Below are 72089 nucleotides of genomic sequence, written 5' to 3' on the forward strand. Positions count from 1 at the left end.
ACCAAGAAACACTGATGAGCTGCAGGTTAAAGGCTTTAGGTTTAGCCAGCTTACCAAAGTCCTATAAAGAGCGTTGACATTCATTAACCAATTAATTCTTATAATACACATTTTTCTCGCTTTACGTGCCATAGTGATTCTATTATTGGAGAATTGAACAGATATTTGCATTTCCAAATAGCGTTTGCGAAAAAGTTGAACGTGTTATTGCTGATACATCACCATGTAAGTTTCTCCTGCAAGAAGACATGGTCTAGATAAAGTGTCCTCCACCAAGGTGGGTTTACTACTATATAACATTAACCCATCGACAATATTAGAAGCTCATTGTGAAGTTGCAATACCACAGGTTAAGAAGCGTACCCATATGTACAGGCATATTGCATACTCTCATCGCTGCAACATGCCAAAGTGATCGACCATAAGGAAGAAAAAAAAAAAATAAAAATAAGAAAAATTGTGCATTGAATATGTTCCCAGCTAAAACATCACACAGACTCCATTAGTGAGTGAGACTGGGTAATTGAGACTGAGCCACTCTATTCTTTACTACTAAGTAGTATTGATAAGGATTCAGTGTTTGCCTAGCAGAGATTTTATACAAACCAGTTCCGTTAACAGCACAAATAATATGCAGCTGGCTGAAAACAGCCACATTTTGTAATATTCTAGTATTTTCAAAACACTTATTTTTAATAAAAAAAATTTGAAGCTCTCCTTCAATTTGCATGTATATTTCACAGGGAAGAAGCCACACACATCACATACACGTTTTCTGAAACCAATTTATTTATTATAAAAATATACTTATGCACTTGTGGAGTTTAAAATGTTTGCAAAAAAACTATCCACACCGTCACACACATCTTAAAAATATGAAACATTGCTGGTATTTCAGTTTTCAACACAAAAGAGGCTGAGTGACACCAAGTGTTTCACATACACACTATTTGGTCTTTAGAAATACTACAGTGTTGGATTTGGGGCCAAACAGGTCTAGCAGGTAAGTGCTATATAAAAATGACACTGGGGACACAGTGCGTCACGTGTGCCAAATGGCTTATGTTTCATAATTAAGCTACGTATATCCATCCCATGTAATTCAGAATTATAAACATCAAACTTTGTATTATATAGCTATGCGTTGTCTTAATTCTTCCACTTAAACATTTTAATCCAGCGCTTGCCTACATTTATTCCACAGATTTCACATTTATTTTAAATATTTTGGATTAACCCCATTGCTGCACAATATATAATACATTATAAACAATCATCCCTGCCCAGAAAACAATATAAACATCAGCTCAAGACTCATTGTATGAGTTACTTTTTACATCACGTCATAGATTGTATATAGACAATATTTTGGAATTTTTTTTTAATTTTTTTTTAGTATTTTTTTTATTTAGCAACGGTAAACTAGGGGATGAGAGAGAGGTCACATTTTCCATGCCAAGTCAGTCTCAGATTTACCTATGCTTTAAGCAAGACTAGCTAGCAGGAGCATCCCACCAGGCTTGGCCCTGTACAATGCATAGCTTAATACGAGGCAACATTGCATTATGCTATTGGCGTTTCATCTTAATTCTCAGTTATGGTCTGTAGCAATATCGAAAGCGCCAAACTTTGGCATTTCCTAAACAAAACTCATTATGATGGGACAATTCTACCAAGTTCCTCCAGCAAGAAGGGCTGAGCTGACCTTGCATTCTGCCCAAATAAATGTGCAAGACTTTGGCGTCTCACTGATGTAACTATACATTATTCAGGGCCAGCCAAGCTCTCCCTGGAACAGAAGCAGACAAGGCTGGACCACCTTCATAATGTGTAGCATTAGACGGTCTTCCTTCAGTGAATGGACCCCAAAAGCTGTACAAGACATTGACTCTTAATGCACTCGGCTTGAACATATGGTAAATAATTTTAATGCATCTGTATCCATCTCACCCCTAGCATGTATGGGGCTATTCTCTAAAGCCCTCCTGTCTGTCACTATGGGGAATTTGTCCTATTTTATTAGAATGCCAAGACCTAAATGAAACACAATGCTAATCCTATGCACAACAGAAGGCCACTGTGCTTTGTTTGTACGAGACAACGACACTACCACCAGAGAACATCGCTTTGAACCACACAACATTTTTCAAGAACAACCCAAAATAACCCAATAACCACTATCTTAGTTGAACGTTTGGTGGGTCCCAAAGCTGCATGTTTATGGTCGCATGAAACAATGTTATTGCACTTAACCCAACAAAACAAGACACACAATGCTTAGTTCACCCACAGCATACATAGAAAAACATACATAAACCACAGCAAAGGGATGAGAAGTGCTTTTGTTTGATATGGGGTCATGATTAAACATCCACAGGTGAACTTATCCCCAACTGGAGATTCCAGGTTGACTTAGAATGTCTGAAGCATCCATTGAAGAATCCTGGAAACCTAATACATGTGACATCGAGTCACCCACTTGGCAGACTAGTAACTGAAGTGACCCATTTAGTGTACAGAGTCTTCAGTATGATGGCCAGCAACAGCTTTCCAACAACGATGTGAGAAGCATCACTCAAGGTAGAAGATCATAAAGGAGACATCTAGTAGCTCTCTAGAGGATTCTCAGCTGTGGTTCCACACAACCAGAACCTTTGTACTTGTTAACCACACAGTCCCATCTCTCCTGCAAATAACCCGGGCGATCTGTCCCGGCAGGTGGATGCTGATGATCTGGACAAGATCCCTGACCAGGATCCAAGAAATCTGTCTTGGGTAGTGAAGGAACAGAGTCCGGGTCAGATTCCTGCATATGATCCAAGTTATCCTGCCAGTGCACAGAGTCCGGGTCAGATCCCAGCACAGGCTCCACGCAGTCCGGGTCACACTGCACAGCGTTGAGTCTCTGCAGCAGCTGCTCAGCGCTGGGTCTCTGCTCCGGCCGCGCCGCCCAGCAGCTCTCCACTATTTCCCGGGAGAACCTGCCCTCCTCGGTGCACCGGAACGCCTGCCCAATCTCCGGCCTCAGGTCATAGGCCACCACAGCGTAGAGCACGCACTGTCGATCCCCGGTGTAGGGCAGCTCCCGGGTCACCATCTGCCACAGAGTGACGGCGAACGAATAGATATCAGCCTTGACGGTGACGGGCTCCCCCCTTAACAGCTCCGGGGCCCGGTGGGTGTAGGTACCCCCGACGTGCCTCAGCTGGTTGCAGCAGGGCTCCTCTCCATCCTCTCCTCCGCGCACCCTCTGCGAACAGCCGAAGTCCCCGATCTTGCACAGGTCTCCCGGGGCCAGAAGCACGTTAGCCGGCTTCAGGTCTAGGTGTACGAGGCCGCCCCGGTGCAGAAAGAACAGCCCGTCCGCCACATGCCGCGCGTACTTCAGACAGCACTCCTTGCCCAGCCGGGGGCCACGGCCGTAGATGCGGCGGTGCAAGGTGCAGCTGCCGGCGTACTCCATGATGATGGTGCCGGGGCTGCCGGGGTCCCCTGGGCACGACGTGCTGGCAGCCAGGACCTGCACGATGTGAGGGTGACGCAGGCGGGCGGCGTTCAGCTCGGCCCAGAAGCTCTGGCGTGAGGCCAGCCGGTTCTTGGTGCAGGGCTTCACTTTCTTTAGCGCCACCGTTTGGCCCTGATAGATTGCCCGGTACACGGAGCCGAATCCCCCCGAGCCCAGCGGCTCCAGCAGCCGGACCTGCTCCCAGTCAATGCTGCACCAGGCCAAGCGAGGAGGAAGGAGGGAGGCGGCGAGTCGACGGCTCACTGAGAAGGGGCGACTGCCCGGCTTGTGGCGGCTTAACTCCAGAGGGCTGCTGCAAGGGCGAAGGTCTATGGACGGGGACAGGTCCCGGGGAAAGAACCGCTCAACAGGGATTGGTGACGGCATAGTGCGAAGCGGACGAGCGGTGCTCGGCCAGCTATTCTACTACCGGCTGGGGGCGGGGCTCACGCACGTGTGTGCAGCAATAACAACACGGGCAGGTGCGGCAAACACCCCGCGCGGACAGGCGGAGTCGCCTAACGACTACCGATCGCCCTACGATATACCGACACGGCCGCATCTGCAATCACTGAGCAACCGTGCGTGTATAAACCTGACAATAACGAAATAATAACCGAGCTCAGGTGAAGAGAGCCCACGATCACTAAAGAGACGATAAGATGGGGTTTCAGCTGCTTGACTTCATTATACATTATGACGGTCCTGTCCTAGTGAGCCTCCACAGCATGGCTGGCCCTGTATAATGCATATATGTATATAACCTTGCTCGTGTTAACCCTTCATAATGAATAGTGAAGAGGGGGCGCTAAAGCCACAACTCTCCTTCAGACTCTCCCTTTAGTGAATGAACTCTTTTATCTGATAAGTGGGCTGAGAAGAGAACATCTTACATGCCAAGGGAGGGGATCAGAACCAGGGAATCTGTATAGCGACCACAGAGAGATAATCTTGGCTATCAAGTCAGGTTGGATACTTTGATTATATGTTTACTACTGTTTAGAATTGATACGATTAATACTATTCTAGGAAAAAATGTTTCCATGTGTTTTTTTCCCATAAAGTTCTTTTGATAGTGTACACATTTTAGTCTCTTGGCAGGTTCTCATTCTTCTGGAGACCACGCTGAAGCTCTCAGCTCGTGACCCCATCCAGTAACTAGCTTTATGATCGTGGCGGGATAAATATGATTCCCAATGACTGGGATGATGGAGCACCTTCTTGCATAAAGCTGCTTTCCTCGAAAAAGAGCAAAATATGGTCATCTTGCTGATATATTGTAAAAATCAACCAGAAAAGAGAAGTGTATCTGGGGCAGGGTTTGAGGGACATTCACTGAACATTTCAGCTCACCATCTCCATTATCCATTATTCCTGCAGGAAAAGGCCTACATGGTCAGTGTGGGGAGATTTCTTGAAAGTTATGGAGGTTCAGCTCAGTTCTTCTTGCTGAAAAGCTCTCTGGGTTTAGCCCGTGTATGAAGCATGTCCCTTATAGACTGGTTGAGGTGTCTACTATCTTACTGCTCCATCTTATGTCTAGAATGCAGGCCGTGCATGACGGATCCTTCAACACCTTCAGAGCTCAGTCCTCTAGCGTATAAAGGAACACTGTATTACCTGTTACATTTGCTCAGCGTCACGTATGTGGATTTGAGATCCATGTAAAGAATGTGTATGCGCTGCGGTGCCATCTTCTGTAGCAGCGTTGCATTGCTACCTCCTCACGTGAAAGACGTGAACATCCTTTAGCCGTCTTCCTTCTGTGAGGCGTGAAGAAGCTCAGAGCAGCGGCTTTTGGAATGGTCAGTCGCAGTGGATGTTGTTAGCCATGCTAGCCAAATTTCAGTGTATTTCACTTAATTTACTAATATCTGATAACCAAACTGAAAATGTGTACATGTTATCTGTGTTACAAGCTGCAATCAATCTGTTTATTAGTAATACAGGCATATGGGTCAAGAAGCTCCTGTGCTAATGTATGCCGTTAGTGTCCGTATACACTTTATTATTATTATTATACTTTATTTATAAAGCGCCGACAGATTCCACAGCGCTGTACAAGATGAAAATTTTACAGATAAGGACAAGTACAATACAGCAATTGAACTACAGATACAAGAGGAATGGAGGGCCCTGTTCCCGTGGGAACTCACAATCTAGGTGGATAAGGGGTGAGAAACTTACTGTACATACCCTGTAATAAATCGTGAAGTGTAGCGTGTCAGGCACTGCTGTGCTAAGCTTGCAATACACTATAGTGTGTCTATATACAGCGCTGTGCAAAAGTTTTAGGCAGGTGTGAAAAATGCTGTAAGGTAAGAATGCCTTCAAAATTAGACATGTTAATAGTTTATTTTTATCAGTTACTTCAAGGGAAGTAATCTTGATATGTCTTTCATCTTCTGCGCTGTTTCTTTGGCCGACCATTGTGTCTACTGTCCTCAACATTGCTCATGGATGTCAAGGAATTGCAAACACAACACAGATTTATCAAACAAAAATTTAAATATACTATCCAGGTGGCATGATTATTGTCACATCTATGAATTGATATGAGGAAAATATATTTGAAGTATATTGCCATTGATATTTTACATTTTTAGTACACCTGGGTGACTAGGAACAGGAAGTTGTTCAACCATGATTTCCTGTTTCACAGGGGTATAATTATTAGGTAACACATGGGCCAAATTCCCTTAGTCATTCATCACAATGGGTAAGACCACCATAAGAAAATAGCAAAAGCATTGGAAATTCCCATTTCCACCATCGGGGCAATAATGAAGACATTCCAGTCAACTGGAAATGTTATGAATCAACCTGGAAGAGGACGTGTGTCTATATTGTCTCAACTCACTATAAACAGGACAGTTCGAGTGACCAAAATATCCCCAAGGATCACAGCTCGAGAATCGCCGAAGTTAGTTGCGTCTTGGGTCAGAAAGTCTCCAAAACTACAATCTGACATCATATATACCCCTATGCTGTTATAGATATTACTAGAATTGATTAAAATGATTTGGTCTCAGTGGCAAAACATGCGATTATGTATAGAATAATTGGATATGTTTAATAATTCATAGCTACCTGGCACAGTGTACATAGAACTTATAAATGCTTGGTGGTTCAATATTTTCTGCCATGTAAACAAATGTTTTTCTTAGTTTTGTTGATGTGGAACTCTACGGTATGTTCACTAACCTGTGAATATAGCCTTCTGTGACACAGCCATACACATAAGAAGAGAAAAAGGGACAGAGGGATATGTATCTTAAAGAAGAATACTCGAGTGACGGACCCTTCAAACACCGAGCAGTTTCAGTTCTGCTTTCTATTTCGTAGAAACTCATCTTGGGGAATTCAGTGCTTGCTGATAATTTACTTTGTGGTCCAGTATAATTTCAACCAGAACTTAATAGAAATGAACATTTTGGCTTGTGAGCAGTTTCAGTTTAATTTTAAACAAGCAGCTCAATTTGGGGGACACTAGAAAACTCGTGAATGACCCAAGCTCACCTTCTCTTAAAATAAAAACTCACACTGAATGTGTACATAAAGCATACATGAGTTTTATCCACTAAATGGATAGTTAACAGGAGAGTTTTGGTTTCAGCTGCCATACTTAGCTATTTATTATGAAGAGCCAACACTGGCGAGTTTCTTCAGCAAGAAGTTAGCTCTACGTGATGCATAATTTAACGGGTAAAGGGTCGAAGAAATCACGCCAAATTAACTATACATTACACAGGGCCAGCCAAGCTCTTCCCGCAATGCAAGCTCAATGGGGTTGGACCTTCATAACGTCTAGTGAAGTAGAAGGACAACTCTCCTGCAAACTCTCCAAGACCTGTCTACCTCCAATGATTGTGGAATGATAACTATAGTGTGATTAGGGTTATAGTGATGAGGAGATGGTCTTTGTAAAAAGTATTGGGTTGAAAAATGATTTCAGAAGGCTGAATGCACAACACGCTAATCTGGTGTATATATGTGTGTGTGTACATGTGTGTGGAGGGGGTCTAAACAAAGTTTATATGCCATAGCTTAAGGAATTGATAGCTTTAAAAGGACAAGACAACTTTAAAGTTTTGTTTAACTGTTGCTTCATGTGGAGATAGAGGTAAAAGAATTCCATCAATCTTCCATAATCGGATAAGATTATAAAAGATGAGTTTTTAACCACTTCACTTCTAGATGAAAGGGTTAAAATGGAAGTAAGATTTATATAATTATGAAGAGCTTTTGTTCCCGCAGGATTATTTCCTAAATCACACCGCACATAAGATCTTGTGTAATACATTACCGATGATTTCTAATAACTTTTTAAAACTTATTGATAAAGAGCAATCCTTTAATTTAGGTGGTCTTATTACCCCACAACTTCAGAAACCCTGCACCAGATTTGTTCTAAACAAATTCCTATATTTTTAGAAGATCTGGTCCTTAGTGAAATATGTCTATATACAAAACATAATGGGGCAGTTCAATGTATAAACGAAATATTATTTTGATGAGTAGTAAAGATTAGCTGTACACCTTGGGTTATTTTGGTCTCATGCATGGAAAATGTTATGTGACATGTTAGTGTAACTCATTTCACTGAACCCTGTGCTGTGCAATAAAGCTTGTATCCCGATTTTTACACTTAAATACGATATCTACTTAACCACAAAGACAATATTTTGCATTAGAAAAAGAACAAACTGGAAATGTGTGTTTTGATAAAGATGCTTTTATTCATTTTGTTTTATCATAACATTTACACAAGAATAACCCACACTTCTATGGGATTTATGGGGAATGTCTACTACCAAACCAGTTTATAGCTGCATGGCATGAATATGGCTTGCGAGTATTGCGTGAAAATGTATATATGTATTATATATAATATATGTATATATATATATATACATTATATATGTATATATTATACATATAATAGGGAGCCTCTGGTCACTACACAATAGACCAGTTAAATGGGAGATCACTGATCTCCCAAACCGGCCCATTAACACTATGGAGGGCTGTGCCGAGTCCCCACACTTCCTTTAAAAGTGGGGCGTCGGGGTATGACATCATATCCAAAGTCCCAGAAAGACAGCGGCGCAGAATGAGCAGCAGGTAGCACTGCTCTGTGTTAGGCTTAACCCATTCATGACAAAGCCTGTTCATGTACGGGCTCACAATGCATTGTTTTTAATGGGTTTAAGGACAACGCATTGTCCTTAAGGGGTTAAAGCAGCGCTAAATACATCACTCGACTTGTGCAGTAATTGCAGACCGGCATCTCACTTTGTGCTTTTTAAGCACGGGCTGTCCTGGCGACCCCTGTCCATGCTGTCTGTATGCTCTGATTTGGATATAGACACACTGATGGATACAATTACACACAGTTGTGTTATTTTATTTACCTACTCTTACTTAAATATCGGTCACTTCAGTTAGTATTATATATATCATATTATGATAGTCTTAAAAAAAGTTCCTCAATTGGTTACCTTTGAACCCAAAATGCGACATTTATTGTTAAATTGGTACCAGTGACCAGACGTGGCTTTTAAAATAAAAAATAAAAATTGAATACCCACTGGTTTTCTTGTATTACATATCTGAAGAAACATATAGAAATATTTGGACTGTGACAAACGGAAGTAAAGCCCAATGGTAAATGGTTTAAATCGCTAGCACTGTCTAGGCATTTAACCGCTTGATTGATGCATTCCATAAAGGGTTAACATTTGCTAGCACACTCTGAATAGCTAAACCAGCCCTGTTCTACATTCCTTCTTAGATACTAACGTGAAGTTTATGAACTGTGCAGAAAATACCTTCCCAGGGTTTCTAATTACATTTTTTGGGGGAGGGGAATGAAATAAGCTGGTCCTTTTTATTCTTGCTTTCTATTCTTCCACTTACTAGAAAGTGTTAAGGCTCGGAGCCATAACTGCATGTTCTACACATGTATAACGTAAAATACATCAGTCCCGAGGACTTAAAGTGTTACCAAACAGCCTCGGCACACGATAACTTGTCTTATGGTTTCGATAGAGGCAATTTCAGTGATCCTGCGCAAATCTGCTTTATTCGCATCTCAAGGTACTGGATCTTTAGCGCCCCCTCTCCAAATTTGTTTGCCATTTGTATGTATAGAGAATACCTACTGATATTTGTGGCTACTTCAATAGGGCTATTTTATAATTGTTTATGGATTGTTTAACCCATAAGAACCTTATATCTTAATATATATCGCATCTGCACACATACAGAACTAAAACCTCGGTTCTTCTATGTCCATACTGGGGCTGGCTCTCCAGGAGCTCTGCAATGAACAAAGAAGTGTGAGCAATGAATGCATCCCCATACTCCAACTGATGAATCCACAGAAGTCCGATGAATATAAAAATATGAAGTTTATTGGAAAAAAAATTATAATAAAGCCAAAGGAGAGAATTCTCACATGTTTCACCATAAGGCTTAATCATAGACAAATCCTATTGATTAGGTGTCCACTTAAAAAGAGGTGTATGGACCCTCCCAACACAGAATAATTGCTTTAAAGAGAGCTGATTAACACCTTAGTGGTATCAGCAAATAGCATCAGCAGACAACAAGTTAACAAAAGTAGCAACAAATGGCAAACAATTAAAAGTAGTATATAGCATGGTATTCCTTGGCGGTCTCCCATCGAGGTACTAACCAGGTCCAAGCCTGCTTAGCTCCAAAAAATAGCAAAAGCACCTGAAAGGGGCAGAAAGTGTGCAGAGCCTGTGCCCCCCAGCATTTTTCTCAATCATAGTTTATTATTAAATATGAAAAAATAGTTTACATGTGAATTAGTATTTACTGGTAAAACTTTTTTTACTTATAGTGTAGTCTTATATTCAGGCTTTTTCTTTTTTTCTAAATTAATATTCAAATTTTAGGGGGTCGTCATAATCAGGGTCATCTTATTATTGCGTTAAACAAGTTCTTGGTTCGTTGTCTTTGAAGCTTTTTTTTATATATATTTTTATATATATTGCAGCCATCAGCTAAACCGTGTCTCTGCTCCCTCTAGGCAACAATGTAACGCGCACAAAAGAAAGAACGCGAAAACGCCACAATTTATTTCATATACTGGGCATTTCTAGAACATATGCTGGGGCAGAACAAGCCAAATGCAGTTGAAACCAAATTATTTTATCAAAGACTTAATTGTGGCCATGAACCCCGTGTTTGCATGGTCCTCTATGTTACCCCATATTCCCTCAAAGACGAGGCAACCTGGTATGGGAAGGGCTTAATATACGGGGTAGACTATATAATTCTTACTTATAATTTATTTTAAGCTTTTTATTCTTTGTTTCCTGTCATGCAAGAACTTTGTATTGTTGCCTATACTGGAAAAGTAACACCAGGCAGAAGGTACAGCTTGCCAGGTTTGTAGGTTTGAGAGAAGTTGAGCACTGGGAAATGACATCATATTTCAGCACTTTACATCACTCTCGCCTGGAGACGGTGGTATGTATCAATACTGCAAGTTGCCACGCTTGTCCCTGCCTAATAAAGTAGATATCAAAACAGTCTTACAAAAAGACCAGTTTTAAATTTTAGAGTTGGTTCACTGAAGATGGAGTTTACCAGGTGCTGTGATTTCAACTCGCTGACTTCACTATGCATTACTAAGGGTTAAGCAGACTGAGCTTGCCCTGCGTAATTCAATAAGAACACCACTTTGATAGATATATAGATAGAGGTACACACACACACACTTTATTAGGTACACATGTTCAATTGCTTAACACAAATAGCTACTCAGCAAATCACATGGCAGCAACTCAATGCATTTAGGCATGTAGCCGTGGTCAAGCCAACTTGCTGAAGTTCAAACCGAGGGGGTTTAAGTGACTTTGAACGTGGCATGGTTGTTGGTGCCAGGTGGACTGATCTGAGTATTTCAGAAACTGCTGATCTTCTGGGATTTTCACGCACAACCATCTCAAAGGTTTACAGAGAATGGTCCGGAAAAAAGAAAATATCCAGTGAGCGGCAGTTGTGTGGCCGAAAATGCCTTGTTGAGGTCAGAGGAGAATGAGCAGACTGGTTCGAGATGAAAGGCAACGGTAACTCAAATAACCACTCATTACAACCAAGGTATGCAGAATACCATCTCTGAACGCACAACACATTGGAACCTTGAAGCAGATGGACTACAGCAGCAGAAGACCACATCGGGTGCCACTCCTGTCAGCAAAGAACAGGAAACTGAGACTACAATTCGCACAGGCTCACCAAAATTGGACAATGGAAGACTGGAAGAACGTTGCCTGGTCTGATGAGTCTCGATTCCATCTGCGACATTCAGATGGCAGGGTCAAAATTTGGTGTAAACACAAAAGCATGGATCCATCCTGCCTTGTATAAACGGTTCAGACTGGTGTTGGTGGTGTAATGGTGTGGGGAACATTTTCTTGGCACACTTTGGGCCCCTTAGTACCAATTGAGCATTGTTTAAACTCGACAGCCTGAGTGCTAACTTGTGTAGCGCATACATTGACTTGCTACCCAGTAGAGATGGTATGGCCAATTTCAGTATGAGAGGGGTTAATGCGATTGTATACGCATGTGGTGCCAAAAGGTCTTTTAACATTAATTTTTCTTTTGAAGCTCGGGCTCCAACCAGGGCCCTCTACAAGGTGTGAAATATTACATAGGAAGTGCCTCTATGTCTACCGTCCACCGTATGCCTGTATCCCCTCATAGATCAACACATACATCAGTAATAACCCATAGATTCATAATCATATCTCCTTTTGTGCATATCTAGAAAAGCGCACCTTACAAAAAGAATACAAATATGGCGGCGCAACTTAAGCTGTTTGGAGGAAATTGTGAAGCCTGTGATTTTCAGTCATAAGTAGCAAGAGTGACATATCTATTTACAAGAAATTCATAAATGCAAGAATTATCACCGTGACGAGCACAGGAGAGACAATAAAATGAAATTTTGACTGACATGTTTCCACCACACAAGGGGGAGGTCACTTATGGTTCCTAAAGGTACACCTTCCCTCCGCTCATACCACCTCTGGGCCGGCTTGGAAACTTGAGATGAACTGGAAACATTTAATACATTTAATGAGCGGAAATTGGTCAGTGTGCTTACTAGGGGCCAAGATCTAATTTTGAGTAAGTCGCCATCTGTCCTTGCTGGAGCCCTACGGACAGAAAAACTGTTACTTTACCATTCAAGTGAGTAGTTAGGTTTTCTGTAATTTCTCCTTGTTATTTTTATCTGTTTGGTGTAAATCTGTTTATCATCTTTTTTGTATGCACTGTGACTATTTTTGGTTCATAATAAATATTCCTTTTTTATGTTCTGCCTTTGTCTGGTAAAGACTCGCATTACCTGATTAAACAATTTTATTGTTAATTTGAAAGCTCCTAATTATTGTGTTAAAGTATATTGTGTGGGTTTTTAGACAATTTATAAACTGTCTTGGTGGTGGCAGCGTTATGATATTAGTTATATTATTATAGTTAATTCGCTATTTCTGGTCTAGGGCAGACAGTGAATTTTAATCCTTTAACCACCAGAACAAAGTCACGTGCATGCTTACAGTAGGGTGCGTTCGTGACACTGAATATTGTTGCTGACCATGTCCATCCCATTATGACCACAGTGTACCCATATTCTGATGGCTACATCCAGCAAGATAATGCACCATGTCACAAAGCTCACATCATCTCAAACTGGTTTCTTTAACATGACAATGAGTTCACTGCACTCCAATGGCCTCCACAATCATCAGATCTCAATCCAATAGAGCACCTTTGGGATGTGGTGGAACAGGAGATTTGCATCATGGAAAAAATCTGCATCAACTGCGTGATGCCATCATGTACATATGGACCAAAATCTCTGAGGAATGTTTCAAGCACCACGTAGAAAGGACGCCACAAAGAACGAATATTGTGTAGGTCCCCCTTTTACACCAAAACAGCCCTGACCCTTCAAGCCACTAAACCTCTTCAGGTGCCCTATAATATTTAGCACCAAGACGTTAGCAGCAGATCCTGTAAGTTGCGAGGTGGGGCTTCCATGGATGCCTCCTGTTGACATGTATTCTCCACGTAAGCGACACACACAGCAATCCATGTGATTTAAAAGATAATGTGATTCATCAGACCAGGCTACCTTCTTTCATTGCTCTGTGGACCAATTCTTATGCTTATGTGCCCATTGTAGATGCTTTCGGCAGTGCACAGGGGTCACCATGTGGCTACGCAGCCCAAAACGCAACAAACTGATGCAGTGTGAGTTTTGACACCTTTCTACCCGAACTAGCATTAACCTTTTCAGCAATTTGACCTACAGTAGATTATCTGTTGGATTTGACCACGCGGGCCAGCCTTCTGCCCCCACGTGTATCAATGAGCCTTGGCTGCCCATGACCCTGTCGCCAGTTCACCGCTTTTCCTTCCTTGGACCACTTTTGATACTGACCACTGCAGACCCCACAAGAGCTGCAGTTTTGGAGATGCTCTGACCCAGTTGTCTAGCCATCACAATCTGGCCCCTGTCAAAGTCGCTCAGATCCTTATACTTGCCTGTTTTTTGTTCTTCTAACACATTAACATTGAGGGCGAATTTTTTACTTGCTGCCTAATATCCCACCCACTGACAGGTGCCGTAAAAAAGATCAACATTATTCCCTTCACCCGTCAGTGATCTTAATGTTATGCTGGATCAGGGTATATATTATATATAGACATCAAGCAGCAGAAAAAAAAAAAAAAAAAAGATTTCCCTCTAATAGTATATTTGCTTGTGCACATCGTCACACAAATACGAAGTATGAGCTCCTTCCCTCTATACGAAGCGAACCCCCCTCCTCTCTCAGTATGTGTCTTATTTGTATCCTATCCTGAATCTGGTTTAACAGGCACACACTCAAATCTGAAGCTGTTTTTCTCATACAGCCTTATGTACAGGTGATTCACACTGCATTAAAGATTGAGAATCTGTGTTCTGGGAATCTGTGTTCTGGGCCTGGTCAGTGATGATGTGGGTGCCCCAACCGCTTTATTTCTATGGGAGTATGGGGTGTGTCAATGTACGTGTATATGTATGTATGTGTGTATGTACGTAGGCATGTATGTTAGCCTCTCCCACTCAGATTTCAAACCGTGTTACGGAGACGCAACATTTCACTCAGAGTCTCCAGGCAAAACCTAAGCAGTTCTCAGGCATATCACCCCTTGATATTATGGGGATTCCTATGAAAGAGTTGCCTTATCACCATAATAGCCAGTGAAGTGTTTGTAACAACTACACTATTCCATTGTGTAACATCTTTTGGTTCTATAAGAAAGTAGGTCAGCATCAGCAATACCAACAGATAAAACAAAAATACCAGTACAAATATGTATTAACAGTAGGCATTGTATGTAAGTCATCTAAAACCATTCTGTAAAATTTTATTGAATATTTTGTGGAGTTCACATACTGTGTACAGCAAACTGTAGGCCATGAGAAGCTGCAGCACTACTGTAGAAATAGCAGCAAAGTATCTTATTTTCAGAGAATCTGGACAATAAATAGTCTGCGACTCTTTGGATGTGAATGCTTAACATGAACTGTTGCAGCTTAAAAAACGTGATTGCTATTTTACATAGCTTATACACAAAAATATATATGCAATCTTTTTTTGTCTATATTTTATACAAATACAACAGTAGTTTGTGAATACATTGTAAGTACATTTACATAGTAAGCAACACAACTTCCCATTTCTTGATAACATTTTCTTTTTTTTTTTCCTTTTGCTTTTTTAAATGCAAGAAAAATAAACAAAATTCAGTCTGGAATGCAAATATCTTCTACTCCGACTTTAAAACCGTTATAAACTAAAATATATATATTTTTTTTAGCATTTGTAAGTCCAAACAGGTTTTTCCACTGAATTTAAAAAAAAAATTAAAATAAAATAAAAATTCAGCAAAAAGTCAGAAGCGAATAATCCATTCTGAACTAAACTCTTCATTTTGATGTAGACAGGCCAAGGGCTACTACTAACATATAATGTAATCCTCCCCTCCACACTATATATTCTGCCCGTTTTTAATTCATTCTAGAGTTGCGCAATGAACAAAAGCAGGATGCCTAAGGGGGGAAAAATAAATGGCACGTCCACAATCTTTCAGCTATTGGCAAGTGCATATTAATACGCTGTGGTGTTATACAAAGATCAGTAAGGGCAAAGTAAAATCACAGTATAAAAATATATCATACAACTATAGCTATATTAAAATAGTCCTTTTTCTATGGGTAAAAATACATCTGTGAAAGGAAGGTTGTAGCACCATGAGAAATTTTTATCCCAAGTTACATTAGCAGCATGATGATCCAACATAATATTGCAGGAGTGTTTTTGAAAACCTTAACAAAAAAAAAACCAAAAAAAACATAAAACATTCATACTTGTTGAACTGTACCACTGAAAGCTTATACCAAGACCAGTTTACATAGAATTAGCAAAAGTATGGTTAGAAAACTTATCAAGATATAATGTCTTTCAACAAAAGCATACCATAGATATAGTAAAAAGAACTGGATCACTATCCAGTTAGTCTAACGGCACTTGAGGACAGAAATTATGATATGTAGCATGCTATAAAAACACGTGTGCTTATTTTCAATTATATATATATATATATATATATATATATATATATATATATATATATATATATATATATATATAATTTCTCAATATTATATATTTTTGGACTTACATTTTAGGACAAGCTTTCAAGGGTATATGTCTGCCTTTAGAGTACTGCTTTCGATTGCCAATATGAGTTATATTCTATAGGTTTGGTGTATACATATATGTGTCAGATACACACACTCCAAGTGCCATTAAAGAGACTGGAACATCACAGGAGAAGGTAGTATATCTTGATTATTGTAAACCTATTCAATAACCATTTGACACATCTCTCATCACTTGCGTGACTGGAATTCTTTGTCAGTTTAAGCAAATGTTCCACAAGTGTGTCTGGCAGCAACAAAATGTGTTATACGAGAGAAAACAAAATTTGTAAAGACACGGGTTTTGTGCAATATAGCAAACTGGTAAGGAAAACACTGTAAATCGTTTTGTACCTGTTATGAATTTACACAGAGCACAATATTACCCAAGGCCTACACGCCGGTCATCTAATGGCACTTGACACACAACAAAAAGAAAGATTCTATAATTATAAGCAATATGTCATATAATTTGTCATAAAAAGGTTCCGTTGCCTTTAAAAGTGCTATATCTTATAATATGTGGAACAACGAGGTCAATCAAGCATAATTCTACCAAAAATAGCCCTTGACACACAATTAAGCTAACTAGGCAAATGAATGTAATCCAAAAGGCCCTGATAAATATCCCTCTCTATCTAAGGGGATAACCCTCACTGAATTAAATTACTCCAAAGGCAGGTAGAGAGCAACTAAAATATAATCTTTATTAAGTTATTTCTATTGAAGATCTGGCGGCTTCTCGATCCAATGGTAACAAATTCTCCTCTATGGTGAAACATGTAGCTAAAACGTGACAGAAGGTTTGTAGAATGGCTACATGTGTTGAAGTAACTGGCTGGAGCCCATCAACACAACTTGGAGTAAAATAACCATACAGTGCTCCCCAGGAACAAAATGAATAGTAGTTTAGTCCCTTTTAGATCATAGTCCTTCTATATTTATATAAAATTAAGCTCTAATAGCACTGACTATGTGTATTGCTTATAGCCAAGCTCAAGCTGTGTTATGCCCAGCACATGTTTCGTCACGTTACTTGGCTTTTTCAGGGAATAATTTGTTACGCGATATCATGAAGCCACAGGGTCTCGATTCGGCAGGGTTAGACTTGATGATGTTTTAAAAAGTTGCATTTTAATTGCTTTTGTCCTGCCTTTGGAATAATTATACTAGGCAAATGATCCTGAAAACACATCTTAACATTCATTATATTAATGCAATCAGCAATCTGGCTCATGTATCAGTCAGCATAAGTTTCTTTTCATGTATATTACTCCAAAAATAAAAAAGTACTGGCTAAATGGTAATATACTCCACAAAATGAGTGAGGGATGCCATTATCACCAAGGCACTGGTAAGAAAGGCTGCAGAAGAGATTGTGATTGACGTTCCTGTAATACTCCTGTACATGGGTTATAGCGGCCAATAGTGACTGGATAATAAAATATCAATACATATGCTACAAGTGGGACTAGATATTTTTAGGGCATTATAAAAAAACAAAAAAAAAATAAAAAAATAAGCAGTAACTGCTAACACTTCAATGATTAAGACAAATGCAACACTAGCCCGTCAGAAGCCATGGTGACCTACCGAGGTTCAACATCTTGTCTTGATTTTTGAATGAAATAAGGAAAAAAAAATTCTATTAAAAATGCAGCACATTTCTGAGTTTGGCTTTTGATTCCTTTCAGATTCCTGGAGAGTACATACATATACAAACATACACAAAATCTCTATAGTGTATGCCTATTATGTATTTATTATTTGTATGTGTGTGTTTGTATATACATATATATATGCTTCTATATCCCGATACTAACTGAAATGTATTATACTATGCTATAAACATATGGCACTTTAATTAAAATGAAAACAAATTTTATATAAGGCCACAAATTAAGAAGTGTCGTTGAAGTGGGCTCGAGACTAAATATGGTGACGTCATATAATTAATAACTGTTTACATGCAGATGTTTTCTAGGTTGTTGTGTAAAAGCTTGATAGGAGAATGTGTTTATATTACTCACACAGATGCATGACCAATAGATTAATCCAGCCATATCTGCATTAGCACAATCATAATGCTGAGAAAAAAAAAGTTATACATATACATGTATACTAAAAATAATTGGTGAAAACATGCTAGTAACAGAGGAGAAATTTTTTTTTTTAGCGAATGGATGTAGTATTTTGAAAACACCCAAAAACAAAACAAAAAAAAAACAACCTTAAAGGCCCTAATTATTAATCAAATATTCCCTTCTGTGTTGTGCCGTTTCGTTTTTTGAGTAAAAAAAAAAAAAATAGAAAGGCACTACTGAACACAAAGCTCAATGAAAGCCATCAATTTGTTTCATAGAAACTATATGAGGCATAGTACTCAAGAGGTCTAAAAGAACATTGATATCCCGACAATATAATGCCTTCAGAAGAATAAACAAATACTGTTAGATGTATAAGAATATTTCACAAGTTATAGGAAACTTAACGAGAAAATAAAAAATGAGAAGAAAAATTATTGAAAAAATTCCGGTAACGCAGAGGCTGGCATCCTGTTGAAATGTTAACATCTAAAAGGGAAAACAGGTGTCACCCTACACTATAAGTTATTTACACCCCTGCCACATTTTGTTTTAACAACTAATTTAAAACCACATGAGACCATGTAAGGCACAAGATTAGACTTTAGTCTTTTTCCTTAATGGCTATGCCCATACAGGGCAAATTAAAAGGGGATGTTAACTATTGTCCCAGGCACGTGGTGTAAACAATATTCTTTTGCTTAACGCCCAAGACTCCTATTTGGAAAAAATCTTGGTAATGTGAAGAATTCCTCACCAAGGACATATTTTGCAAGTGCTGACAGCTTCGATCCGTTGCATGGCAGTATAACGCCATTAAAACAGATATCCACCTATATAATACGCATATATTTATAGTTTACACTGGCATATAGAAGGCACATATGGAGTAGTTCATTAATATAAGCATCATGCCATGTCTAAAAGGAATGGATTTACCGCTTGTTTTTTTTTTTTAGAATTAAAGTAACGGAACACAAAAAAAAGGTTAATAAAATCATACACTAGGGATTAGAATATTATGCCAAACTGAAACAAAATACATATTCATTTATATAGAAAGTGCTACCAATTTATCTCAATTGAAACTCCTACAGGCTATAATAGAACTAAGTAAGCCAAATGCAAAATTACATTTTAAATAAAGGTTTGGTGCACTTGAGAGTTCTACAAAATTCCGCCAATTAGGTAGATTTTTCTTTATATATAAAATCTATGATAAAGATATTCTCTCTTAAAACCAGATGTTGACTGATATGTTTGATCAATGAAATTGACAGCGTGAGTTAATTTCACGGGAATTAACTTTAAAAACGGATGGCAGTGGAAAATGCAAATACGTTGCAAAAATAAGGTAAACAATTATGAAGATTTATATAAAAAAAAAAAAAGTGAAGAGCTAAAAATGTACTGGCTTAATGAGATTGTTATTCCTAAAACTATCAAAAGGTGTTTCAAAGTCTTTCATTGGCACTAAGAGTAAAATAAGCTATCTATGCTAATCTCATATCAACTCTCACTGGAAAGCTTGATGAAACCGTGGCAATGTGGTGGTGGTATTTAAACTGCTTGTGAAAGCAGAGGACAACGAGTGTAGAGATCCAAAACACATATTATTGCTAGGGTCTTGAGGATCCTGTGGTTGTGGTGGGAGCTGTGCCATTGAAGAATGGGCATCCTCTTGAGAGTAGTCCATACCTAAATTTCCAACCGATACAGGAGCGTTGTACGGAGGACCATTGGAAGGTATAAAGTTGAACAACTGATTAAAGTCTAACGAAGATGGATTAAGAGGTTCACTAATAGCAGAACTTTTTGAAAGAGATGCTCCATCAGTACCATCATCTAATGGTACTACTTGTGGATCTAATCCTAATTTTGAGGCGTTTGATGGGGAGTCTTGGGAGGAAGGTGGCATGCCACTTTGCAATTCCATTAGGTAACTTTCTATTTCCCCTTTCAATGGTTGTTCTTTCTCAGACATTGACAGTGCATATGAGGTAGAATTAAGTGGGTATTTCAGAGAAAGCTGGTGAGAAGGATGGACAGGATCCATGTCCAAGGGGCATGTCATGCCCAAAGACAATGGTGGTGCAACCATTTGGTGTGTAGTTGAAGAACTCTGCATGGACTGAATGTGTGTGTTGTAGAGGTTCAGCTGCAAACTATTTGTGAATGGCTTTGATGTCAACTCATTTGCAGGTAATGACATCACAGGAAGCAGCTCATCTTTAATTGGAACACTGCAGGTGAAGTGATCCAAGAGGTCCATGGGTTCAGTTTTGACTTTTAGCAGTTCTTGATTATGACTTTTCTTCATATGACGAGTTAGATGATCCTTACGCCCAAATCTCTGTGCACAATACTGACAAAGGAAGTCTTTTCTCCCAGTGTGCACTACCATGTGTCTGCGGACATCCTTGCGCGTGTAAAAGCGTCGATCACAATGCTCACATTGGTGCTTTTTCTCTTTAACACCACTGGCGGATTTTCCTGCATGAGTTTTCAGGTGCTCGAGTAGCACTGCTGTGCTTTCAAAAGTCTGCAAGCATACTTTGCAAGTAAGGTCTCCACTTGTTGCAGCGTGCAAAGCCAAATGACGTTTAAAACCAAGTTTGGTGTTGTAGTTTTTTCCACATTCTTCACATTTGAATGCTTCTTTATTGGGATCATGGGTATGGAGGTGATTCTTTAAGTGATCTTTACGGTGAAACATTTTCTCACAATAGTTACACTTGTGGGTTTTCTCTGGAGAATGAGTAGCCATATGCCTTTAAATACAAATATAAATGAAAATTATTTCAACCAGGAAGAAAGAAGTGGTGCATTTAGATGAACACAATTACTGTTATACACTACGGAAAGTGCCTAAGCATGTACATACAGTTGGATTATGTTTTATTGTAAGTACATCCAAACTACCAAGGACTGGGAGATTTAAAAAACAAAAAAAAAAAAACACAGATTGTTACTTTTAAATACTTTTAAAGTTATTCTGGGTTTATTTCTATTATTACAACTAGACAATTTGCCAGCTTAACTTATCCTAAAAACAAATAAATACAAAATTTCCCTAGGCAAAGTGTAAGCTATTTTAAGTTTGTCCCCTAGATGTAGCTATTACAAAACTACAAATTGTCCAGGCCTCCCACAAGAAAACATGTGTTCTGACCCCCTTCACTCAAACTGAAATAATCAGATCTACCCAGGGCTGTCTATTGTACAGGGGAAAACCTACTCCCAGACACGTCGTAACAGAGTAGTCAAACAATTGTTATGTGACTCTGCAGTAGAAGTGAGCGGCTCACACAGACAGTACTAACTACAAAAAGAGAGCAAGAGTTTTGTGTGTGTGGTATTTGCATGTGCCTGTGCGTGTCGGAATAAATCTAGGGTTACAGGAACCTGGGAGAGTGTGTGTAGATAAGTGTTTAGTGTTCATATGAGTGGGTGTTAGACCAACCAAGACCACTGTGTGTGGGGATGCATAACTCACTGCCCATCTTCTAGCTGCATAACACAACACACCATTGGGAACTTCTGTAGGCTGCCAGATATTTCAGTGTGCAGTATCAGCATACCTGGGAACTCGCCGGGATTGACCCAGAGAGCTCCAGGAGACGCATGCCCCACTCCCTGCCCATTTTCCCTTTAAATGGGGGTGTTTCCCACAATATCAGTGGGGTGGCTTGGACGTCCCCTTACGAAAAATTACTGCAGTTTTTTGGACATGAAAAAACTGCAATACTGCACATTTACTGCTTTTGTACTTCACTGTACTGCAGTATTACTGCACATTTACTGCACTTTTTTATATTGCAAACCTACAGTTTTACTTCAATGTGCTGCAGCTTTATTGCATTTGTACTTCCGTAAAAAAATAACTGCAGTACAGTGAAGTACAAATGCAGTAAAAGTGCAGTAAATGTGCAGTATTGCAGTTTTTTCATGTCCAAAAAAACTGCAGTATTTTTTTTGTAAGGGTCAGTGGGCAGGCTTGGCCGTGTCCTGCAAGGGTAAACTCAGGGTAGTCGAAACCCAGGAGTTCCCAGGTATGAATATCAGTATGAGATTCCACACAAACATGGGTGTGGGGTGATTCAAGTGCACAACCTAAAATTTACCAGGTTTGTGTAATCTAACAGATGAGGTGTTCTACACATATGGATAACAGGATGTGGATATCACTGCTCTATCCAACATAACAATTTTAAAGAAATGTAAATCCTATTAGGAGTGTGATGCAGGGTGGATTAAAAAAATGGATTTTTATTTATTGATATTAGATTTTATATTTTAATGGAATGTTTTTAAAGAAAAAAGTCTACTTAAATAGTTTTCCCATTTAAGATGCATTATAGTTCAAAGGTGACTCAGCAAGAGCCACTTTTTTTAAAGATATTTTTTGGTTAATAAACACTGAGGTTTAAACAAATACAAGAACATGTATGTTATTTAATATTACTGTTTAGTTAAATAAAATAAAAAATAAAATAAATAATAAAACTCAGTTCTGATACAGCCGTTTTACTAATCTGACAGGTTACTATTCTAAATATAAAATCTTCATCTAGTTGCAATATTAAAGATTATAACTAGCAGCAAGAATGAGCCTTTACATTTGAAAACGATGATTCAAATAGAGTCTTACGGATAAGTTTAAAATGTAGCATTTGGAAAAGTGACAGTTCCACTAATTACATTTTTGAGGCCATTGTTTAAAACGCTTGTACCTTAATTCTTAATTTTCAGCTAAAGGAACACCAGAGATTCATACAGAGTAAATAAAAACAAATTTAAAATGACAGAGTTAAAAAGAAATTGGAAAGAATTCCAATCTTCCGTCCAATTTCCTAGATAGAAACAAGATAAGATAGGTTGTAAAGTAAGATAAAAACAGGAGTGGAATACCTTAGTAATTTGTATTTAGAAACAAAAGCCTTGGGGCAGTCTTGCTGTGTACACTTGTAGGGCCTTTCACCCGTGTGAGTGTATGAATGAACCTTTAATTTTTCGACACTGTTAAACGCTTTGTCACACAGATTGCAGGGGAAGTTTTTTCTTGGTTTGGTTTCACCACGCTTGCGCTTCCCTGAAGGGACTTTCTGGGTATCTCTTACTTCTGACAGATCACCGTGAATGACCGTGGCCATCGCACTCTAAACCAGGCCTTCTTGTTGGACACTTGGCAACTGCCCAAATCCACTAAGTGACAGAGCTTTAAGTGGCTTCGCAAGTTCCATGTGGTCGGGGGGAAAAATTCAAAAGGGGACTGGAAAAAGAAAATAAAAATGATGTAAGCTGGTTTATAAAACAAAATAAGATGAAAGAAAATATACTTATATATGCTTGGTGCACAAAAGCAAATTTGTTAAAAACAAATATTTTTATGGATGGAAAGCAAAAGTCTTCATGGCAACAGAACATTAGTCAATGTTTTTTCCCCTCAAAAGAAGATATTCAAACACAAATATATGGACATCACTGTTGATAAGAACAAGGGAAAATTACAAAGTTTAAATAAAACAAAGTAACATGGAAATACAGTTTTACACACACCTTATGTTTATCCAATAGCCTTTTGTTTCAAATTGTGGTCTTAACCAGTCCCGCTTGTACTTTGTGGAGGAGACCAAACTGTATAACGTTCCATTTTTGAAGTTCTAAAAGAAAAGGGGGGGGGGGGAAGTGATAAATTCCACTGTCGCAAATAGAGATCGATTTGCTATACTTATTGTCATGTAAATGAAAAAAAGGGTCATCAACAGGTTTAGACTATGCATACAAGTAGTGCATTGCAAAGTACTGAAAAAATTCTTGTCTCAAAACTTGTTCTGCACAAAGGCTTGTGTGCTGCTAATATGCCTCATGAAGAGCTATGAATTTGAAGGAGGTAAAGATGTTTGTACATTCACTTAATATAAACAAAAAAAAAGCTAAAGACTAAAAGGGACTGTCACCAAACAAGAAATAATCAATAGTAGAAATACTCATGAATGAATCCTGTGCATTTTTTTTTTTTTTTTTTTACAAAAGTACAAAAAACATACAAATATACAATATTACAATTAAGACATTAACAGTTACAGACAGCATTGTTAGGATTCCATTGCCCACTGAAAATTACCAATAATGACTGTTCTAAATTAGTGTGTTATTGACTCATACGAGGTATTGTTTTTTGCTATTATTTCTTTCAGCGATGATAGGTCTGAGGTTCTCCAATGTCTGGCCAGAACTATCTTAATTGCTGTCAAAAGATGTAATAAGAATTGTAGGTTTTGATTTGAAGAATCATGTGCATTTTCATATATATATATACATACACAAACAATATATTCCCATCAAAGATTAACAAGATGACGTCCAAAAACAATGTAATGTATCATACACGGCCTCCTAGGCAAATACAACACAAAACCAGTCCCACGATGGTGAAATGAATTGAAGGTGCTAAACACACCTCGGTGACGCTGCAAGAGTCGCATCACATCCACTTTTTCGTTTTAGGCCGTAAAGCATCAAGGTTTCTCTTACGACAGAACTTCAGGGCTCAGCAGTACTCCACATACACAACCGACGCTAGCTACTATTCCTAACGCCAGTGTTTAAACGGCAATTTTCAATTTGATGAATAAATCCCACAGTTGTTAAAGGTGGACTACCATAATTCAATCTATTCCTTGAAAAAATGGATTGTCTTGATGTCTGTCCCCCCCCCATAGTGTACCAGTTTTGGCTTAGAGTAATGGGCCCAATGAAAAAGGTGTCAAAACTCAATTCCTTGAGCTCGTCTTACTTGTCACATTAACCTTGCAAAGCCTCCCATCTTTCACAAACGTGGAGTTATAAACATGAATAAGCAATTCTGGAGCAGGAAGAGTGTGGACCATGAGGTGGACTTCTGATACGCTCACTTCTCAAGGGTCCAGAGGTTGGCAGGTACTTTAACTTCCTTGGTGGAACAAGACCATTTGAGGCTGTGGCTACAATTAATCACACTGGAATCTGCTTCAAGTAGTCTTCAAAAACAGAACACGATATAGACTGAAATAAAGAACTGGAGGTAAATTAGCTAAACCCCCCCTCCACATATTGGTGGGGATCTGGCCAAATTAACTCTTTTTGCTACTGCATCCTACATACCGTAGGATTTACAACTACTAGTCAGTTTCATAGAACAAAAAAGCAGAATCTCTATCTATCCTTGTAGAGGGACTACCCCTTCTCAAACAAGCCCTTATTGAAATAGGAACGCCAATAAGATTAAATTAAAGAGTTCCTAAATAACTAAATATTTACTATTCACTGTCCATTTATCTATTCCCTCTAAGCACCCAAATAAACCGATACTACCGCTAAATACATACCAGTGTTGACTGTCCTGCGCCTGGCAATGCAAGATCGCATTCTATCCGTGCTCTGATTAAGGCAAGTCCTTTCTATGTAACTAGTGTCGGCGTGCTGGTGAAAACTACAAAAAAAAATACGAAAGAGCAAAGAAACAGTTTTTTTGCAAGCCGAGCTGTGTTTTAACTTAACTTCATGACTCTTTTTGAAGAGCAAGCGCCGATGAGCATCTACTGCCCTTTCAATAGTGAATGAGGCGGTTCAACCACAACTCTCCTGACAATTCTTCCTATAGCAAATAAACCAATATGTGTTACAATACGGCATAGTCATACCCCAATTAATACGCAATATTGGCTCATGATATTCTTTCTTCCAGTGAGTTGAATATTTGTAAGAAAGGTGGCTCTTGTGCATGATAAGTGCAATGGGAATCAAGAGGATGAAAACAGCATCTTGTTCACCACTTCTAATGCTCGCTCAACTGTCGCTGGAAGGAATGTTTGAAAAACAGATGACAAGGACTTTCTTATAAGCTTCTTTACATAGAAATTGACTCTGTTGTGCTACAACAGTGTAGAGCAGGGGCGTCCAACATGCAGCCCGCGGGACCTCGAGGTGCTGCGTGAGATCGGCAGCCAGGATCACAAGAGCCTTGCTGCTTACTTGTGGGAGGGTCTATTCTCTGCTCCAGTCCTCCCTCCTCTGCGGGGAGAACAAGGGAGGCCGCGCCCCCTGCTGAAGTCTGTGATCGGCATTGAGAGAGCTGTAGTGCAGGTAAGGGGGTGGGGGAGGGTGTTTGAATGAGTATGCCTGATTGAGGGAATGAATCTGTGAATGAATTAATGTGTGTGCGTGTGATAGCATGGATGTCTAAGTGGTGGAACCTAGGCATGATGGGACTGTGATTGCTGTTAACAACCCCACTCCTATCATGCCAAGTCAGCCAGTACTGAATCCTGAATTTATAGTCACAAAACTTTCTAGGCCCAGAAATCCGTGAGAGGAAAAGTAAAGGTTTTATGTCATTTACTTTTTTTTTTAATCTGCATTTCTTATTAAAGGCCATATTTTCTCACAGTGAAAAATGAGTGCGGCCCGCGCACGTATACAATTCTGATGAAGTGGCCCACTGCAGAAAAAACTTGGACGCCCCTGGCGTAGAGGAAGCATGTTACAACTTTTGACATGGTCAAACAATACAATCATCATTCAAATATGATGGAAAATAGTGAGAGGGAAAGAGAAATGGATTTTAGTGACTGAATTGCTTTAACCAGTAAAATGTTGTGATTTAAATGCAACCATAACCCAGCCTGTTATTCTTCAAAAGGATATATTGAAAGGAAAAAAACCAAAAAACCCCCCCCCAAAAAACAGAACCTTAAAACCTAGAGTCATGTGTGCATATATATTCTCGGTAACATCTAACCAGGAGCTGTAGCAATCAAACCTTCTAGTATAACTACATTTCTTAACCATCTGTTGCTTGTGCTTTTCGATTGTCATTTTTGTTTATCAACAGCTAAAAACCAAGTACTCTCAATGTTCCCCAACGCTATCTTAAACAGCAGTACACCAAATACTATTTAATATTTGTGTGCGCATGTATAATATATATATATATATATATATATATATATATATATATATATATATATATATACACATACATATATACACACTTCTACTATAGGACTTCTCTCAAAGTGAGATTTATATGCAGTTTAGAAGACATTAAGGGTTGAAGAACAATACATACTATACTGCATTATATTTGAATGCACATTTTCATGGTACTGTGCCTTTAAATTGGGTTTAGTAAAAGGACCATGCAACAGCTGTCTCTGCATAGCATTCCAAGTGGAGTCAGTTTCTTAAATGACCTACACTTCTTAGTCGCTTGTCATTCTTGTGAATGGTAGGTAATTGGTCATTTTCTGCAAAACACCCCCTCCTCACAAATACATGCTAATGGCATATTTAAAGCCTTTGGGTGCCAGGTGGTTGAGCACCAAGCTGTAGCAGACCACACACAACCTAAAGGGTTTACTGAAATGAAGCAGTCATTGTAGATAAGAGTATCTTTTTTTAAAGGGCTCACAGAGCATTTTAAAAAAGGGATGTTCACCGATTTTATGGACGTAAAAAAAAAAAAAAAAAAGACTTCAATGCCTGTTAAAAACACAATAAACAGCACTATGTAGCTTGTTGGAGAGACTTAATAAAGGCAATGTCAGCTACCAGGACCATGTCAACAGCGATAACATTTTCACATAAAAAGAAAAAAATGCCTGCACAGGATGGAAACTTATGGGTACATTTATGGCATTATACTAAAAACAAAAAAATATTAGCACATTATATGCATGTACAGTCTCTCACGAAAGAGTACAACCCTCACTTTTCTGTAAATATTTTTCAAATATTTCTTCATGTGACAACACTGAAGAAATGATACTCTGCTACAATGTAAAGTAGTGAGTGGACAGCCTGTATAACAGTGTACATTTCCTGTTCCCTTAAAAATAACAACACGCAGCCATTAATGTCTAAACCTTGGCTGCAAAAGTGAGTACACCCACTTTTCCACTTTCCACAAGTGGAAATGTCCAAATTAGGCCCATGGTGTCAATATTGTGTGGCCACCATTATTTTCCAGCACTGCCTTAACCCTCTTGGGCATGGAGTTCACCAGAGCTTCATAGATTGCCAACAGAGTCCTCTTGCACTCGTCCATGACTACATCACAGAGGTGGTGGATGTTAGAAACCTTGCGCTCCCCCACCGTTTGAGGATGCCCCACAGATGCTCAATAGGGTTTAGGTCTAAAGACATGCTTGGACAGTCAATCAACTTTGCCCTCAGCTTCTTTAGCAAGGTAGTGGTCGTCTCAGAGGTGTGTTTGGGGTTGTTATGTTGGAATACTGCCCTGCGGCCCAGTCTCCAAAGGGAGGGGATCATGCTCTGCTTCAGTATGTCACAGTACATATTGGCATTCATGGTTCCTTCAATAAACTGTAGCTCCCAGTGCAGGCCTTGACCATGACACTCCCACCACGATGCTTGACTGTAGGCAAGACGCACTTATCTTTGTACTCCCCACCTGGTTGCTGCCACACACGCTTGACACCATCGGAACCAGATAAGTTTATCTTGGTCTCATTGGACCACAGGACATGGTTCCAGTAATCCATGTCCGTAGTCTGCTTGTCTTCAGCAAACTTTTTGCAGGCTGACCCCCAACCCCTTCAACCTCTGCAGCAATGCTGGCAGCACTCATACGTCTATTTCCCAAAGACAAAATAGATAGAAGTCTGGATATGACTTCTGAGTGGAACCTGTTCTGTGAAACCGCTGTATGGTCTTGCCCACCGTGCTGCAAGGTCTTGGCAATCTTCTTATAGCCTAGGGCATCTTTATGTAGAGCAACAATTCTTTTTTTTCAGATCCTCGGAGTTGTTTGCCATGAGGTGCCGTGTTAAACTTCTAATGACCAGTATGAGAGAGTGTGAGTGCAATAACACCAAATTTAACACACCTGCTCCCCATTCACACCTGAGACCTTGTAACACTAACAAGTCACATGACACCAGGGAGGGGAAATGGCTAATTGGGCCCAATTTAGGGGTGTACTCACTTTTGTTGCCAAGGTTTAGACATTAATGGCTGTGTGTTGAGTTATTTTGAGGAGACAGGAAATTTACACTGTTATACAGGCTGTACACTCACTACTTTACAATGTAGCAGAGCGTCATTTCTTCAGTGTTGTCACATGAAGAGATATAATAAAATATTTACAAAAATGAGGGGTGTACAACTGTTGGCCTGTACTCAGTCAATCATTTTTCATTAGTGAGAAACAAGAGCAAAATTAGTCAAGGCTGCTGGGAGAGTACTCATTCAAAATACATGTATTTTAGGTATTCAGTGATTTTCATAAGGTTCACATTTTGTGGCGATGTGATACGATATGGTAACTTGTTACCAATGATCCATAAACAGCACATGGCTCCACCACAAAACTGTGTACTCAAAAATTTTAATAACTGCATTCACTTTTTCTTTTTACTTGCATAATTGCTTATTTTATTGGAAATAAGACTCCAAGTTAACTCGATGCCCTATATTAATCCGTTAGAAAGGGAAAATATTTTGCTTCATTGAAATAACCAGATTCCTTATTGAGCAGTCTTCACACGTGTCTCACTGACCATGGAACCCTTTTGAAGGGCAGTGGCTCAGTAGCTATGTAGACAATCAAAATATTTAGTTAATAAGTCATACTAATGTTTAAACATGATTTTAAATAGTGTTCTGTAGTATTATGTTAACATGTAAAGCCATATTTTTTACTTAATTTATTGTGTTTGACACTTAGGGTTTGTAGAAGTGAAATATATCAAATGCTGGCTCTCAAGTGTCCACAAGGACCACCAATGGTCCTGCTTTTACATCCACTGGCTTTCATTTAGGATGGTCTGAGAAACTTAATGATATAATTCAAATGTATTTACATTTTAAATGTATTTTAACATCAAGTAGAAATTTCTGTTCTCTGCTCGGAAGTCATAAGTTTGCATTTCTGTTATTACTACAACATTATGAAAAACTCAAGATCTACACCATATAGTGTACCACCAATAATATGCAACAATAGCTGCCAAATGTTGGTTCTAGGAGAATTAGTCTTACATTTACATGCAAATACCAGAAATGTGCTTCTCAGTGACATTTTACCAATGAGCAATTTCTCTAAATGAGACAAACCCCTACTACTAGTAGCATAACAAGAGGAAATAACGGGTGAGGATTTTAAAGCTAATTTTTTCATGTATACTGTCCAAGTAAAAACTGAAGAGATACCTTAAAAAAAAAAAAACAAAAAAAAAACAGTAGTTCACACAGTTTGCTGGATTTATTTTTCCTGCTTCTCTCTAATCCCCAGCATCAAATATACCATAATATACAACTGGCAGCGCAAGATAAACAGGTAAAATAATAGTAAGAAAAAAAAAAAAAAAAACACCTTTAGAAAGTAGACTACTCAGCAACACAAGGTATGTTGGCTCAAAAATGTTCACTTGGTAACCAGTTCGGTAATATTAACAATATCTGAGGAAACGCCATAAGCTCGCAGAATCATTGTGGTTATATTTTTATTGAATATTTAGAACGGCTTAGATAATCAACATAACGGAAACTTGGTGAGTTTCTCCTTAGCCAGGGTTAGGTGGCCAAAAAGGTCTATATGAAAGAACAGATAATCTTCCATTCATCAATCAGTTGGAGGTACACTGGAGCTGCCACAAGTCACATGAGAAGTTATCATGGATAGCACACAAGATTATAGTGCAATATATTTATCAGCTGCTGATATTTTGTTGGAACCATGGTTCCTAAAAGTGTATTGCCTGGCATTTGAACCATTGCAATAGAAACTAATATCTGAAAATATCCAGCCCCTCCCTGCCATAGGCAATATATGTCTATAAAACTTTGTTAATCCGAATTCATGGGTCATCCTCAGACAAGTTAACAGTCAATACTGATGCAATGGTAGCTTCATTCCCCAATAAGCAAAATAAGGAACAAGATAAAGAAAACAAAAAACTACCTTTTTAAGCAAACAGCACTAAATGGTCATAACTCGATTTACCAAAGTTAGTTTGTACTTTGTGATCGTCAATGTAATGGTTTTATAAATCTATAGTTTAAAAGTTTTTCTCTGTGAAGAAGAGAAGATTTGCTGCTAAAGGTGGTTAGATTATTCGATTTCCTGCCCTCAACTTTTCTCTATTCTCCTCCACCACCCTGCCTAAACCAGACAGCAAATTAACAATGAAAGGGAGATAATTTAATTGGGGGGATAATCATACAGCCGTGCCAATTTAAGAAAGCGGCTCTCGTTGTAAACAGGTTTGTTTGTTTTTTTGAAAACAAATCAAATGCTTATACCTAAGCATATTTTCACAAATACCACCGTAAAATGTATAATTTGGGGAAAACAACCCACAAGCTTTAATGCAAACATGAAAAGAGAAGGTCAGACATGATATCCACAAACTTAACACATAGCTTTTCAATTAAAATAATCATTGCTGTACTATAGTTATGTTGGATATGGAGAATATATTATATATAGATAATATTTTAAACATACCAAAATTAGTTTTGCTTACTTTAATATGAAATAGCACTAGTCAAATGTATTTTCTATAACATACACGGCATAGGCATTCGAAAGGCTAAAATTAACACTATCATTAAAACACAAGCGTTTCAAGAAGAAACCTGTGTCCCCCAGGAACACATTCACAAATCCACAGAATACAAATAGTTACGATCAATATTATTACACAATGACATAAAATAACAAAAAATACATGTACATGCAACATTTTCAAATTCAGTTTCAATAAGACTTAATTGTTTTAAACAAACGACACCTTAATATATTTAATATGTCACAAGCAAGTCCCGGAACTGCGCAGAGAAACCAACTAAAGAACGGAACTGGTTACAGAAAATGTAGGAGCTGCTCAGACAGTTTCTACTTGGATCCGTCATCTAAGCATCTCTGTGATCTAGAATTTCATTAGAAACTGTACTATTAAGAGCACTTCATGTAGCATGAGATTTCTGTTGTGTTCTTTCTATAGCAGCACAGCATCTCCTCCTTGTTCATGGGATCTGCCATGTTTGCTGGAGTCAGGTTACAGACTGACTGCTAATACTATAGGTTCATATTCCCAACAGAGTCACTAGTATGACCTCACACGCTGCCCTAACACCAATGAGATAGTGGCCACAATACTGTGACATGGAGACTCATGGGGGGGGAGCACATTATAATCTTCACAATCCAATATGAAAAGGAAGCCCTCCTTCCAAAAGGCACTGTGATAAATATCAGCACGTGCTTATGGGTGGTGCTGCTTTCTTCTTTAGATTACAACTTCTACTGTTGACAGCAGAAAAACAAATGTAGGTTTATGCCTAGAACCCCTTGACCTATTTGGTGTATTTATTATAGAAATGGAATGCAAAAATTAATTAAAAAAAAAAATAGTGGTTTATGGAAATACATCATTTAGGACTAACATTTAGTTTTTAGGATACATATTCAATAGCAGCTTTATCAAGTCCAATACAATAGGTAGATAAAAGGTAAAAAGCTAAATGTTCGTGTAATTAAGAGGTATTGGCACAAATCACAATACTTTGTTTTTGCATTTACACCCAAGGACCAATGAAGCTCGACATAAATATATGAAAGGGTTCATGTAATAACCAAGTTCACAAAAGCATATAGTTTAAAGCGGCTCTGCAGTTTCTTCTAAATAGGAATTTGAACGAACAATATCAGAGCCTGAGCCGTGCAAATAAACTGAAAATAAAATTGAAATGTGAATTTAAATACCCCCAATGCACACACACTATATAGCTGTATATAACAAATACAAGAAAGTAGAATATGTTGCAGATTACAAAACATTATATCAAAATCTATCTCTCAAATATTTTTTCAACTTTAAACTATGTCAGTGTTACTTCTATTCTTTCAAGAAACTGTAATTAGCAACAGGACTATCTAGCAGGATTCATGAAATATTTTCAGAACAAAAACATAAGAAACAAAGTATCTTACCACATATCACTTGTTCACCAATGTATCAAAGTGTTTTCTCTTACTATAGTAAATGAAATATACAACTAGCTACAAGAAAACTATGATTTTGGCGTATGGGGTTTGTGGAATATTTTGCCAACAACCAAAGAAATGTAAACCTGATCTTTTATCAATATATTGGGGGGGGGGAACTACAAGTAAATACCCAACACAGCCAATAAACATGTTAATATTCCATCTATAATAACGATTAAATACATTTAAAAAAATAAAAATATATATTTAATTTATATATACATTGGGTAACTATGTAACACAACTAAATTGTAAAACCAATGTTCTATTAAAAACCATTAATGAAAGCTTCGTTTTGTGATTTCGCCATTATACCTAAAATAGTTTTACTATTCATAAATGATCATAAATTTACCCTTTTAGATGTTATTGCACATTTACGTTCACAACCTTTATAATTAACGTTTATTGAAATAGGCCCAACAGTATTTAAAACACACAATTCGTGCAAAGCATATGCCCATGTGAAGAATTCATTGATTTTTTAATTATTTTTTTTTAGACTGAAGGGTAAAATTTGATTTTTCTATATCCATAAACTACAGTAGGTTAAAACTTAATACCTGGACTCTGAAGGGTTAAGACAAATTGAGAAGTTTAATACAGAAATGGTGCAATATGAATGTTCATTGTTTAAAAGCAGATAATTACATTAGATTAAACAGTTGAACATGCGAAGGGAAATTATGGGAATCTGTGAATCACAAGATTGGGGAATAATTTATTTTTTTAAATTATTTTTACAAATGATAGAAATCCTACAAAATAGCAATTTCTAATTTAGAACTCTTGGCTACAGACAACACAGAAGTACAAAATGAAGATGGTAGCCACACACACACACACAGACACACAACCTAGATGATTCAGGTTAACATTTGGGCAGTATATTGACAGCGATGCTAGATAGGAGGCAACTGTGAAACAAGATAAGCCTTCTGCAGTTGTATTCTTGGAAAAAAGGTATCCACCTGTGAGCGTGCAATTCATCTCTCCCCAGCTGACCTTACGTTGGGTTTTACTTTAAAATAAACCAATCAAAACGAGACTGATGACATAACTGGCATTTAAGGGAGGCTTATGGCAGGAACCTATGAGTAGGGAACCACCATCAGACACAAATGAGCAGATAACAGGATGGAAAGGCACTGAACAGAATTCAAAGCCCCTACAGTCAGCCATATAAATATAATCTTATTAAGCATAAGCCTGCATTAGCTTTATCATTAAGTTACAAGACAAAAAAAAATCCACAAAAATGTTAATCCAATTTCTCAGATACAATTTCTGAAATCATGAAAATTCATTTTACAAACTAAGATGCCAACTGACCCATTTGAAGATTATTGAAATCAGTTAGCAGAGTCCCCATTGTATTGCATTGAATATTAGGTTGGCCCGTACATAATATGTTGAAAAGGGTTTAATCGATTGCTGATAAACAGTGATCTGATTTTGCTTTAATGGACTTCGCTCATCTTCTTTAAGCGATAGTTATAAAATACTTTTATTTTTTGTTTATTAAAAGGTAGCCACTTTCTATATTGCTTACAGGTCAGGAGACAATCCAGAGGCACTTTATAATTATTAGATGGTTAATTTTGTAATACAAGATCAGAACGAGTGCCCTTTATGTATAAATGGAAGAAAACAAAACTCTGCAGAATAAAAGAAGCATGAAACATTTCTACTGAACTTTATTTCAAGAAAACTATGCAGGGATGGTGCTTTACTAAAAGATATGAAAACAACATTTTGTGTGCATGCCTAGGTTTCCAGAGTACAAACAAACTTAACCCTTTTAGTAAAGGGGACATGAAATGCAGAGTTTTAAAAAGTTAACTTGCATGTAGGGACTTGTCTCAATCAGCAATGGGTTATTACACCACCTTCTGGAGCTAAATGGTTTAGATGTAATACATTTCAGAAAAAGATGCTAGTTATATATATAGTATAAGGTGTGCAGATGTCTAATGGACAAACAAGTGAGTTAGGCAACCAGGTTGTCTGTATAAGGGTCAAATGCTACAGGTTTTGCATGATTTCAAAAGGAAAAATATGTTTACAGCTATTAGTTTGCACAGTTTTTTGTTCTTTGGAATACAAGGCAAAATAACATTATCTGACTAGTCTTGCATTTTATTTTATTTCTAATTTAGTACTTTTTCCAAAAAAATAAAATGGATTTTAATTGTACCCTAAACAAGCACATGCTTCACACATGACAGTTGACATTTATATTAATTGCATTTAATAATAACAGCATTATTATTTAAAATGAACCAATATAATTACTACAAAATGCTTCTTACAGCCCCACTAATTGAGCCCACTGCACAATACATTTTTGCACAAAGCCTTTTGTTTATTTATATCATTTATATATATATGTATCACATAAAAATAATTCAACACAAGATCAAGACATATATATAAATTTTTCACTACAAAAGAAAACCAAAGTAGTTCAATACATAATAATTTTACATAAATAAATGCATTATATATATTTTTTTAATCAAACTTTACCCCCCCTTTTGAAACCACTGCACATTAATTGGTTTCTATTGAGTTTTAGTTCAGAGGCAGCCTCCTAGGACACAGATAAAGAGAATATATTTTCTGTGGATGCAGATCCACATTCTGTGTCCTGATCCCACGTGGAACAGACTCAGAAGGAGCAGCAGCACCATCTCCTTCCCAAGCATGCCATGAAAGATGCATCCCTGCTCTATACAAGGGATCCAAGCTCATCTCTAATACACAGTAAGTGGCTTTGTATCAGAGCAGGTGAACTGTATAGAGTGCCAAGTCATCACACCTTAAAGGATGCTCCTCTTCCAACAAACAATTGTTCTCTATATAAGAGCTCAGGATGAGCCACACACATCCCCAACTACAGAAATACAACAGATCAGCGATCCAGCAACTAGAGATGCATCTGCAAACACATCTTTATGGGTGTCTGTTCCCCATTCTACTTAAAGCTTCAAGGCAGGCAGTTCTGATCACCTCTAAACACTTCACTGCATCCTTCATTGGCTCTCACATAAGAACCATGCATATGGAAAGTACCTTAGCTGCTGATCCATAATAATAAAAAAGCAATAAACAGTAAATCAACCCCCTACACTTTAACTGTAGCCATCGGTTTCCCCAATGCCCAAGCACAGCCCCTCCAGCAGCCCTGTTTTGCAATTTTCTAGCGATCTGAATAACCCTCAGAAGTTTTAAAAAATTAATTAAAAAACTCTTAAGTCACCGGTGGCTCCGATCTGGAGAGGGGACGTTAAGAAAAGGCATGATCCTTTAATCCCGAGATCACCAGGGCAGATGAGCAAAGCAGGGAATTTCTAAGCATTTTTTGGGGTATTTTTTATTTAGTTATGCCTCTGTTCTCCCTCCATTTTGGTTGTTTATGATACTGACAACAAGCTGTCCCACTCACCCTTCCCCGACCAGCCCCCCTCCCTACCTAAATCAGGCTTCAAATCACCCTAATCATAATCATTTAAATGGGGGATGGGGGGGGACAGTTACTGATCTCATAGCGACCCCCCAAAATCACATGGAGGAGGAGGAGGAGGAGGGGGGCTATGCAGCAAACTCATTGCAGCCCTAATGTAACACATCCAGCCCCAAATAAGTTGTCAGAAATGATACAAAAAAACAAGAATTCTTCATCAAATGTCCACAGGGTGAATTAAAAGCCCTTGCACAAACTTTGAGGGAAATTTGGGACTTTTGGGGTAAAAAGGTGATTTTTAAAATATTTTATCCACTTTTTTTAAGCACAGGCTCCCTGTGCTTTAATGTCTTCCCCCCTCTCCTCCTCTCCCAAGTCTATGCTGCTGTCACAATATTAGGAGAAAGAAAAACTAAAACTTCTCACTCAACTTTTTTTTTTCTCTCTGTTTGAAGTAAAACATCCACAAATCCTACAACCGCCCCCCAAAAATATAAACATAAAACATGCAACAAAAAAAAACATAAATAAAAACATTTGTCAGAATTTTCAGACAGCTCATTAAATTATTTAAAAAAATGCAGCTCAGCCCCCCAAAAATGGAACTTGCACCCTTAAACTTTATTATCTTGCACCCTTAAGTTTAACCCCATAAAGTCCTTGCACAGGCGAAAAGGGTGATTTGCAATAACTTTTTTCCTCCTCTCTCCCCCTCCTCCTCCTTCTCTCCCCCCTCCCTTGCCCATAATTTAAATAACCCTGATTTTTTATGCTTCTGGGGTAGCTGCACAGGTCCAAACCCCTCACAAACTCACCGCGGGCGCCTTAACATCCTTCCTACGGTCGATTTCCGGGGTTTAGGTGCCTTTCCGATTTTTTAATAATTTTTTTCCCATATTTTTGCCTGGACGCTGCGGGCCTGGAAATTGTTTGCTTTCCCCTCTCTCCAGCAGCCATTGTAGTGTATGCGCTGCGATGCAGCCCAACTTGCCGCGAGAGACGCGCCCACTCGAAGCCCCGCCTATTCCTCCTCCTACGTCCCGCCCTTACAGACGCCGCTCAAACTGCTTTCTCGTCACGGAGTGGACAACCGGTCGCCGGGTCGGACGCTGATTGGTAAGAGCCAGCGTCAGTCGCCATGAGTGTACTTGGATGAGGGGGAGCTGCCGCTTGGAGATGAAGGGGGAGGGACGCGCTCTGACTGGTAAAGGCAGCTGTCAGTTTAGCGCAAAGTGGGCGCTATTCGTTCACAGGACTGTCCGTCTTTTGGAGGCCGTGCTTAACTAGCATGTTTGTGTGTCATACCACTTAAAGTGTTGTGAGGCTAGAAGTTGACGTATTTCGAATTGGAGTCGTCCGGCTTTGGTGAGGGTGTTATTATTGTCACCTTCCTGACCGAGCAGAGGGGGTTATCTGCAGTGTGACCTCGGCCCAGTGTATGCAAAGCTCCCCTCTATCCCGGCTCGGTCTAGGACATAACGGGGACGTGAGTGCGGACCGTACTCTGCACAGCTCCTCCGGGACCCCCGACACTGTCCCTGCAAACAGCAGGCGCTAAATACCAACAAAACCAGACAAAGTGACCCAGCCTGAGTGTGCTGACAGTGTGCCTCCGCCTAGGCTGTACTCTGTGGCCTTCCTTACGTGAGTGGAGCTAGCACATGTCTCCTTCACTCAGGCTCATGTCCTTGCTGTCTACCAGGGTCATGCATTCGGGAGCACATGGCTAGCAAGTGCCAGAGGGGGCTTCATAGACTTATTGCAATTCTAGATGGGTGGGTATGACGTTTATCGGCGTGCCAGTCCTAGATCCAGCTGCAAATAAGTGTGTAATATTGGGATAGTGACGTCATTGTTTGTTACTTATCTGGTTTGCTGGTGACCTACCTCCTGTTGCTGCACATGGAATGAGTGACGTTTCATCTTGATGTGACATTAGGTGTGCATCGTGTGTGTTATGCATGAAGCTGGTTGGGGTCCTCTTGGCTGGATTAAGAATATGTGTAAAGGGCTTTTATCCTTTTCGTCAGTAACTCCACATCCAAGTAGTGCAAGTTTTAACGCCCAACTGTGATAAAAAATAATATTATTCTAAGTTTGTTTAAACGGCGCTAACAATTTCTGCTGCCCCTACAGTACAGCCGTGGATGACACGCCAGAACTGGCACACTAAGGAGGTGTCATCAGTTCCTTCAAGAGACAGGGGCGCTGATCGTCAAAGTATTATTATACTCCTCCGCCTGCATCAAGAAACTCAGAGATAGCTGGTTATATGATATTCTAGGTTTGTGGCCTCAGTCACCTTTAATGCTTCCTCTCCGGGGTCTTTCTCAAAGACAGTATCAGCTGGTGGGCTCCCAAACCTTGCTAGGTCAGATACCTCTTATTCTGTGATGGGCATTTTATTGTCCCTGTGCCACCTTGTCATTTTCTTTTGACATCCAAAAAGTATTTTCTACCGGTGGATAACGTTTCTGTAATGTTGGTATTCTGGGTATGTGAGTGTTCTGGAATGAATCTCTTGTCCTAGATATAAAGTACCACGACGCTGGATAACGAAGTCCTCTTCGTTATTGAAAGGGTCCAATGGTGGAAAACGTGCGTCGTGTTCTTTGAAGTGCTTATAATGGGTGGTCTTTTATGAATTGGTATCAATGTGATGCGTACGCATGGGGTGATTGTGTTTTTTAGCATCGCATCTGCCAAGTGCTGATCGCTCTAGAAGAATACTAGGGTTAGAGGTGGAATAAGGTTCTTCTTTTATGATGCTCATCTTTATGAGAACATTTACTGGCTTTTGTCCTTAAGGAAGTCCTTTTCCTTGAAACATTTGTTTTTGCAGCCCAATAAATAGGGTCATGCAATTAAGTGCAATCTTGTAAAAACTAGATGACCTCTTGTACGGAGGTGAAATAAGACAACACGCGTTCTAGGTGCGTGATCATGTATGCGTGATCGTGTGTGTATAGATAGGGATTACAGATATGCTAGCATAATATTACATCTCTAAATGAAGTGGGTTTTCTCTACTTCCAATATTGTTTTGGACATCTGAACTATTTCCGCCTGTTATCCGCCTAACCTTTTTGAGATCCTCATTCATATTCTTCCGCTTGCCCCAGACAAGGAGACACAGACTTATTTTTTTTTCTTTTCATTCAAAGTTTGTTTATTTGTTTTCTTTTTCTTGTTTCATATCTGCTAGAGGACCAAATGCGGAGTTTGCCATTGATTTTGTTTGATGATTGTCTTCGGTCCAGACAGTTACTATAACTTGGACCTTTTATAATGCATTAAGGTATCTGGCAAACTAGTGAATGCGTGATATTTGTACGATACTTTTTCATGTTTTCTAAGGAAACAATATTTTAATGGAATTATTACATCTACACTGTACAGAGTAATTAACGCTCTCGTGAGACATGAGCATCAGTGCATAAGCTTCATAAAAAGACTGATCTAAACCTTATCGGTCAGTGTTTAGCATTTTTATTTGGTAAGGGTAAGATGTTCTATTATTTCTTGAGGAACTTTTCTTGTGCTTGCTTATGTAGGTAGTTGCTGATGCATTGGTATTTCTTCTAAATTTGTGATCATCTCATCCATTTCCAAACTAAGTTAAGTTTACCTCTTGGCTCAATACAATGAAATGGAAGAACATAATGTTATCTGAAACAACGGTGCGCAGCTTACCAAAAGCTTTGTAACTTACACGAGAGACTCTGTGTTATGACATATACTCATCCCTTGATAATCATCATATTTTTTATGATATTGTGATTTTAGCTTGAGAGGAACCTTGGGAACTGGGATTGTGTTCTAATGTTAGGGGAGCATCTGGGGTAGCTTCTGTAGGCTAGTCACTAAATTTGAACATAAGCCTTTAGTACTTAAACTAGAAATAAGTCTACAGCAAGTGGGGTGAAAGCACTCCAGGTTGCGACACATAGGGGTTTATTCACCAACGGGTGAGCTGGCCGGGACATTTGGAAGGTTGTGTTATTCATTATGAAGGGTCAATACTGACCACTTTCTTTAGCAAAAGGGCTCAGCCTGCCCCGCATAAGTTAGTAGGTTAAAAAGGATGGAGAAATTTTGCGTATTTAACTATACACTGTTCAGGGCCAGCCAAGTGCTCTATGCAGCGGAACCACACAGGGATTGACACTTTGTAATGCATAGAAAAGTCAGTTGAAACCGCTTGTCTCTCTTTAGTGAATAAATCTCGTTTGGTGTGTCGTTTCGCCTTCACACTATGGTGTGGCGTATGTGTGTGTGTTCAGTGCTAAATTAATAAAAGGTTTTATCTTAGAATTGACAACCATTTTTTTATGCTTTGCAGTGTTCAAAGTGCTGCTTTTCATATATTTTACAGATAAGTACTGCTCTTACGTTTCAATTCTAAACTTGTAATTTTTCTCTGTATTATAGTTTTTAAAGAAACATGTCTGCAGTGAGAGCCCGAGACCTAAATCCCTGTTTGAAGGTTAGTTGAATTACATACAATGTATTACTTACCAAAGGTAGGAAAGTAGATTGGCTAGACAATTATTCCAAAGTCAACAAATTTGCAGTGAACATCTAATGTATACAGACATACAAAACGTATGCGTGTCTGTTCCTCCCTTTTGGGCTTCAGAGTACGAACGAAAACTCGGTTCACTTTATCTTTAAGGAATCCGGTGCTTCTTCAAAATGCATGGATGATAACCAGTACCGAAAAGAAATGTGCACGCTTTATTTTATCAAATACAAGAACTGCAGAAAGTTTTGGGTAAGTTCAAATGTTACGTCGGCAAAATATATTCACTTTCAGCCTGTCTGGCATCGGATATGATGACTTTATCAGCTATTGCAGCTCACATAGATAAACATTGTTTTTACTATTTCCATGGGTTACATCTTGTCAAAAGAGCATTACTCAACACACGCTTCAGTGTTTCATGAGTAGTTTTTTGGGTCCTGTGCTTGTGTGAGAATAGCGCCAGACACATTGTTATAAGCATTTTGATACACAGTATTGCACCCGTGGTCATAATATATAGAGCATGTTTATATCTGATGGGCTACCTTCTAGCAGCTGAGATGCATGTTGGTCTTGTACAAATTTACCGGACCCTATTATTACTTTAGCTGACCATTTGTGTGTTCTTGGATTGGCTTGGTAGGATCCATCAGTAAATATTTATGTGATTCATTCAAACATTATCAGTAATAGTGGCGAGATTGGGAGACCTTTACAGAGGTAGGCTCTGTGGTTCAGTATTTCACCCTTTCCCTTGGTAGCCGACCCAATAATAAAGGTGTTAGCGTGTTTAATTCTCCTCCTATCTCATTGTTAAAACCCTTCCTTAACTGTGGTTAAAAAATAAATGTAATTTTCATGCTTAACAAACTCCAAAATATTAGCTATATAGCTGTTTAATGCAAAGTAATAGTACCATTCTTGTGTTGTCAGAATGAGGTTATGGCAAAAAGAAGAAGAGATGGAGTGACACCACACATGCCAGCAGCAGAAGAACGAGAAAGTATTTTGACATCTCTTGGAAGTGTACCATATTAAATAGGTGATCAGCATTGTTTGGTGCTTTTAAACAACATTACACCACGCTACCATTTTGTTTGTATGTTTTTGCTTTTTAATTTTAGGTCAGGATTACACAATGTGATTGAAGATTGGCTCGAGCAGGATGCCACATCCACACGAATTATAAAACTCCTATTTTTATGTAAATGTTTTAGAGTTTCTAATATGACCTAAGTGTTGTGATACAATTTGAATGCCAAAATTAAATGTTCTAAATCCTTTTTCTTCTTTTTTTTTTTCTTTTCAAACATAATTTTGAATGAATCAAGATAAGACCCTACCCGGACATGTTGTTTAGAACTAATAAATATAATATTTTATTGTGTAAAGCTTGTGGTTTTTTTTTTCTTCCACATTTGACCTATGGAAAATATTGAAGAATATCCACACAATGTTCATATTGAATTTTTTGATTTTTAATCTTTGGAGATATGTTGGTCCTCTTTGTGTTGGGACATTGCCTGAATTCAGACTCTAAAGCCAAAATAAATGTGTACTCTGATTGGCCTTTCAACCATCTAAGACCCTCCTGCTATAATATTACACCATCAATTAGCATACGGCCTGTAGAGCTGCATGGGGCCCCAGGGCCTAAGCAATCTCAAATTGGCGTATTTCTTCAACAGCCCCATCTTGAATATGAACACATTGTTTCGAAGGTAAGTAACTTAGGGAAGCGACACTTCACGCTATGGTATCGTGGAGAAAGGGGTGGGTGCGTGGGCTTTTGTATATTAAATATAGAGAAATCCGTGTAGGGGGTGAGATGAACTTTTTAAATCATGGATGGCACTTTTGGGCTATTAACCTGAGGGGCTGTGGCCTAAGTAGCTTAAAACACAAATTGCTCTGCATTCAAATAGTGTGCATTGTGATTAGTGAATAGACTGTTTCAAATCATGTTCACCAAAGGTAGAATTTGCAGAAGACTTGACTCCCTCTCGTCACTATTCATTACGAAGGGCCTTCACTTTTAGGTTCCTCAGGCTAGAAGGGCTGAGCTGGCCCTGCATAGTGCATAATGTATTGGGTTGAGACTTTGGAGAAGTCTCACTGATCTAACTGCATTATACAGAGCCAGCCAAGATCCTTTTACAACCAAAGCTTATTAGTGATGGGCCTTAGTAATGCATAGTGAAACCACAACTCCCTTTCCAACTTTCTTTAGTGAATGGACCCCATTGTGCTTTGCACTTCATAAAAAAAACAAAACAAAACATAAGCCTTCAACTCCAGATGCCTCTTATTTTCCAATGTGTTACAAAAAATGTAGGCAGTTGTGATGGGGACATAAACCTGTTCTATAAATTCAGGGCAAGTTAAAGAGGAATAGTTAATTCCTCAAATACTTTGTTAGAGTCCTTAATTGAGAAATGACCCAGGCTCCTGCTAAAAATAGATATTTCCTAGAAACAGGACTATTTTGTAATGGTATGGACTCCCAAGTACCCGAGTGAACATACAAGATAAAAAGTTAATCCCACCTGGTAAAGGGAAGTAATTGATACTTAATACATATCAATGATGACTCATAGCATTTTTTTTGTTTCGGAAGAGACACGTTACGGACTGTAATTATGATATGTATGTTTGGTCTTCCCTCTTTCTTTCTGTATCCCTGTCGCCCCCTGAAAATGCATGTACCATGGAGATCACTTATAGGTAATAAGAGGAAAGGGAGTGGGGGCGTGGGAGTCTTAACACCAAATAATAAAATAAAAAAATTGAGAGATGTCCATAATGATAAGATATTGTATACTGTTTACTGTGAACATGAATTAACATTTTCTTGTAATAATAAAAAAGGTAATATGTACACTACTGTTTTTCATTTTCAGCTTGGGTAACAATACATTCTGGCTGTGCCAACCCCAGAGAGTGTCTGCTGCATGAAAGAGAGTTAGTACATTATTTAGCACCCCTGGTTAGCTGGTGTTACACACGTTGTGTTTAGAAAATGTGAACCATTCATATCCCAGCTCCTAGTATTTCCTACTGCAGGTGTTGGAACTCAAAAAAAAAAGTCTTTGGCTATAGGATTCACAGCCAGCCCTAGGTTAGACGTGTGCGGCACGTCGCCCACCCTGGTACCTCGCTAGTGTGATGGTATCAGCAAAGTATGTGTGAGGGAGAGTGTTTATATTTACCCATTCACAATTTGCCACTTCACCCATTCTCTGTCACTTTGGGGTAGCATCAAAGCAATGACTACTAAAAATGCTACAAAATAACTCAATGATAATATCTGTACTGAAAAGAGCACTCGAATGCATATAATAGCTGAGCGGACTCCGCATTTTCATGGTGTCCCCTTTGCAAGTGTATGGATCAGTTCAGCAGAATCCTCTTATTAATTTACTAGGCTTGCATGAGGTGTGTTATGACTCATGTAAGAGTTCTTGGGGGTCTCACAACACCCAGTACGCATGCGGAAGGTGCTCACGTTGTCTTCAATAGAAGCACTTTCCTTACACTGATTGGCTGTAGTGATGTGAAAAACAAGACCGTACGGAGGGCTCTAAAGCTTCTCATAAAGGAAAGCCATTGAAGAATGTATATTAGACGTGTGCATTCGTATTCGCGTTCATTTTAGTGAGATTTGCCAATTTTGAGCAGGGGCCCCCACAAGACAAGTGAAATCTCAGAATTTTCGTTTGAATTTAGTTTTTCCACGCTCCCTCTGTCATGCTCTCTCACACACTCTCAGTGTCTCCCTACCTTCTCCGTCTACTGCTTTGCTTCTTGTCCTACTCTTCTTCTCCTTCTTCTTTCTGTCCACATCTTTTTTCTTCTCCTGCGTTATTCTGTAATCCTGGAGCACTCCCGCATCAGAGTGGAGCCTCTGCACGCACAACTGGGACAACCTCTAATCGGGGGAGAGATAGACCCTATTGTGCAAAAGGAAGCTCGCTGGGGAGACATGAAGAAGGTAGGGATACATTGAGAGAGATTGGGACAGAGGTAGGGTGTGTGAAAATGAATGTTGTTTCTGAAAAAAAAAATCCCTCCAAATTTCGCAGACCCCAAAGGGCAGGAAACAAAATGTATTGTCCAAAAACAAATTGAAAAATGTGTCATTTTTGATCCATGTGCACAAGCCTAATGTATATTAAATAATTCAAAAGGTACTTTTTAATCTTTATTTTCTTTTGTCCTTACACACAAAAAGAGAGAAAAATAATACATATAAAACATTAACTAATTCATGAAATCTCATGATGAGCATAAGAGATAATCCACAATAATTCAAATTATAAATGTTTATACAGGTGTGAGATAACAAAGTACCAACAAAATATAAATAATATCACTAATTAAATCACAAAGTACTTTAACCCCTTAAGGACAATGGGCGGTCCCTAAACCCATTGAAAACAATGCATTTTGAGCCCGTACATACGGTTAACAGACGTTGAAGGTGGGGCTGGTGTGTCCTTTTGAGCTACAAATTAACCATTCGTTTCTAGGTAAGTTTAATGTGCTAGCATTGCAATGCAATACAAAATAGCATAGTTTATAAACAATTATAGTACATTAATAACTGCAAGAACAAGTAACAAAAAGGAAGCGTTAAAGCAAAAAACATTAGTTTAGCATAATTTGAAATTTCAAAAGGTGCCAGCATTGTAAGAGGAGTAATTATTAAAATGTTTGGGGCTTTATACATCTACATCGATCAGTAAGAAACATTGGGCTATTCAAGGGGCTTGTGTTTGTATACTTTTTAAATTCTAAATATAAAATTTTGAAATGCAAGGAAAATAAAAAGGATATATATATATATATATATATATATATATATATATACACACTGACTGGGGGTTCGTTGAATGATGGTGAGATGTACAAAAAGTGTCATCAGGCTGTTACCCGGACTTTTAACTCTACAGCGGAAGGGAAAAATGGAAATTAACATGAATTATGTGGTTACCTACTCTGCTATTCCTGATGTTTTCAGATATATGAAATCTTAAAGCTTTTGTATGGAACACGAGGCACGCATCATTTTCATTATACTTTCCATTACTAGTAAATAACTAGTTACTACTATTTTTCATTCCTTTTTCATTCTTCTATTTTATAGAAGATAGATGTGAAATGATCCAGAATAGGTTTTGGATCACTGACTTTTGAATTATTGTTTCTTTAAACGTTTGATTTAGTCATTTTGTTTTAAAGATCTAGGGGCAGATCTTTTGAAAAGGCGTGTGGTAAAGAAATGTGATACTGCTGTTTAGTAGACCCATGTAAATTTAGAAAGGCAGAGACAAATATGGCAATAAATATCTATATATTAACAGGACACGCTAAGGGGGTAGTTGACTGGAGAAGCCTGCCAGGTAGTGAATAGTTATTTTAGCGAGTAAACCTCAGACTTAGTATTTTTGCATACGATTGTATACTGAGAATAAACTCAAGTTATTAAAACTATAATGTCTTTGTGTTTGTGTGGCTAACATCCAAGTTGCATAGACTCAGATATTGTGCTGTTTTGTTCAACTCTGAACCCAGCCGTCTACAAACCTCTTACATGTCTGATGGCCAAATGTAGATACACTTGTTTGGGGGGGGGGGTATCAGAAGTGTGCCTAGAGGGCAAGGCTTTATCCAGATTCATTGTGACCCTTGAATAACTTTATGTTCCGAAGCAGAGTAATTACAATCTACTTTATAAACATGCTTCTCGCTTTTTATACATGCTTTTTGATGTTGGTTAAAAGCTGGAAACATTAATATCCACTAAACCTACAGAAAAGTAGGACAAAGGATTTTTGGCCCCAAAGTGGAACTGACTTTCCGAAAGAGGACACGTGGTAGGTAAGTAATAGAGAAGTGTTTCTCATGGAAATGCTACTTTAACTGTGGATTGGGAATCTTCACCAGTCTATCAGAAAGTTAAAAAGTGAAGGGTTAACCCCTAAATAAAAAAATAATAATAATCAGAGCATCCAAAAAAAGTTTCATCCAGTGTCTGCAGGTATACTTCTCTACTGCTTGGGAAGCTTTTCTATTTATTTTAAGTTCTTATTTTTCTCCAAACTAAAGGCTGCTCCATATCTCTGGAACTTCCTTCCTTTGGACTTTCGCTAACTGTTATCTTTCCTTAACTTTAAACATAATCTTAAGAACTTTTTATTAAAGCATTCCAGTAACTTATAAATCTTGATTTAACATGCCCTATCATAAGACTGCACTTATTACACCACAACTTTGTTGTATTGTAAAGCGCTAAGTAAATCTGTTAGTGCTGAATAAACAAAAATATACTCAAATACATAGTATGCACATCCACTGTTTTGGATATTCCGCTCCTCTCTGGACACTGGTAATTATTTTTAGTTAGATTTTAGAAGAGTTTTTATTTTTTTTGTAATTTTTTATGGTTATTACTCCAATGTTCTTAATGTGAATATGTAGTGAACCTTATGATCCATGAGTAAAATAAAAATGTTTGTATTATTATTATTATTTATTTTACATAAATAGTTATCATAACTCATCATCTATGGCTAAATACCAAGGGAGCTGCGTGGCATATACTATTACTGGCAAGTATATAAACTGCTATATTGTTTGTTTTTCTTTCGCTTATTATTTGCATTAAATATGGTGTATCCAAAAAGTCTATTAGAGTGATATGGGGTAAGTTCCAAAATAAATTCATTTATATTATATTTATATTATATATAATATTATATTATATTTATATTATATATAATATTATATTATATTTATATTATATATTCATTATATTTATATTATATTGTCATGGATTCCCTCTTCTTCGGTTAGGACCCTACAAACTCTGTATGTGTAATGTGTAGGTTCTCATTCTTAGGCTTGGCAGCTGGATGGAGCTATTGCTCCATCCTTCCCCGTTAGAAGCGTGTTGTTTGTAGACGCTACTGTCTGCGACGCTAGGCAGAGAATCCCTTTAAAATCCTGACACAGCTGATTAACACTAATAAAAACTGTAATCCGCTTTTCTATTGCTTTCATCTGCCAGGAGTTATGTAGCTGTAACACTGTTAATTAACTAACCCGTTACTCTGAATAGGAATACGTTCCTGTTCTTAGTGATAGTGTCCCATGGAAGTTATCTCTGCCGTTCAGTTGTGTGTTGTAAAGTTATTGTGTGCGAATGGTTTTCAGATATCCGTGCTATCTACTCTGGAACAGTAGATGTTACAGTTAACCCAATTTCAAAACCAAATACCCCAACACATTTATGTATTTTACCTATCTGCATTTCTGAACTCATTGATGAAAAAGAAACGAGGAAACGTTTCTAAAATAAACCCCCATGCCCACAGAACCATAGTTGGTGTTCCACTTCGTTTTATATACAAATAACAAACATATAATGCTATATCATGACTACCTCAAACAGATTTGTATTTGGTTGTGCTGTCACAAAATGTCACTGTTCCACCCTCCATGCCGGGACTCTGCAGCCCTGCCCTTTAAGGACCTGCTGTTTACATCATCATTCAGGGCCTTTGCATTGTATGAGTTGCAGCCTTCAGTTGTGACTCTGTAATTGGCCCCTGACCTGTTACTGTTAGCAGCATTCTGTTTGTATCCGGCCGCAGCGCCCTGTCCGTGGGCTATCCAGCCACGGCGCCCTGTCCGTGGGCTATCCAGCCACGGCGCCCTGTCTGTGGGCTATCCAGCCACGGCGCCCTGTCTGTGGGCTATCCAGCCACGGTGCCCTGTCCGTGGGCTATCCAGCCACGGTGCCCTGTCCGTGGGCTATCCAGCAAGAACACCGTGTCCTATCTAGCCACAGCGCCCTGTCCGTGGCTTATCCAGCCCCAGCCCCCTGTCTGTGGGCTATCGAGCCACAGCGTCCTGTCCGAGGGCTGTCCATCCATCCATCCTTGTTATTGATCATGCATTGCGGGGTACAGACAGAGTCCTTGGTACCTCCTGGATCTAGGCTCCTCCCTGACTTTGTTGCCCGTGTGGTGACATAAGTACCTGTAAATGACTCATTGTTGTACATGAAAAACTCTAAAAATTGATTAACAAATTATCCATTTTGATGTTATCCATTTCTAATTTCTGGTCAGATTATCAGATTATGTATATTTCTTTAACACATTTTAAGCAAATGAAGTCATAAAAAGTCATATAAAGCTTGCATATACTGTATATGAAGAAGTAACCTTCCCAGTTTTACTATACAGTGCAAGGATATGTCTCAGGCAAAAACAGGAACCGTCTCACCTCAATCCACAGCATGTATTATCATGTACTTCCACAGCTAACAATCGTTAAATATCAAAGAATAGGATTTGGATCCACAACACCAGTGAGGACTCGACACCCAGTGGGTGAATGCCTTTACACGTTTCGTGCCCAACAATGGCGCTTAGTCATAGGCCAAGTTGCTAACCCTCAGTTCAGCCGAGTTGCAGCAAGTTAAATTTGGAAGTTAATGAATTGTCTAAATATTGACTGGGTTTATACGAAGATTACCTTTTATATGGGCAACAGTAGTCGAGGTCCACAATGTCAGGCAGCTGTGTGATCAATGCAGATTTTATTGGATGATCAGGAGAGGATGTCACCGCAAGCGCCATCATATTGCCCTCAGTTGGTGCTTTTGGTGACGTCACCGCAGCTTCGTCATTTTGGCGGAGGTTCACACCAAGTTACGGGATATGTTCACAGAAATGTGGATGAAGAAAGAAGATAGCAGATTAAGGATTGAAGATAGAATAGAGAAGGGAGAAGATAGAAGATGCGGAGGAAGAAACAGAAGTGATTGACAGAGAAGGTAGGGAAACATTCAGAGAGCATGAGAGAGTGTCAGAGAGTGTGCGTGTAGTGGACCCCCAATTTCCAATTCTTGGAGGGGGTCTGGCCTTGTTTTCAGGGCTTTTAACGAATTGCCAAGCTGACAAAAATTCAGTGAAGTTACAATTTGTATGAATCCGAATGCACAAATCTACTGAAAACAGCAAGACTTCTTAATAAACTGGGCAACTGCATGTGGAATTTGCACAGCAACGACAGAAAACTGGGAGTGGACACTATTTAATTACCCTTTCTGAAGATGAAAAAAATGCAACAAATAAGTTAAAACAAATTCTGAATGAAATTTATAACTCAAGGACTGTTTTCCATACCTTTCAAGGTAAGGTTAATAAATGTTATTTTGTGTGGTAGAAAAACACCAGTTTAGCAGTCAAGGAAATAAAACTCCATCCTTTTAAAAATATAGTTACTAATCATTACATTCGTTAATTAGCCGATTCTCGGCTCTGTCCAAGTGATTCAGCGGTCGATGGAAGTTGAAAATCTGGGTTTCCTCGTATCATTACTTCACACAAAGTTTGTTGTCATAAGCATAATAAAGCTATAAGTTGTCTGGGCAGTGCTTCAAAGTGTAGTTTTGCCAGCAATACATTACATTTCTTTCTTCTCCTTCTTTTCTTTTTTTTTCTTTTTGCGAACATCAAATTGCACAGTTTATCTTTGGTTGACTAAACATACACATTCCTCTGGCTGCTCCATCATTTCCTGTGACTGGAACTGAAACAAAACCTTTCTGTTCTTCTGTTCCACTCACATTGTTCTGATTAACAAGTCGCTTTGATACAGAATAATTCTAAATTCAGAGACATGTAGCATATAAATATATGGTATTTTCAATAATTGCACTTAGACGTTACATTTTAAAATCTTTTTTTTTCTTTTTATGCTTATCATTAACAGCACAATTTTAGTTGTACATATGGTACCGATGAAGAATCCCTTGCGCTGAATCCCTCGGTAGATTGGCTGAGAACCATTTCCTTTACCCATTAATAAAAAGCATTTTGTGAAGAGGTAGCTGTAAGTCACGTGGTGGGATTTGTTTTGGAATACCACATATACCACAGAGAGGAGAAGCACATTCAGAGACCGAGATATGCAAGAACAAGATGTCCAATTTGTGAAGAATGGAAGTTCGAGGTATTGTCAGAAAATATTACCTTCAAAAAAGCATTTGGTGTGGCATGGATGTACGCTGGGGCATGGGAATACTCGACCTTCCACCAGTTGCAGGGCATTTTGAAGATGTGAAGAAGCGATTACAGACAAGAGTAGTAAGGGAAGTTTAAGGAATTACGTAGTATGAAATGAAACAATGACAATGAAAAAAGAAAAGGATGAATTAAGTAGTGGGAACCAGAAACACCTAACACTGGCTTTGCTTCCCTAATGGAAAAAAAGATGGCAGACACCCATAGGTTGGACATAAGGATACAATGAGTGTTAGTGCATTATATGATGCCCCCCCCCCAACTTTATCGCAGGGAGTAGGAAGCCAAATCATGCCTGTGGTTCTTTTGCTGGACATAAAAAGCCACATAGGGGAATTTCACTGATTTTAGAAATAAGATTGTAGCAGTAAGTGCTGACATCATATGAGATGTACTGCAGCGTGTCTTCAAAAAACATTTTTTATGAGTGTCTTTTTGCTGAAAATGAAGATTGTGCCTCAAAATTCTGCATACAAGTTAACAACTCAAATCTCAGGGCATTAAACTAATAAAACAATCTCAAACTTTCTCAAAGGCACGCATACCTTTAGCAAGTGTCTCTCATAATTACAGCTCAGCATGTCTAAACCATTACACATCTCACGAGAACAAAAGAAAGCCTCTGGCATTAGCGCAGGTTGCTGCCACACCAGAAGTTAATTACAACCAATGTAACGCAGCCAGTAATATGAGGACTGATGTTTGTTATGATGTCTTCATTTGTGTGTGTGTGTGTGTGTTTAATTATTTTTTTATTTTTGCAGGTAATAATACGCATCAACTGATATACAGTAGTTAAAAATAGCATAATTAAATCCATGTGTCAAACATTGAGATCTGAAACAGATGTTTAGATGTTTTATTTATTCCATATATATATTCTTTTATTATATGCGGTTTTCTTTGAAAGTGGTTATACCTCCTGTACCGCCCCTCCATCTCCAGTATGATTATAAAAAATAAAAAGTAAATAAAACCAAAGTTCAGCAACCTATTAATTACCCATAAAAAGGTAGAGCTTGTGATGGTCTCATTATTACTACAATGTGTAAAGATCATTATTGATTGATTGATTGAATACTCATTCTTTACATAAAAAATACCTGAATTATTTTTGATGCGGTTGTCAAGGACATTAAACTACCCATTTAAGGCATTGATAGAGCGAATTCCATTTTGATTTGAACATTTTTCACTAGAGTTGTTCTTCATATATATATAAACCCCACATTTGCTATGTTCTATGGCCAGGCACGGTTGGCCTGGCTCAAACCTGAGAGAATATAGCCAGTTTACTGCAGCTGTTAATAGCTGGGTACAAGTCGTCGGCTTTATCCGCAATGAGAACGAGGAAGGCTTTATGTATTTGACCCTTTCAATATGATCAGTAAAAAGAGGACTAGGTCCTTATAGCTATATAGGACTAGGCCCTATATAGATGTATATAGCCTACCATTTTCTCATTAGAAATATCAGTTTGGGCCAGATATATAGCAATTATATGCACACTAATCAATTTCTTCACCTCATGTGAAGTGCTTTGGCATACAGGCTTACATACATGAGTAAAAATACAATACTAGTTATTAGTGAATAGTAGTAATATTGTGCTAGGTTTCATAAACCACTTGATCTTCTTACATCCCTACCAGCAGTTAGCAAACAGACGTCAGGACCTAAAAACGATTCTTTACAGTGAGAACAACAAACATGTCAGATTCACTTCCAGCATAGGTTGTAGCATCAAATGTAATTGTTGCCTTTAAATATGGGCTGGATGCTTTTTTTTGCAGAGAAGAATATAGCGACATGATGGGTAATATGGATGTGATTATTTATAGCTTGTCCAGTGAGAAATCAGTCTTCAGACTTCATTTTTGAGTCAGGAAATAATTTTCCCCTTTCTGGAAATTGCTTCAATGTGGATTTTTTCATTCAGGATCTTCAGACTCATGTCTTTTTTCAACCTTGGTTACTATGTTCAGTCCTAAGGCAATTACACGGGCTAGGTCTTACATCTACTTTTTGTACATTACAGTACTTTATTTAATACTCTATGAGAAACATATTTTTTCATTGGACTTCTTTTTAAAAATTAATGCTTTTTTGTGTCCGACATATTATTGCAAGGTTACATATATATATCTATTTCTCCACAACTGATGGGGCCATATCATATCACAATTTACATCATAATGAATGCCCTTTTAAATTATTTTAAATGATGACGTGTATAAGAGATGGGATCCAGTGTCATACTGAATGTACCAGAGGGCTGAAGGCAAGTGTATGGACCCACATGTTGAAAATGGCCTCTACCCAGCCCTTGTGACCAGTGAGAGTAGAACAAGACTGAGTGGGGAAAAACAAGAAACCCTGCAGAGGACTATAGTAGCAGGATTCGGGAATCAAGAAATATAGCAAATCGGCAACGGTAATCTGGATCAGATGTAGCTAAGAGCAACTGGAATTCAGACAAAGTTGGGGTAATGGATTGAATGCCTCTTGGTCACACAAAGGGCTAGATTGCAGTGAAGTACAAGAAACTGAGCATCTAGGCTCAGGTGTTAGAGATTTAAATATCTAATTGGCTAATTAATGAGGGAACAGGTTGCAGGTGTGAAAATTCTTAAAACATAACCCTATCCTATGGTGCAGTAGTCAGCACTGTATCCATGACAGACCAGGGCTTGAATGCAGAATAGTAACAGAGTGCTAACACTACTTCACCCAGACTGCTGATCCTCGAGAGGGATCCCTGATCTTTGTGACATCCAGAGACAGGACAATTGTCAATTTTGTGGTATTTAGTGACATGCTGATTTGTCACTGTTGGAAGAGCATCTTGTCTAGCAGAAGTCCTGATTCTATGTGACAGTATTCCACTAGAATGCTTGCCTGCTAAAATTTTCAACTTCTACTCCTCGTGTACATATTTTTCAGGGTATTAAGTTGATTCCTTTTCCAGGAGATGAAGTGTAACGAAAGAAGCAGAGGGTCAAGAACTGATTCCTCAGGGACAACCACAGAAAGTCAAAGAGGTGAAGATGTCTTGCTAGATAAAGTGACGGTAAAAAAAACAATTAGGGAGATCCAGAAGAAAGCAAGTCAAGAAGAATGGTGGTAATCAACAGTATCAAAAGCAGCAGACAAATTCAAGAGTATTAGCAGAGACAAGCGACCAATGGTATATAGAGACCATTGAATGCTTTTGTTAGAGCCATTTCAGCAGAGGGTCTAAAACCAGAATAAAGAAGGTCAAAAAAGGGATTACAGATGTTGTATGTACAATTACTGTTACTACATCACAACAGCCATCGTTTTTTGTGTTTAAGTCAATTGTGATTTAAAGACTCCCATGATCATTAAGGGTTTATGAAAGTGTTTAAATGCATGGTTTTTTTTTAACTTTTCTTCATGGTCTGGCAACCAGGAATACTTGTTACTTTGTATTTGGTCTTGTGATACTGAGGTGGCTGTTCCTCAACAATCCACTAGATGGCAACATGACACAATAAGGCCAGACAATCCAAATGCTAAAGACAGGAGACACGGGCTAGCTATTAAGACTGGCTACTCATTATAGAGTCTGGCCCAGTTTGCTGAAAGAAAGGAAAAAGTCCATCTAGAGAGGTTAGCCTGATTCATTGCAGATCTTATAACTGTCAAACATAAGCAGCAAAAATAAAGAGAACCTAGAATCACCATGTATGCACATATGCCTAGTGGTAGTCTATTGGTTAATTATCATTACATAAGTTATGGTGGGTAAAAGGTGATGGAAACCCTTCCACTTAAATTTAAGGGGTAGTAGAAGTATTATTAAACACTCATCCACAGACACCAGACAAGCCAGAAGGCTTGTTTTTCCCTCAGAAATTTCATGGTGCTTCCACAACCACAGGGGATTCTGGGTAGGCGCACGCAAACAAGGTCAACAATTATCACCTTTGCCTCTATATCCACTTTATACATGGATCCCTTGAAAGTAATTGCACGCTGTACAAGACAGCCTGTAGACAAAACTCGGGAAGAGGTACAATAGCCAGATCACCACTCATGGACAGCTGTTTGTCTAAAGGCTGTCTTGTACAGCGGGCAATTACTTTCAAGGGATCCATGTATAAAGTGGATATAGAGGCAAAGGTGATAATTGTTAACCTTATCTGCATGCGCCTACCCAGAATCCCTTGTGGTTGTGGAAGCACCATGAGATTTCTGAGGGAAAAACAAGCCTTCTGGCTTGTCTGGTGTCTGTGGATGAGTGTTTAATAATGCTTCTACTACCCCTTAATTATCATTGAGTCTTGAAGATATTGTACCGTGTGCCTAAACAATAGGAAACTAATTATTGACAATTGGGTTCACTTTAGAAACTATACGTTGGTTCCTTAATGCCTCCTCCAGAGATCTCTCATCTTTGGTCTTTACCTTTACTGATACAACTAAGTAAGTGTTTTCTCCCATTTCTGGATATTCACATATAGTGTGTAGGTGGTCAGTTCAAAAATAACAATACAGTGTTCCTGTCCTTGGTTGCTTTGCCTGCCCTTTCTTAGATTTTGATTTGATTTTGCCATGTCACCGCTTTACTCCTGATTTATGTTTATGACGAATCTTTTTGTTGCGGGCCTCCTGCGGGATTTAAAACCTAGTATTCCCTGACAAAGCAAAATCCAAAATAAGAGTGCACGCTGATTAATAATTGAAAACAAAAATGTATAATATACATATGTATATAATTCAAATACAAGATTTAAGATTACGGGTATATAGATTGAAGAACAAAACAAGTAGTACATTCTTCTTAATACGCTTTTAAATAAGGAACTATTTCCTATGATTTGATGGCATTTCCTGTGGATTTACTTAATTTCAGTATTGATAACCCGATGCTACACAATTCGTCTTCCATTCAAGATTTCACTTGAAAACGGCAAGACTTTTTTGGCTGTAATAAATCACTGAATACTTTTGAGAGCTGTTACCATGGAAACATAACAGGTAGTGAGGAAAAAAGCCTTAGAAGACAGGAGATATAATCTTATTGTTAAACCGAAGGAAGCATTTTGACTGTTACAAAATGACGACACATTCATTATTAGACAAGATGACAAGATGGGTGGATAAAATAATACTTTTTTGCAAACCACACATTGTGAAACTTGGCACATTACCAGAACGTTCCCATCGTCTGAGCAGTTACTTTTTTGAATAATACATATACCGATGGCATTATGATTCAGGATGAATCTGCTGAATATGAAGTTAAACTGACACCTCACAAAACAGGCTAAAATCACGGAATTCACACTATATTAATGGACACCCAAGGTTAGACTAAATCGAAATAAGACTGGGTTACTTGTTTTCCGTCTAAACCCCTCCTAACATCACTTCAGTCTTATTGTGGATGGCCTAACAACTTACTCAGTCCCAACTGCATGTTGCTCAGGGGTCACTCTGTATTAATCACTTTCATTTATTAGTGACTAGCAGAAACACATTGCTTTTTTTAAAAAAAAATATTGCTAAAATCCACCCACATCGCTGTCACTCTGCAGTCAAAATACTTACGGATGTGCTAAGCACAACCTGTCTGGACTACTGTAACTCTTTAGTCATCGGTCTTCCTGCTTCCCATATATCTCCTCTACAATCTATTCCTAACTCAGCATGGAGAATACACTCTCTTTCAGTGAGAACACCAATCTCCTGGCTTCCTTTTCAAAATCCTTCCTTTCAAAATCAAAATCAAGGCTCTTTGGCACTCATCCCCATCCTAAATTTCATCTCTGATATCCTTCCATGTAGCCTACACTCCCTCTACACGCTATCCATGTTCTAAACTACTGCTCTCTCCCATCTAAAGGCTTCTCACTTCTCCATACATCTAGAACTCCCACTAGACATTTGTCAACCCTTCATAACTTCAAAAGCAGGTTAAAAGAACACATTTTAATGGAAGAACATCAGAGACTTGCACGGTTTGATTGTATTTGCGGGCAAGGAGCTCTTTGTATGTATTCATACGTATTGTACCCCAATCAAAAAGTCTGTAAGACTACTTTACTTATTATATGACAGCACTTATTGTACTTCCACTTCCGCTAGGTAAATGTTTTAGCGCTCTATAAATGAAAATATAGGTACATTGTAGCTTTTTTTGTAGCAGTTGTGTTTATTGCACCCAATGCTAATTTGATTTTAGACAGGAGATTGAATCGCAAACCATCCATTATTCACATCTGTTAAACCCAATTTAAGTTTAGATAGGTCATTGGATTGAGCCCATTCTGTACATCTACATCTACAGAGACAAGGAAGCAATTCCTTTGCATTTCACACAACAGCCAGTAGGGGGAGATATTTACACGGCTCAAGCCACAGAGCTAAAACGCCATTTACTAAAAAAGTATAACTTTATAAAGGTATAAAGTAAAATAGCAAGTTTCCCATAAGGACTTAAAAACTATTATACTATTTCATGCAAACGCAATCACCAGGAGCATGGTAATAACATTCCTTTCTTCCAAGTGCCAGTACAACATAAAACTACAATAATCTCCAAATTATACATTTTCCATTAATATTGTGTGCCTGCAACAACAAAATTAATCAGAAATTATATCAGAAAAGAAAACCTGATTACAGAACCTTAAAGAAGGTTTTGCTTTTTTATTATGAGCATCATATCAAAAGCACAGCAGCATTTTGCTTTTAACTATATTTAGAGTTTAAACCTATAAAAAAGGGCCCTCATTACCTAATGTGTTGATTTGTCTTGTCTTCCAATTTTAATATCTACACTAAATAAATGTGCATTAACAAGTAAGTCATACAGATGTTGCAAAGTAGCTATAATTTCTCTAAAAATAGTGTATATAAAAGGTATAACGTTCATCATACCATTACACTGTTTGTGCGTGCAAGAAGATATCACGTACATTGTCGTAATGGATTTGATTTTGGAACCTGCAGCTAGAATGTGTGTGATGACACCTGCATCCCATGAAACCTAGGTATAAACTAGGTAGGATTATGGTAAGCAAATTTGTAAAGAATCCATTATTTAATTGGAAAACAAATACATAATTTAGCATACAAATATAAAACCAAGCATTGTTCTATCCAGTGCAGCTTCAAAGCATATCCACGGTCCATGTAACAAACAACTTACCGGTTCTCATACCTGCGCTCTAGAGCACCTTTAGAGAGTAAAGACAGGGGTTCACATTGGGTAAATGTTTAAAAGGCCAGCCGTTCATTATTTGAAGATGGTTAAAGAAAAGGCATCACGAAAAAAATAAATCAAGGTAATTCTATTCATAGAAAATGTTCCTTTCTTTTTTTGCAGTCAAACACGAAAATTGCACAAATGAGTATCTTCTGAGCATTAGCCACCTTGTCAGTTGTGAGTGCAACCTTCACTTGCTCATAGCGTTTTCCTACTAAAATAATATAAAAAGCTTATTGACAGAAAGAGTAAAAGGTGTTTCATAGTTAGAAAGTTATTATTTTGATACCAGATGCATTTGGCAATATTCTCCACCGATGGGCTAAAGGCTTTCATACTACCAAAAAGCATTAGTTTACAATTACAAAAGAACTAGGATGAATAAGAAGAGCAAAGTTAAAGGGACACTCCAGCCATCATATGCAGTTTAGGTCCCTTTAAATTGTCATGGGGTCCCCATTGCATGGTGAGATTTTGCATAATCCCCCCATATGCATTTGCCCCTTTTCCCCCTGCCAGCAGATTTATTTGGTTGACCATGCATGCAACTCCTTGCATGCTATACGTCCCCCCCCCGGACAGCTCCAGAACTGGGTCATGGCACATGCAAGGAAAATGCTCCAATTAACTTTAAGAATAATCGGACCATAGAGGAGGAGGGCAGCTGCAGCTTCTACCTATTTTTTTAGTTCTATTTTCAGATATCAGAGTCCTCACATCATGTTACAAGCCTTTTTCTTTAATATGGATGTAAGGGACAGTAAACTGTTCCGTTACAGTGACTTTGTCTGTATTATGATGTCGTTTAACGTGTAGGTTTAATAACAACAGTGGAAATGCTAGAGAATTATACCGAAAAACAATCTAGCGATCCATTTAACTCTACACAGCACAATACAAGCCAATATCTTTTAATATTTTAATTATTTTAATAGGTTGTCTGGCATATGACCAGGTCCATTTAATGTAAAAATTTAGACAAACAGGTATGGAATGCTTGAAGTACATGTGTTATTGCAAAATATTATTAGAAATCTTATCAAATTGAAGCATACATCTCACATTAAAATTGTGCAAGTGGGAAGAAAGATTTATTTTATTTCATCTGGACGTAATACATTCATTGGTCATCTCATCTTGGTACGTTGTGGTTAAATCTAGTCCTTTTTTACACGGCCTTTGAAATGATCCATGAAATGAAATGCTCCAAAATAATCCCCAAGAACAACTCCCAGCTTTGTCGGGATGATGCTAAAAGTAGAGAAAAGGAAAAAAAAAAAACTAAAACTCAACAAAAAAAGGTTTTATGGCTCCTTTTCTATGTCTGTACCCCACCTAGTCATGTCCTACAAATGAATCACCACATTTCCTCCACGTCCCTCATATGTTTGAAGATCAATTGGGAAAAAAAGCAACTTTCAACTAAAAACATACGTTGAGTGAAGAGTAGAAACAGAAAACAAAGAGAAACAATAAAATATTTGGTGATTTCTTTAAATTTCTAGTGTGATTTTTAAAGCAATAGAACTCCCATTCTAGGCTTAGGAGCTTAGCTCCCTCTGAAATCAATGGGAATTTTAGCAGTTAATGATACCGAGAGGAACCGAGCTTGTGCAAGCAGTTCACGTGCTAATGCTTTCAGTAGAGACAGTCAGGGGAGTACTTAAATAAGGAGAGAAGTCTCATTTTCTATCTCCACTAGCTAATCAACAAATGCTCCAATTTGCTTGCAACAAAACACATTGGAGTCCGTGCAAAATTGACTCCAATATGCAGTTTTTTTTAAAGTGAATTGGGGGGATTAGACTGTTCCTTTCAAACACGTGGCTGTTATAGAGCCTCTGACAAACTATTACTCACTTTTTGAAAGCAAATATGAGGTACAGGCTGCGTGGCATGACCAGATGCACCTGTTCTTTAAGGATAGCATCCACAATTTTCTTGCTTGCATATTGTGGTTCTAAAATAGGCATGAAACGTGGCCACCTACAAAACAAAGTGCGTGCATAATTAGAACTACAAATGCATGTTTGACATTTTAGAAAGTCGATTGAGTTTTTATACAGAAACTCTTAAATATAGGAAGCCACCCCCTGACACGGTTTGTCGATCCTAGTATGTGGAGGTTTTTGGACTGAGGTCTAGAGCGCAAGATGTTTTTTGTTCTGCTATTTCCAGATCACCTTAACGTAGTGGAACATGTTACAATAAAGAATACATACGTGATCACATGATAGAGCAGGGGTGCGCAACTCCAGTCATCAAGGACCACAAACATAAGAGGCATTCTGTTTATCTCTGTAGTTGTGCACCACTGCACTAGAGGGTTAAAAGACACATGAAGCACTTGTTCTCGTGGTTTTCCAATTTGAACTCTATAGGCAGTTTTAGACACCAAGCCACGATAGCACCGAGCTATTACAACAGCCTTACTTGGTTGCGCATCCATCGAACATGCCAGTGTTTATAAAATAGGGGCAAACGATAGTGGTCTTCACTCCGGTCTTCCCCAGCGCCAACATTTCAAGGCCGACAGACTCGGCAAAGCCGATAGCTGCGAATTTACTGGCACAATAATCTGTAAAAGGAACATATTTCCTGAAGGGAAGCAGTCGCATAACAGATCATGATAATAGTTAGAACAATAACACAATCATCATTTTTACAATTTACACATTATAAAATATTGACTTACTAAAAGGTACAATTTAATGTTATAGACAGCCTCACCAAAGAACAATGCATAAGAATACTTTAATTCGCATTCTTTAAAATGTTAAATAAAACATAAAATACTTACCTTAGGTAGAAGCTGGAGCAGAATGACTCCCCTGTGGTCTGACGGTTCTCGCCACTGATTGGCCCCTTTGAAAGGGCAATGCACGTGGGGGATTCTGCTTTAAAGGGGCTTTGTAGCTATCTTAAGCATTAAAGTGCATATTATGGCTGGAGCGTCACTTTAAAGTACATCATTCATCAAAAAAAAAATGACCTGATGATCCTTGGTAGGATAAAATGTATACATTGTTGTAGCCAGGATGAAAGACATTTACTGGGTTTACCTGTAGCCTTTAGCAGAGGACGTAAAGTACATTTTTAGCAGACCCCATATTTCAGGTCAAATATAGTTTGCAGCATAAATGGGCCTGGGGAGGGGATATATATGGAGCTTTATAGTTTGTATCAAAAGGATGACTTTTTCAATTAAACATTAAATTAGACAAGAACTGTAATATACTTAAAGTAGACACAACGGGCTTATAGCAAAGTTTGTATTAAAATGCAGTATTTCAACACAACTGGTGTCAACATTTTTAGGAAATAGCTTTCCTCGTTTATAACTAGGGTTGCCACATCAGCTATATTTTCCATGTGGGATGACTTAGTTATATATCCCATATATATATATCCCATATACTGCAGCACTTTACACGTGCTGGTCAGCAACATATATATATATATATATATACATACACACACACACATATACACATACATACACACACACACTGGAAAAAGGGGGTGGGATGGGAGATATGAAGAACCCCAGAAAATTGGTTCCTTATTTTCAGAAAGTATTGGAGATCAGAGAGTTTTCCATTTATGTTGATATTTTTTTAAAAATCTTCAACTATTCGTATATTTGGAAGTTGCCCTTATTGCCTGACACATTCTTCACAGTATGCGGTGATATGTACTTTACCCATCAGATCACACACTGCGAAAATGTATTAGCCTTTCACCGCTTCAAAGGTCATTTTTCCCATAATAAATACATTAACTTTCAAAATTTGCTGATACTGCGCGCAATTTTGTGTGTTTTATTGACTGAATTTTACTCTCTGGGGCACAGTGTCTCCTTAATAACTACATTGTGCAATTAAAAGCAAGAGATCAACAATATGATTTGGGATAACATCCAATTAGGGATTGAATGGTTCCCAAATCATGATAAAGCCACCTAAAATAAAGTACACTTATATCAATATGAGTATGTTTGTGGGGAGATCCACCGATCCGCTGGTCAGGAGTAAGGGTGTTCTGAATTGTCAAAAATAGTGCGCTGTGAATCGGTATTGACACTCCACATTTTGGCAAGAAGAATTTTTATATAATTGCACTCTTTTTTACACTGTTTTACCAATTCTGCATACACAATGCTTAGTTATTCTTTGAGCTGAATAATTATTTGCAAAAAAGTCATATTTCACCTGCTAGTCCATTGACTCCAATAAGTCCAGCAGAACTTGCAATGCTTACCAAATGGCCATGGTTGGAGGCCATCATCGCAGGAAGAAAAGCTTTATAAGTCTGTGAAAATAAGTTAAAAAAAAAAAAATCAATGTACCCAAAATATCTAACAATGCAATATATTTATCAACAGTAATTCTTTACCTTGAATTTTGGATTTTTGGGGCAAGTGAAACTCTGCATCAAATGATATGGATCATTCAATAATGATAGTAATAGATGTTTATGTAATCCCAGAATTTGGGTTATTTCAATTATTGGAACAAATACACACAGTGGTATATGTATAAAGAGTCTACCTGTTGCACAGTGCTGGGCAATCAACGGGAACATTTATGTGGTTGCTATGGGGATTGTTCCACATCAAGAACTTTGGCCCAGAATTGATCTCTCGAAATATGGCCCCGTCGTACTCTCTAGTAATTGTCCCTAAATCACGTAGCTCCAGAGGGCTCGGGTTAAAATATGGATTAGCCTGATAATTCTTCCGTTTCCAAGCAACAACAGAAAAGTCATTGTTACAGCGAGGGCTTCATTAAAATTAATGTGTTGAGGAGGAACTATAGAGCTGAACTAAATGTAATAAAATTCATTGCACAATGTGCATTGCTTAAATAAAGCCTCATCGCCGAAACATTCATTCATTTTCAAGTTAGTCACATTCACTTAATTTTCATAAATTACTAATTTGCCATTTTGGGTCGAAGACCCTAAAATGGTGTCTTGTCTTCTGGAATATATTAGTACATGCTGCTGACCCACAGAAGCCATGTTGTTTATTCCTCTGCTTCATGTAGACTATGAGCTGTCCTACGCAGGATACTTCCTTTACTTCACTTACTGGGTCTAACATTTAATGTCGTCTCCAGCTATTCATTTTAATACATAAATGTATGTATTGTTTAAATTTTAAAACTTTCACAAAATATTTTCATGTTGCTGTGGATCAAACACAATCCAAAACTGATACCAATATGGGTATTTTTCCTGAGCTGAAGAAGAAGATTCAAGAGCCTCTGCAGACATTGTGGAACATGCAGGTTCTCCTTGTCTGGCGCAACATTAGTGGCCGCAAAATAAAAATAAACTGTAACAACAGCTCATTCTTTTGTCTAACTTTGTTAAATACTGTAACACTTCTCAAAACAAACCAAGATAACCCACAGAACACCTTGGTTGTTCTGGAGAAGAACCCAAAAAATGTTTTGTTTGCTGTACCCTCAGTTAGTGTTCAGGACTCGGCCAGCATGCAGAATCCATGATATGTTGCGTCTTCAAAAGATTTTGTCTAATACATATTTGTCAGCCTTTAATTTAATATACAGTCTTCACTAAGCACTATGGGGGGCAACCCCAGTGAGCCTCCCCTGAAATAAGAGTTAAATTAGGGTGAAGTCACCTCACAAACTTAAGTATGCATTATGCTAGATCAGCTCTTACTTTATTTGTCATGATTTCTCCTTGATTATATATAATGACATTGGGGAAGTGAAACTGCATCTCTCCTTCAAACCCCTGCTTTGGTGAATAGATCCTTTGGTTTGCTAGGTGAACAGGTCACGCAGCTGACGTGGAAAGACATGTTAAGTGTTATCTAGGAAACCATTCTAGCTCAAAACTGGAGTAGACTGCTCCCTAACAACTGTTATTAAATGTCTTCTAAAGACATAGCCATCATATTTTACCAATTTCCATGATTAGCGGACCCCTGCCACAAGACAGTGGAGCACCGTTCATATGGTGTTATCGTACAATACAGCTTCTAAATCTTTTCAGATGTGTAGCCAGAGACAAAAAGACAAGAAAACAGCATTACCCAGAAGTGTGCTATACAATTCACTTGCATGGTTTTCTCCACAAGAGCATCTGGCGAGTCAATAAATTTCTTTCCAGTTACAATGCCAGCGTTATTAATCAGGATTGTGATGTCACCAACTTCTTTTTTGACCTAGAGAAGTTAAAACCGTGAGAAACGTACAAGGAAAAACAATGCATTTTAATAAATGAGTTCTCATGTAATACCAAATGTGTGAGAAAATGCATCGTATAGCTGGATGGACCACCTATGCAGTCAAGAGGTTAGCCTACACCCTTGCTATCTTAAGCCTTTCATCCGAGTAGGAACTATTGAAGAAAGGAGGAAAGCATCTGGGCTGCTTGGACACAAGATACCTTAGGTACATTTATTGACACGGTCCCTGAACTCTAAGAAAATAATGTTGGTACTTTAGACACATTTAAATGATGATGGGGGGCTGAGAAGGCATCAGTTGTAAAGGTTTACTGACTTCTAGGCCAATGCCAGTTTTTGGAGTGCCTAACCATCACTCAACTGAATGTTTCCCCTCTTTACAATAATGAATGTGCTGTCAATCTTCTGGTCTGCAGAAAACTAAGTGCCTATGTATACGCAAACTTTACCAAAAGAACACTACAGCTATTGTACAACAAAACACAAGTAGGTCTGGGCTTTTGTAGGACAGCTATTTTAAGTCATGATTAGTTACATAATCACGATAGAGTTTGGAGCTGAATGGTACAGGACTTTGGTCTATTGGCTGTAATTACCTGCACAGTAGCAAACGTTTGATCGCATTCTGAAGTCCTGCCTCATTGCCTTCAAAGAGGAATAACATTTCTTTAGAAATTATTTTACCTGATCAGCAACCCTGTAGACTTCTTCTCTTTTGCTGCAGTCACATACATATGTATGGACCCGAACAGCACCATTTTCCTTGGCCAGTCTACTTGTCTCTTTGTTTCCTTCCTGATTGATATCCCACAAAACTAACGTTGCACCAAGACGGGCAAATTCCAGCGCCATCAACCTTCCTATTCCACTCCCTGCTCCGGTAATTAGGACTAATTCCCCTGCAACATTCTTCCTCCGAGATGGAACGATCCACAAGATGAGGGATTCCAACATCAAGTAAATTGTAAGAAACAACGCTTTCAGCGTCTCCAAGAAGAAATTCATGTTCAGATTGTTTGTGTGATGACAACCTGGAAAGAGGAATTAAACAGTTTTATTAAACCAGAAGAAGAGGGGGGTTTGCATGCATAATATGTATTCCTTATGTCTTAGTAAGATACAGAGATATATCATATTTGCTCGATTATAAGACAAGGTTTTTTCAGAGCAAATGCTCTGAAAAATACCCCTCGTCTTATAATCGGGGTCGTCTTATAATCAACCTCAAATAGAGGTTTGACTATGAGACTAAGATCCAGATCCCCCGCAGCGCTGCAGGGGACCTGGATCCTCCTGTCTTATCCCCTCCATTTAACCCCCCCAAACGTACTGGTGCTTCCGACTCCCTGCTGTGTTGTCCGGACTCTGGAGGCAGAGTGGCACATAGGGGGTCAAAAGGCATATCATGGGGCACAGTGACATATAGAGGGTTAAAAGGCATATCATGGGTCACAATGCCATACAGGGGTGGCAAGTCTGGGGGCAGATGTGCATAACTGGGGGCAGGAAATAAAAACAAAAAATATTTTTCTCAATCATTGCTTTTATTTAAAAAAAAAATAGTTTACATGAATATTTACAGGTAAAACTTTTTTCCTATAGGGTCGTCTTATAGTCAGAATTTTGCTTTTTTCCTAAATTAATATTCAGATTTTGGGGGGTCGTCTTATAATCGAGCAAATACGGTATATATAATCAAAAAGGTAGGAATCCAGGGAGAAAACTAGCTTGCGTAATACCCAAACAAAGTGGAAGAGGGTTTGAAAAGGGGCAAATAACTGGTTTAGGAGGATTAATATAGAGTTACCTTACAAAAGATTTGTTTGGAAATAATAATTATTTATGTGTTCATAGTGCAAAATACTCTCTGCCCTGCCTCTCATTATTTTCACATTGTCAAAGGAACACTACCTCTGTAACCTGTCATTAACCTTGTTTAAAAGGGGCAGTCATGCCTTTTGTTTTTCAAAAGTTAACGGAAAACCTTAAACTCCAACATTCCCGGTACGGCAGCAGATTTGTAGCACCAGTGGCCAAATCCCAACTGGCCATTGCCTGATTCACCATCTTACATGCTGACGGCACATTAAAGTAAAGGTATTCTTCTAAACAGAATTCAAACACATGCATTCGTGTAGCATAACAGCAAGCCAAAAGATCAGGGATGTGATTACCAATCGTGAGAAGTCTTCATAGAATTTAGAATGAATCTATAAACTTCACAATGCTGTACAACCAAGGAGAAGAGTAAAAGCTCGTCTAGAAAGTTCAATCTTGCATCCCTATATAAGTTTAACTAGGAAAGCTTTAGGCAAAAGAGCAGATGCCTGTGTAAACAATAAATAATAATAATAAACACAGCTGACTCCAAACCTTTAGATAATACCAGTAATATGTACACATTGTAGATGCCAGTGCCCGCTTTGTATATATCACATTCTATTTGTCTGTTTTTTCTAGTATTACTCCAGACATATATCGTAGAGAGTACCAGGAAGTTGAGACAATTATTCAGGAAATTTTCCCTTCGCCTGACCGGGAGCTAGCCGCAAATCCATGGAACTGTGTCACTACGGATGTCTGTTGCCCTACCATGTCGCCCTTTTGGGGTCACAATTGGAGGTGGTTACAGAGAGGGAGCTCATTTAGGAAACCTCTTTTATTACCCATCCTTAGAATCAGGGTTTACCCAGCTAAGGCTCGGGAACTCTGGCACAGCTACTGAACAGACTATTCCCGGGGACATTTCCGACACTGCCATTTGGGGTCCCAACAATGGATCAAGTCAAATTTTGGACCCTGAGCTCTCCATCAGTACCCCGAGATTGACGCTGCTCCCTTGTAATCACCCAGAAATAGTGACTCTTCGTCGGGTAGGCACTGCTGGCCATAGAACTGTAAGGAGGCGTCGTCTGGTAGTGATGGGATTATACTCCTGATCTAGCTGGGTAGCTGAGTCCGGCTAGCCACAGTGCCAGCACGGCTCCATTAGATTTTTCTCCCGCTTCGTCTCACCAGTGCCAGTCTGGTCCAGCGCTGGAGGGGTTAACCCCTGGTGTCTCGGCAGAAGGAAGCCCGATTTGGCCGGGGGACTCAGTCAGGGTACAGGTCGTCCCGTCTCAGCCCTCTTTTTGTACCAGTTAATTTATTGTTTGTGATTTTAAATTGAACCTACCGAAGCGGGTTGTAACGCATTACAGAATCTGACGGCGCTATATAAATAAACGTGATATAATATAATGTATTGTTCTTTGTTCACGTCGACCTTTGCTTCATTTACAGGGACGGATTGTCATGCGAAACAAAAGCTCTATGCTTCACCAGAAAATATCAAGCCCGCTAAGATTTATTTATGGAGGTGGAGTTGCTTATTGTCTGGATGTAAATGTTTTGTTTAAGTAAACCATAAACAAGACAAAAAAACGAAAGGCTTAATGTCAATCCTCAATGTCCTTGCATCTCATATGATAAGGCTCGTTAAGGTCTAAGTCTAAGGTGGAAGGAGTTTGACCCATCAGTGAACAGTGAATGGAAGTTTCTTCACTCACACCGATAAATCCTGCGCATTAATACACAGAGACTTCTGCACATACATTTTGCTTTATCTGCTTAATGGTGTAATGGCTTCAACTCATTTTGAAAGAGGAACTGTCACTTCTCCCAGATAAAAAAAAAAGCAATATATAATGACCAAAAAAAACCTTTATGAGCCCACCACTGCAAAGAGTTTACTTCTTGTTCTCAGGATCCACATGATTATTCCTCCCCATGAAGCTGTCTATGCCCTATTGCTAAGTTGCTGATTGGTTCCGGCAGCTTTTCTAATGTCTGACATCAGTGAAATATCTTATGTTTTGTAATAACAATCTTAGGTTTTACTTAACCTTAGCAAGATATAATTATCTAAGATATGACCCGAACACTACGCAGCGACATCATTATTTACAAATATTAATTGCCACGCTGGAATGAAAGGACAATCATTTAACCATTTGAGTGTGTGAATTACAAATTATTGCACACATCTGAAAAGGTTGTGTAATTCTTGTTGCTTCCTACTGTAAATCGTCAATTTACTGGAGCTATATTTGGACTACACAAAAGTCCCAAAGTTTGCCAAGAGTCTTTATTCACAAACACCAGCTTGATTGGTGTAATGGTAAAAGTAATCTACTATTACATCATCAGCGCGTTAAAGACAGAGTATTACCATTTTTACTGCCAGCTTGGCAATGCCAATGAATGGAACTCACCTAGCAGAGTGGAATTAGAATGTGGAGGTCCCGCAGACACACGGGGCGGGCGGGCTGCTCAGCGGGATAATATCACAGAGTACTTTAGCTAGTATCAGGAAGCTTTGGGTACTTCCGCTGCGCATGCGCAGATCATCGGTCACTTCCCTAGCCTTTGGGCCGCCTCCATCCCTATAGAAGAGTGAGGGGGAGGCATGGAGCGATCGGAGGCCATGGGGGGAGATGTGACCTCCCGTTGCCGGTTTACCTATGCTTCCCGTGAACGTCGAACCGTGTAATGAGGAAACCCTCAGCAAACACTTTTGGATTAAGCTTGGCTTCACTAGCACGCAAAATGAAAGGGCACATCACCGTGTTGGCGCATATAACGGCCACTAATTGCTATTTTATATAAAAATAACATAAAATAAATTATTATTATTATAATATAGTAATGCAACAATGACGTCCTAATTGATATATATATATGATATATATATTTAAATTAATTCCTTCCAGATAAACTCTACGATGCACAGGGAACAAAAACTGTTGTGAGGCATCACTATATAGCTACCGTATTTACATTAACATAATGACATAATTTAACCTAGGGGTGAACCTAGGGTTAGTGGCACCAGTGTGCAGTATTCCTAAATCACCCTGCTCTCCATGACTTCAAACACGAACATGCAAACCTGCACCCTCTCACTCTAACACCATAAACAAATATACACTCCCTCCAACACCATACACAAATATATACACTCCCTCCTCTCACTCAAACTCCTCTACAATCTCTACAATGGCTACAATCTCATGCTAACACCTTACACCAACACACAGAGGAGTCAAAGAAGATCACTAAAGGTATAGCATTATTATACTTTTTTTTTTTTTTGATAAAATACAAACACCCTACAGTAACATGTACACACATGCATACACACTCGCTAACACCATACATTAACACACACAAAGTTACTATACTGCTGTACAGTATGACACACTGACTTATTCACCTACAAAAATATCTAGTCACACACACACCCTCCCTCCCTCTACCATTATCCATTCATTTAACACAGCTTTCCCTCCCTGCTCTTCCCAATCCCTCACTCTGTCTGCCTGCTCAGTAGCTCAGACTGTCTGTGCAAGCTGCCATTCTGCTGCCATTCTACTAGCACTGGGCCAGTCTAGCAGGATACCATGATGAAAGCACGCTGAGCACTGCTGGGTTAATTTTTTCCCACACAAAAGAAAATACATTTAGAACGATGATCATGATGTCCACACAGCCTTTTTAACCTCTCCCATCTTTAAGAGTCCACAACGTGGTACATCCTATATAATAATATGCATGATCAGTACACAAGCATCGCAGATGTGAAAAGCTAAACACAACGACAAAAATATGATAATGCTGCTGGATGTGCTACTAACATAAATATATTGAAAGTTTTCTCTCACAGGGGAAAATCTCAGAATTTTGCCGTATCTTCTGTCTCATTCCCACACAACCTTCTAATACATGATAGGCTCACAAGATCCGGGCTCGTCTTACAAGCAATCCAAATAAAAGACCAGGACAGCTGTCTGCCATGACACAAGGGTAGTATTAATTTTTGCTCTGGATATATCTCGGTGTTTGTTAATGATAACTCACAACATAGGCTGTGTTACTGAGAAAAGGAGTTGTTCAATTTCATGCCTTCCAACCTGAAATATCTTGCTACTGTTTTCTACCCATACTATTAATGATGCCGAATGTCAAATATACTTTTCACCCATCTGAGATATGATTTAGAAACGTATTAACGTTACACAATCTCAACGATATCCTCATTCCCTTTTTGAACGTTCACAACCGGTTTGCAGAAACCACAGATCAAATTATAGAAATACAGGAAGATGAACCTAGCAACAGTCAATCAGAAAACAAGACTTTTTGTTTAGTAATAGATATATTAGAACATGGATATTTGTGTGATGAATAAACTCACAGAAGGGAATCGTTTAGCCAGTTACACAGCAGCAAGATATTTCTCAGAAGTCGGAGGTTTTGTACTTTACCATCATTAAGTAAAGAAAGGTTTAGGTAAAGCCACAGAGGATCACTGGTTCCATCATCTTCTTCTTCTGGGGAAATACTACCCTACGGCATATGTAACCCCTTCCTTCTACCCATGACCAAAAGACCAAGGGAGGGCCAGATCTTCATGGTGTCCCCCAAAAAAGGGAAAACGACTGAAGTGTTTAAGGGGAGATAGTAGCCAAATATCCTAAGGGTATAGGGCATATCATGACAGCAATGAATTAAGATGGCTCGATCAATTGTATACACATGAGTCACAATACATATACATGTCTTATACTATCACTAAGTAACATTAACCCCTTAATGACAAAGCCCATACATGTGCAGGCTCAAAATGCATTGTTTTCAATGGGTTTAGGGACCGCCCATTGTCCTTAAGGGGTTAATAGCACCATTGACTGCTTTACCATAACACCACAAAAGTATGCTGGCCTCTCCTGACAAGGACATATACAGGACATAAACAGGATGGCGGCATTGGAGGTGAGCGCTGGGGGCAGCTGGGGCACCACCCTGGGTCAGTCCAAGGGTGGCTTCAGACTAAATACACCATATGTTACTGTGTTTATAAAAAATTTACTTCTTAGCAGCAGGAACATTCACACTTCATTCAGCCCAAAAAACCCTTACAATTCAATTATTTTTCATAATTATGGTTTAATGGCAGAAACAAATAGTGCCCTTTATGAATAAAACAAATACAAAGCCAAACTAACAAACACCATTCCTATTAAAGGAATGATGGAAATGCAAATTTAATAAATG

The 72089-nt window shown here is 38.6% G+C and overlaps 4 protein-coding genes across 7 annotated transcripts; 1 reads left to right on the top strand and 3 right to left on the bottom strand.

The window, feature by feature from the left end:
- Positions 1-1953: 1953 nt before the first annotated feature.
- Positions 1954-3916, bottom strand: MOS (MOS proto-oncogene, serine/threonine kinase). The gene has a single exon (XM_053465972.1). It carries the CDS (start codon positions 3890-3892, stop codon positions 2615-2617), a length of 1278 nt encoding a protein of 425 aa, XP_053321947.1. The 5' UTR covers positions 3893-3916; the 3' UTR covers positions 1954-2614.
- A 15319-nt stretch (positions 3917-19235) lies between these two features.
- Positions 19236-38110, bottom strand: PLAG1 (PLAG1 zinc finger). The gene is made up of 4 exons (XM_053465971.1): positions 37728-38110; positions 23948-24051; positions 23300-23660; positions 19236-21159 (listed from the first exon to the last, which is right to left on the bottom strand). Exons 3-4 carry the CDS (start codon positions 23539-23541, stop codon positions 19905-19907), a joined length of 1497 nt encoding a protein of 498 aa, XP_053321946.1. The 5' UTR covers positions 23542-23660; positions 23948-24051; positions 37728-38110; the 3' UTR covers positions 19236-19904.
- Positions 38111-38190: 80 nt separating this feature from the next.
- Positions 38191-42828, top strand: CHCHD7 (coiled-coil-helix-coiled-coil-helix domain containing 7). Of its 4 annotated transcripts, XM_053465980.1 has the most exons (6): positions 38195-38277; positions 39049-39113; positions 41342-41398; positions 41588-41686; positions 42371-42479; positions 42562-42828. In XM_053465980.1, exons 3-5 carry the CDS (start codon positions 41357-41359, stop codon positions 42473-42475), a joined length of 246 nt encoding a protein of 81 aa, XP_053321955.1. In that variant the 5' UTR covers positions 38195-38277; positions 39049-39113; positions 41342-41356; the 3' UTR covers positions 42476-42479; positions 42562-42828. The 4 variants fall into 4 exon arrangements, with proteins under 4 accessions (XP_053321957.1, XP_053321956.1, XP_053321955.1 ...); XM_053465982.1 differs by lacking the exon at positions 39049-39113 and having other exon boundaries at positions 38191-38277; positions 41344-41398; XM_053465981.1 differs by having other exon boundaries at positions 38194-38277; positions 42371-42828.
- A 17018-nt stretch (positions 42829-59846) lies between these two features.
- Positions 59847-69305, bottom strand: SDR16C5 (short chain dehydrogenase/reductase family 16C member 5). Its single transcript, XM_053465976.1, has 7 exons — positions 69248-69305; positions 65679-66025; positions 64839-64970; positions 62983-63082; positions 61205-61349; positions 60632-60757; positions 59847-60022 (listed from the first exon to the last, which is right to left on the bottom strand). Exons 2-7 carry the CDS (start codon positions 65997-65999, stop codon positions 59929-59931), a joined length of 918 nt encoding a protein of 305 aa, XP_053321951.1. The 5' UTR covers positions 66000-66025; positions 69248-69305; the 3' UTR covers positions 59847-59928.
- Positions 69306-72089: the final 2784 nt, after the last annotated feature.

The sequence above is a fragment of the Spea bombifrons genome, chromosome 5 (assembly GCF_027358695.1).
Source record: "Spea bombifrons isolate aSpeBom1 chromosome 5, aSpeBom1.2.pri, whole genome shotgun sequence".
NCBI classification, from domain to species: domain Eukaryota; kingdom Metazoa; phylum Chordata; class Amphibia; order Anura; family Pelobatidae; genus Spea; species Spea bombifrons.

What these genes read in the sequence shown, in the direction of transcription:
- MOS (XM_053465972.1), bottom strand. Translation starts at nt 3,892, where the DNA reads ATGCCGTCACCAATCCCTGTTGAGCGGTTCTTTCCCCGGGACCTGTCC.
- PLAG1 (XM_053465971.1), bottom strand. Translation starts at nt 23,541, where the DNA reads ATGGCCACGGTCATTCACGGTGATCTGTCAGAAGTAAGAGATACCCAG. An exon ending in TCTAAATACAAATTACTAAG is followed by an intron (nt 21,160 to 23,299) that starts GTATTCCACTCC and finishes TTGTATTTAAAG; the next exon opens with GCATATGGCTACTCATTCTC.
- CHCHD7 (XM_053465982.1), top strand. Translation starts at nt 41,357, where the DNA reads ATGTCTGCAGTGAGAGCCCGAGACCTAAATCCCTGTTTGAAG. An exon ending in ACCTAAATCCCTGTTTGAAG is followed by an intron (nt 41,399 to 41,587) that starts GTTAGTTGAATT and finishes TTTATCTTTAAG; the next exon opens with GAATCCGGTGCTTCTTCAAA. An exon ending in AGAACTGCAGAAAGTTTTGG is followed by an intron (nt 41,687 to 42,370) that starts GTAAGTTCAAAT and finishes TTGTGTTGTCAG; the next exon opens with AATGAGGTTATGGCAAAAAG.
- SDR16C5 (XM_053465976.1), bottom strand. Translation starts at nt 65,999, where the DNA reads ATGAATTTCTTCTTGGAGACGCTGAAAGCGTTGTTTCTTACAATTTAC. An exon ending in TGGAGTCAATGGACTAGCAG is followed by an intron (nt 61,350 to 62,982) that starts GTGAAATATGAC and finishes TTCCTTTTACAG; the next exon opens with ATTATTGTGCCAGTAAATTC. An exon ending in CTCATATTTGCTTTCAAAAA is followed by an intron (nt 60,023 to 60,631) that starts GTGAGTAATAGT and finishes CTCTACTTTTAG; the next exon opens with CATCATCCCGACAAAGCTGG.